The following is a 72,089-nucleotide window of genomic DNA, read 5'->3' on the forward strand; positions in this document are numbered from 1 at the left end:
CATGGCAGCCATTTCCAAGAGCTCTTTGAATGCAATGGTCAGTTTAATAATTTTTAATTTAAAAAGGTAATAGCTATTGCTGAAGATGTGCCCATTAAAAAATTATGCTAGCTCTGCCTAGAGATTCATGCTACTGGCTGAAGAAAGTATCAGTGCGACTGTGTAATTATAACCATACTGTATCTTTTCCATTTACACTGTATGTGACAGTACCTCATAAATGATTTTATTCTGGTTATAAACCCTGAAATGACATTGCTGTTACTACTCAGATTCACAGCCCACAGATGATAGTGCAGAATATGAAGTATCACTCAACATACTTTTAACTGTTGCTGATTAATATTAATGAATGAATGCAGTCAAGCCTAGGCACAAGGTGCTGGAATGTATGGCAACACATGTGGGCTACCCCCAACGTATAGCTAAGGTGTGTTGGTTGTTTACACAAATTCCGCATTTCATTGTATGGCACAATGTGCATGTGATAAATAAATTTATATCTGAATCTGAAATATCAGAAGCACCAGAACTGACGACATTCTGGCAATGTCCCACCTCTGGTCAAATAACAAAATTAGACATTCACAGTCGTAACTTATCACATCAACACCATTGATGTGTCCCTTTGTCATATAGTGCTTAATTCTGCATGAGCCAATGTCAGGGATCCCTATTTCCGATCACAGTGATGTAGTTTGGGACAGGAAGTTTTTTTTTCACATGGGTTCTCCTGGAAATATGTCTCTCATGGAGGCAGTTTAGTCCACTGGAGCAGATGCATTCCAACTCTTTTACTTGTGCCAGGAGCTAGGCTCCCTGGCCTTCACCACAAGTAGGTACACATTCATAAATCATCATAGCTGTGTTTTTCTTCATACCCCCTCAAAGGTACTACAACCATGATAAATTTGATGGAGTGTCTTTATCAGACAAATCCCCACTTCTAGCCACATACGATGTTTGAATATTTGACCAAAAGCTTGGTCAGATCAATACTGTAGGTGCCCTAAGGGAAGAGAGTGAAGCAAAGAGAGTTTGAGAACTTAGGGCTCAGCACACCATTTAGTAAAGAACAATAGCATGGGAGACAGACAGAGACAAGGTTGAAGGAGGACAACTGTGAAGAATCTGTAGAGAGCTTTGAAAACAATAAGAATTTTGAATACAGACATAAATTTGATGGACGACTATGTTGATGTGAACAGCAGTACTGTTATTGAAGTGAAGAGAAGTTAAGATGGGAAGCCAATGGGGAAACCACTCCGTAAATTGAGACTGCAAATAATAATCACGTGGGTGAGCTTTTCAACAGGGTGGTATCATCAGAGTAAAGGTAGAGGGTGGGAACTTAAAGAAATGGATGTGGATGGTTAGTAATGGAGAGGATTGGAGCTCAGCCCCAGATTGAATACACTCACGAAGAATCGAGATCTGCCTCGGTACCCAGCAAGTACAACAAGTTGGAAAAAGCACTTGCAATTTAAAGATTGATTAAATTTCTTGTGAGATAATATGTCTAGCATAGAACAATCTACTCTAAAGAATAATCCACAGAGTTGGAACGTCCAGTCTCATATCTTGTCAGGCTGTTCTCTCGTTTCCAATGATTCGACCTAGATATTCAATGTTCTCTCTTGATTGAATTAACCAGATGGCTTCTTGGTTACATTTCTGTATATATGATCCCAGGACTTTGGCTCTAGCTCCTGTGACCTTTGCCTGCTGGGCTATTACTGTGATGGTGAATCAACAAGCTGGGAAGTGATGATAAAACAGCTGATTTGTCCAAAGGGAATGTTTTGTCGGAAGGGCCTGAACAGAGTTCCTGATCCCAACAAAGATGCCTGTCCCAAGGGATATTACTGCCTCCAAGGAAACATGGTGAGTCAACCATTTCTCGTCTTCAACACTATCTTACTTTGGGTTGATTAACAGAGTGTGTTTAAAATCTATCTGTTGATCTCTGCTATCTACAAAAGTCTAGATGTTGTAGCTCATTGTATTGATATCTAATTTGCTGAAGAAAATATGAATCTGCCAAAATATAATTTTCACCAGTTTGAAAATAAGCAATGGAAATGTGAACAAAAACTGTGAGCTCAGTCAACATTGATGGTCTGAAGAATGATAATCAGAGAAAAGTTCATCCACCTTGAATGAAGTGACCCTTCTAATGCACACTTGCCCTACAAGTAGACAACATGTAAATAGCCCTGAGGCAACAAACTACTTGGTGGAACAAGAGGATAACAATAATACTGATTCAGCTCAATATAAGTCAACTGTTTTCTATTCCTCGCATGAGTAAACCAAACACCGTGGAACACAATGAAGTGGAAACTGTGTCACAATTTTTATTTGTTCAGAGTGCACCGACTGCTTCTCTGTTGGCTTCCTGTTTCAAAGGCTGTTTGCATTCCTGGAATATGCAAGACACAGATATAAGAGACAAGGAAAGATGAAGTCGAGTGTGTGTATGAAGAGGGGAAGAGAAAGAGAATGAAGGGTGGAGGAAGCTGGGAGAGGAGCCGGAAGGGGATGAGAAAAGAGATTTACTTCAAAGTTCAAAATATATCAAAGTACGTCGATGTCACCATATACAATACTGAGATTCATTTTCTTGTGGGCATACTCAGCAAATATATAGAATAGTAACTATAACAGGATCGATGAAAGATCAACCAGAGCGCAGGAGACAAGAAAGTGTGCAAATGCAAATATAAATAAATAGCAATGAATAACAAAAACATGAAATAACAAGATAAAGAGTTCTTAAAGTGAAATCATTGGTTGAGGGAACATCTCAATGTATGGGCAAGTAAGTGAAGTTATCCCCTTTTATTCAAGAGCCTGATGGTTGAGGGTTAGTAACTGTCCTTTAACCTGGTGGTTCAAGTCCTGAGGCTCTTGTACCTTTTACCTGATGGCAGCAGTGAGATACCACTCACTGGAGGGGAACTGAGTGGTTCAGCTCCCTGAAGGGAGCTCGTCCATTCATTATGTGCCATGTTGTATAATATGGGTGATCAGGTAGTATCTATGAAGGAGAATAAACAGTTGACATTTTGGGCCAAGACCCTTTACCAAGGCTGGAAAGGAAGAGGGAAGATACCAGAAATTTAGCCAAGGGAGAGCAGTGAAGAGAAAGCAAGTTATGAAAGTGAGATCCTAGATGGTCATTGTATTAAATAAGGAAACATGGTGAAAGGTTAATGTGACACACACAAAATGCTTGAGGAACTCAGCAGGCCAGTTGAGAAAAAAAGATGAGGAGGTGGGGGAAATGGAGAAAGAAACATGAGGTGATAGGTGAAACCTGGGGAAGAGGTGTGATGCCGGGGGTGGGGGGGAGGGAGGTTAATGTGAGCCATATTAATAAGAACACAGACATTTGAAATGCTCCCTCACTACCATTCAGGGCCCCAGACAGTCCTTCCAGGTGAGGCGGCACTTCACCTGTGAGTCGGCTGGGGTGATATACTGCGTCCGGTGCTCCCGATGCAGCCTTCTATATATTGGCGAGACCCTTCGCAGACTGGGAGATCGTTTTGCTGAACGCCTATGCTCTGTCCGCCAGAGAAAGCAGGATCTCCCAGTGGCCACACATTTTAATTCCATGTCCCATTCCCATTCTGATATGTCTATCCACGGCCTCCTCTACTGTCAAGATGAAGCCACACTCAGGTTGGAGGAACAACACCTTATATTCTGTCTGGGTAGCCTCCAACCTGATGGCATGAACATTGACTTCTCTAACTTCTGTTACTGCCCAACCTCCCCCTCGTACCCCATCTGTTATTTATTTATCCTCTCCCTCTCCCTCTCCCTCTCCCTCTCCCTCTCCCTCTCCCTCTCCCTCTCCCTCTCCCTCTCCCTCTCCCTCTCCCTCTCCCTCTCCCTCTCCCTCTCCCTCTCCCTCTCCCTCTCCCTCTCCCTCTCCCTCTCCCTCTCCCTCTCCCTCATTAACTTTCCAGCTCTTGGCTCCATCCCTCCCCCCTCTTGTCTTCTCCTATCATTTTGGATCTCCCCCTCCCACTTTCAAATCTCTTACTATCTCTTCTTTCAGTTAGTCCTGACAAAAGGTCTTGGCCCAAAACGTCAACTGTACCTCTTCCTATAGATGCTGCCTGGCCTGCTGCGTTCACCAGCAATTTTTATGTGTGTTATTTGCAGTGCTAATAATTTTTAAGTGCTAACATTTCACTTCCCACCAACATCGATGAGATTTCTGGTCATTGCTTCAACTGAAGAACAGGTTACCAGAGGTTACTGGTGTCCTGAGAATAGAACTGCAAGGAGACACTGAACTCATTTTTTTAGATGAATGTAAATGTTCATAAAAAATCCCACCAACAAAGAATTAAAGGTTCTTTAATAAGATAACTTCAACATAGCTGCACTTGAAGGGAGAACAAAAAGCACAGATTTAATGGAGAATGGACAGCCTTGAGTAATGTGAAAAGTTCTCAGACCCTGATGAGGTCTGTCCCAGGTTATTGAGAGAAGTAAGAGAGGACATTGCTGGAGCCTTGAAAGATTTTTGCATCCACTTTAGCTGGATAAAAAGTCCCAGAGACCTGCAGAATAGCCAGTGTTATTGCACCTTTTTTCAGAACATTAATAGAGATAAACCAGGAATTTATATGCTGGTGGGCCTGCATCACTGGAGATTTGTTATAGAGTTATGTGACAGTTTTCTTTAGAGAGAGTGGTCGGTACTTGAAAAACACAGCTAGGGGAAGTAGTGTTGTCGGGAAATGTAAAGAAGGCAGGACCCAAACACAGAACAGCAGGGATAATTGAGTGGTGAATAATAATAAACTGCAAATTAACAGGCCACAAGGGGCCACAAAACAAGAGAGAATGGCTATTTAACACAACGAGGCAACAGGCTAACTGAAGGCCAGGAGAAACTGGTTGAGACTGGCTGGTTTGAATGAGTGAACAAGGACTGTGGCTGAGAGCTGGGTTTAAATAGGCTGCAGGTGATGAGTTAGAAATGAGTTGTGGATGACTCCTTTTAGCTGGGTGGAGACTGGGAGGTGCCTGCCTGTGTCGGACTGACAGGACTCCCCCACCTCCTAATGCTGGCACCTGACAGCCCAGGATAATCCAGATGGTTCCAGTGGAACTCCTTTGTAAGTGATGGATCAAAACTCAAACTGGATGACACCCAAGATCTCTCCCTCGGGCCGCACCCTTCCTAGTCAATCAGGTACTGAACACCTCATCTACAATGATGAGAATCCATCAACTAGTGAACCGTGTACACTGGACCACCTTCCGCCATCCTTGGTTCTGGAGGTGCGGGCTCAGGTGGCTTGAGGCAAGACGTGGAAGGTAGGAGTGATCCTGAGGGATGGTGGTAGCTGGAGATAATAAGTGGCTGGATGGTTGCAATGGGCAGTCCCAAAGAGACCAATGAACCAGGGCAAGAGCTTGTGGGAGTCGTTGCACAGGGGCAGGTATTAGGTGGACAGCCTCGCAAGGTCCCAGGCCAGAGTAGTGCACTGACAGCAGTTAACCTGGTGGCAGTAGGTGAGGTTGGCAACCAGAATGGCCTTATGTACCCTCTTCCAAGCATTCCAGCAACGGCAAACCAGTCCATGACTGATGGAACCTCCACCGTTGGCTCCTCCTTGATGAACAACGGGGGTTGTTAGCCATGAAGTTCCCCAAAGGGTGACAGAGCTGTGGCAGAGGAGGTGTGCACATTGTGGGACAGTTCAGCCCAGAGAAGGTACTACTTCCATGTGGAAGGGTTAGAGGCGGTGAAGCATTGCAGAAACTTCTCCACTTGCTGATTGGCTCTTTCACACTGACCGTCGGTCTGCAGACGACAAACTCACTGCGGTGTGAAGGATGGAGCAGAAGGCTCACCTGAATTGGGAGACAAATTGTGGGTCCTGGTCTGACACAATGCCCTGAGTGAAACAGTGCAGACCTACAGCATGTTGGAGAACCAGGTCTGCCACCTCAGTGACTGATAGAAGTTTGGGAAGGACAACGTAGCGGGCAGCCTTGGAGAAGCAGGCCACTACTCTCATGATCACCGTGACCCCATCGGAAGGTAGGAAGCCCGTAATGACATCCATGACGATGTGGGACTATGAGCATCGGGGGACCAGTAGAGGCTGCAAGAGCTCAGAGGGCTGCTACTTGGAGGAATTGGACTTAGCACATTGAGGGCAGGCAACAACAAGCTGATGTACATCTGCAATCCTGGTGGGCCACCAGAACCGGCGTCACAGAAAATCCATAGTCCATCCTGTGGCTGGATGGTCGGAGAGGTGAGGAATGGACCCACTGGAGTACCTCAGAGGTCACGGCTGCCTGCACGTACGTAAGGTTGTCAGCCGGAGCAGACTCGTGCTGTAGGTCCTGGTGGTTCTGGTTCTCAAGGTTCCAGATGATATGGGCAAGGTTCTGAGAGAATGGAATGATGGGCTGAGGGTCAGTCTCTGTTTCAGCTGGGTTGAACTGCCATGACAGGGCATTAGTGTTCTTGGAGCTGGGTCAGTAGGAGATGATGAAATTGAATTGCTCGAAGAAGAGGGCCCAGCAAAACCTAACGTGAGTTGACTTGGTGCATCTGTTGTATGGATATGAGGTCCTTGTGGTCAGTTCAGATCAGGAAAGACTGTGTTTCCCATCAGCTGATGTTTCCATTCCTCCAAAGTCCATTTAATGGTGAGTAGCTCACTGTCTCTTACTCCACAATGGTGCTGTGTAGATTTGAACTTGTGCAAGTAAAAGGCACAATGGTCTGTCTTCCCGTCTGGTCCTCGCTGGGAGAGGAGGGACCCAATGCCCATGACAGATGTATTGACCTTTATCACAAAAGGTCTGAAGGGGTACAGATGGTGGAGAATGGGAGCGATGATGAAGTGTCTCTTGAGCTCCTCGACAGCGTGATCCAGACCAGGTTATCCGTGAGGTCGGTGATTCAGTGAGGGAGGTAAGAGGAATGCTAATTTGGCTGTAGTTTCTGATGAAACGGCAGTTGAAGTTGGAGAAGTCCAAGGAGCACTGTAACTGTTTGAAGAACAGGCTAGAAATAGAAGAAAAGGGACCATGTGTAGACAGATGAGATCAGTTTAATTTGACATCATGGTTGTCACAGACATGGTTAGTCAGAAGATCTGTTTGTGTCCTGTACTGTGTACTTGCGTTAAAATCCAAAAATGCTAGAAATGATTTGGAAATTTGGCAGCATCTGTGAAGAAAGCAACAAAATTAGCATTTCAGTTTGATGCCCTTCCATTAGGAATGGAAAAAAGATAAAACGAGCACAATTTAAAAGGAAGATGTGGAGGGGACTCCTTTACCTTGCAGAAAGCAAATGCAGATTGGGTAATCACTTTGCAGAACACTTCCAATCACTCTGCAAGGGTTAATCTGGTCTTTCAGTTGCCTTTCACTTCTACTTACCATTTTTGACATTTTACACAGATCCAACAAATGGTAAATGATAACTGTGCATGGCTGATGTTTAACTGTGACTGTAGTGAAAGAGTAGGACAAAGTCAGGGGGCAGAGTTGGTGGGACAGGAGAGGAACAATGGACAAAAACAGAGTGTGAGAGGATGGAGCAGACAGACAGTGAGGTCGTGCATTTTAAAGAGCACGTTGAGAAAGTAAGAACAGGGTAGAAGATTGATAATCTTCTAGTTTCCATCAGAAACCATACTTTATGCTAGAACATACTCAAAGCAGACCAGGGGTTAATGGAGGCAGTGTGCAAGGAAATAAATAATGGAAGTTTGTCTGGAAGCTCTAGTATCTGATAGGGTGGAAGCAGAGAGCTATTCTAGCAGAGCATCCTTTATTTCAGATTAAAACCATGAGGAGCAGCAAACAACAAAATGGAAATGTTCACATTCCAGCATACATATTATGGTTAATAAAATGAAAAAAAAAAGATTTTAGTCTCCAAAGCTGATATCAAAGTATAATTTTGTGGAAAATTATACAAAAAATAATGTTCTTAATGTTGTATCCAAAGCTGCATGTTGCCATCTGGTGGCAACAGCTAGGAACAGCACTGATGGAGCAAAACGGCCCAGATTTTGTAGTCATTAGAACAGTGAAACAGAGTTCACTCTTAAGCAAGCTGACAGCGGCCCATCTCCTACATCTCCACCAGAGATTTGCAGCTCCTCCAAGGCTGCATCTTTTACCATTCTATTTCTGTATAATGGAGGTAAAATGGTAAACCAAAGCAAACCTCATATTTATGAATAATTGTTTCTGTAATAGGCCTTGTAGGGTGACAGGGTGAAGATATATCTCTACCAAAGGAGGTGTAAACTGCTCCTTCCCTCTGCTAGCCCACAGATCACCCTCAGGCAAGGTGTAACACCTCCTGAGCGTCCCCCCTCCCCGACCCTCCAATCAGGGTCACGCGAAACCACGGGAGCGGGTGGTGCATATCACACGTCCTGGTTATACGACCAGCAATGCCTGGCAGACAATCTTTGAAGAGTATTGATAGTGGCTGGGGGGGGGGGGGTCACCTGTCTTGTAAAGACACTGCCCAGAAGAAGGCGATCACAAACCACTTCTGTAGAAAAATTTGCCAAGAGCAATCATGGTCATGAGACCATGGTCGCTCATGTCATACGACACGGCACATAACGAATGAATGAATAAATATACCTTGAAAATATTACGTTCTATTGTGAGGGGTATATGAAAATTCTTACTATACCAAGAATAATCTGTTGGCAAACGCTTTGACGCTAAAATGCTGAAGAGAGCTGGACTGTGCACAACTATGCTCGCGTCATTCTACAGATGCGTAGTGGAGAGCATCCTAACAAGCTGCATCTCTGCATGGTACGTACGGAAACTGCACTGCGGTGGTCAGGGAGATTCTACATCGGGTAGTCAAAACTGCCCAATGCGTCACCGGCACCAACCTACCTGCAATCAAGGACATATCCACAGGAAGGTGCCTGAAAAGGGCCGGTAACATCATGAAGGACCCCACCCACCCTGCTCACGGACAGTTTATCCCACTCCCATCAGGGAGGAGGCTACGTAGCATCCACGCCAGGACCATCAGACTCAAAAACAGTTATTTTCCCCACACTATAAGGCTGATCAATACCTCCACCCACTAACCCGCCCCTCCACACCCCCAAACAGCACTACTTTATCATTTACTCCTGTACCTACAATCATTTTGTGGACATACAATCAATCTATGTATATAAGCTATGTTATTTATTTATATTTATTGTGTTTTTTTTATTATTGTGTTCTTTATCTTATTGTGTATTTTTGTGCTGCATCAGATTCAGAGTAACAATTAGTTTGTTCTCCTTTATATTTCTGTGCTGAAAATCACATTAAACAGTGTTGAATTTTGAATCTAAAATAACCAATTTTCAAGTTATTTTAGTTATTCTAACCCTAACTCTAATCCTAACCTTGACCAATATAGAATGTGATTGTCTTAGACATCACATATCAAATATCAAGTATTTTAAAATAATATAAGCATGATAGCCATGGCAGCATAGTGGTTAGCACAATGCTCTTATAGTTTGGGGCATAGGAGTTCAGAGTTTAATTTCAGCCTCCCCTGTAAGGACTCTCAGTATATCCTCCCCATGGAATACATGGGTTTCTCCGGGTGCTCTGGTTTCCTCCCACAGTCCAAAGACATACCGGGTAGGTTAATTGGTCATTGTAAATTGTCATGTGATGAGGTTAGGGTTAAATCGGGGTTGTCGGGGGTGGCTGGAGCAGCGTGGCTCGTAGGGCCAGAAGGGCCTATTCCACGCTGTATTGCTAAATAAAATAAATAATTTTTCTTTGTGTTGTTTTATAGTTCTGTCTTCCTGAACTTCAACTTTGTTAAGGTGTAAATTCTAAACTCATTTTTGCTTTATGTAGACTGTTGAATGTATTACCTTCCTTGCGCGTTCTCAGGAGAAACTTTTCATGTAATTGAGTTTGAATAGTCATTGTTGCTGGATGCCAGGGATCTGCTGGAATTGATGAACACTGGCAAAGCAGAAGACCGTTCCACCCCAAGCACCAGATAGGTGAGGGTAGCTTTCTTCAAGTCAAAAGGCATACAAAGGTATATAAGAATATAGATGAGAACATCGCAGACGAAATATAATATGGACATATGCAAAGTCCTCTACTTTGACAGGAAAAACAACAGAGAAACAAATCACCAATGATCTGTCGATATCTATAAATAATACAAACAGATTCAGAATGTATTCTGTAAATGAGATGAGGTTCTGAATATTTTCAACTATTTTGATTCCCATCTGAAGTCAAGAATGTGATGCTCTTTTGGTACTGAATTGCAGTGGAATCTTCATATTTTTGCTGTTAAATAGATAAAAGTTCTATGTGGTAATCAACAAAACACTGGGGTAAGAATTTGTGCTCTGTTGAAAGCAGTAAACATATAAGGTGATAACTAAATAACAGTTCCTCCAGTTTGCTGTTGCTTCAGATTCCAGCATCTGCAGTCTCTTGTGTGTCTATTAATTTTTTCTCTTTTTATTTCACCTCAGAACCCCAACCCCAGACTTTGCCCAAATGGTACTTACAGTGACCAGGAAGGACTGGAGGATGTGTCACAATGTATTGCCTGTCCAGCTGGAATGTACTGTTACAGTGAAGGTACAATGCCCAATGCAATCTCTCAGCCTGTGAGTAACATTTCATTACTGTAGCTCTGTAGTTGTTTTAATCATCGGGAGATTTACAGTATAACACTTTAAAACAGAAACATAAGAGTATAAGACCATAACATACGAGAGGTGAATTAGGCCATTCAATCAGGGCAGATTTTTTTTTCCCCAATCCCCTTCTTGTGTTTCTTAACCCTCCTACCAGACAAATAATTGAGTCCTGAAGAAGGGTCTCGGCCCGAAACATTGACTGTTTACTCATTTTCCTAGATGCTGCCTGACCTGCTGAGTTCCTCCAGCATTTCATGTGTGTTGCTTTGGACTTTCAATATCTGAAGAATTTCTAGTGTTTTTCACTTGAGTACTATGCCACTTGTTATGTATTCCTACCCAGTTATACCTGTGCATTTTATAATAATAATGAAGAATTGTAAAACAATAGTAGTTAAATTAATATTGAGAAAATACATATAGATTAACTTGGACAAATTACATAAAATGTGAACTGTATTGACTGAAAAGCCAGAATGTAGATGTAACTTTGATTCTTTTTTTTAAGTACAGTAGATTCCAGTTAATTAGCCCATCGGTTAATTGGGACAGCCGCTTATTTGGGTCAACTCTTAAAGAACAAAAACTAACCAGGGCTCCCTTTGTTTATTTGGGACACTATGCCACTTAATTGGGACATGAGACTGTTGCCAAACGGTTTCTAACTAGTGTCAGTCGCATCCATGGTGTGGCTGTTAGACACTACACTGTACTCAGAGCGAACAGTTTTTAAAAAGCAGTGATTTTTGTCACTGATAGTTGGCAAGAAATAAGCCGCAAGTCAATTCAGAACTGTTTAGCTCACTGTGGTTTCAAGCATTCAGGCTTGGAGATGTGAGAAACGGCCGTGGGTGAAAGTGAAATGATTTCATTATTTCAACAAGTTAGGAACTACAAAGAAGTTGAAGGATTCACCAATCATCTTGAATGTTACAATGAAAATGAAGATTTGGTGAATGCAACAGTTTCTCACTAGTGTCCGTCGTGTGCATTTGTGTGGCAGTTAGACAGTATACCATACTTAGGATGCTGTCCAAGTTGCATGCCATCTTGGACAATGTCTCACATCCACTACATAATGTACTGAGTGGGCACAGGAGTACAGTCAGCCAGAGACTCATTCCACCAAGATGCAACACAGAGCGTCATAGGAAGTCATTCCTGCCTGTGGCCATCAAACTTTACAACTCCTCCCTTGGAGGGTCAGACACCCTGAGCCAATAGGCTGGTCCTGGACTTATTTCCTGGCATAATTTACATACTACTATTTAACTATTTATGGTTTTATTACTATTTATTATTTATGGTGCAACTGTAACAAAAACCAATTTCCCCCGGGATCCATAAAGCATGACTATGACTAGAGTGAACAGTTTTTAAATAGCTTCCATTGCATATACTTCTGTTATGTTACTCATTTGGGCTGACTGACGCCAAATTAAAAAAAAGCAGTGATTTTTGACACTGTTTCATGCAGGAAAGCAATGAAGGCAGAACATTATCTGCACCAGGTGTCTGCGCTGATTTTGCTCATTTGCAGTCAATCAAAAGAATACAGAGCAGTGTATACTGAATGAATCCCTCCATCAATAGCTCTTGTAATCCAAAGTTTCATAGTACTGTAGTAATATTGGTAGTGTTCTAATCACAAACGAGAAAATCTACAGATGCTGGAAAACTAAGCTACACACACAAAATTCTGGAGAAACTCAGCAGGACAGGCAGCATCTATGGAAAAGAGTAAACAGTCGACATTTTGGGCCAAGACCCTTCAGCAGAACTTCAGCATTTTGCTAGTGCTCTAATTTGTTCTGTATTTCATTTAAATACATAATTTGTTACATAGTTTGTCTTTTTTAAACCATTTCCATGAAACTCTGGCTAGTTGGGTCAGCCGCTTAATTGGGCCAAAATGTACAGGTCCCGATGTGTCCCAATTAACCAGAATCCGCTGTGTTAAACAGTCAATGAAAATGGGATATCTGTTATCCAATAATAGGATAATTACATAATTAAGGCAGATTTGTGGAATTCATTCACGGAAATTGATCTATTTTCTGGATCAGAGCCTGCAATAAATTGGAAGTACATTTGCTGGGTGAATAGTGTAGTTTGAACTCTAGTATCGCCCTGTTCCTATTCCTGGCCTCTCCTAGTCTGAAGATCTGCGTTAGCACAGAATTCTTGGCAAGATTGAAAACTGAAATGAGCATTCCCTCACAACACTTTCGATATTCAGTCAGTGGATATGGACTGTGTTTAATTCTGGTCTGGTTAGCCTGATAGGAGCAAGCGAAAGTCATGTGCACTGAAGTAAGTTTGTGAACCAAGTTTTTTTTTTTTGCTCAGCTTTAAACTTTGTCATTTATTTTCCGATCTTTCCAGAAGGGAATCAGGGCCACCATTGCTTGCTGAGTGGAATAAAAGTAGGCGTGAGAAGAAGGTGGTGGGAGTGTCTCATGGGAGTAAAGAACTTGGGAATTGTGACAGAGGGCTGTGAACATACTTGGAATGGAACACTTGCCCATTTGGGACCATTGATCCTTTCCAATGAGTCCCAACTTATTTACAATAAATGAATAACCACTTGCAGTAAATCTGTGTTAAAGTCACCATTTGTATGTGCGGGGAGCCCAATGAGAACTTCATTTGCATGTCCAAAGGCTTTGCTTGAGCAATTAGGCGGCCTGTTCAGAAGTTTAAAAAGACATAATCTGAGTTCTTTCTAGTGAGTGAGTACGTCAGGACATTTTTACTACCCATTTCATTGCCAAAACAGCCTGCTCTATACAGAGGTGATACATCCCTATTCCTCCCTTGTAATAGTGGATATAAATATTGAAGTTCTCCAAAACTGGGCTCCAGACAAGGCTTTAGCTAAGAATGGATCTTTTCATGAATCATTTATTATTTTAGCAAAGACCAATTTCCAATAAAAACTGGAAGATAAAGCGGAAGAAATAATACTTTAAGAAAAATGTAATGCTCCAGACAGTGAAAGAGAATATTATAAAAAATTCAAATATATTAAAAGGTAGAAACATCGAATTAGTGCTGCTTCATAATTAAAGAATTTGAATCATTTACTCAGAAATTAAGTGACAACTAGAGAATTTAATGATGTTTAATATGTTGGCATTATATATTTAGTTCTCATGTATAGTCATAGTTCATACTTTTTTATATTACAGACGGGATACTGCCCTAAAGGACACTTCTGCCCAGTGAGGACAGGCAATCCATTCTCTTTCCCATGCAAACGTGGTTTTTATCAGAGTAACTCTGCCGCAGAGGGAGAAGACAGTTGTTCACAGTGTCCAACAGGACATTATTGTGATACTTCTGGTTTGGAGAAACCCAAACTTTGTCCTAAGGTACTGTTTGTGGGCTATGTAAATGGTAGGGGTTGGAGTAGGTAATGACGTTTTATTGACGTTCACTCTCCTAGTGCTCTAAATTGAAACATTGGGTTCGATTTCAAAGGCATCAGACATGGTCTAGTGGTAACATATTCATCTTTTGGTCCAAATGTTGTCTGTTCAAACCTCACTTCAGAGTTCAAACACAAAATCTATACTGGCACTCTACGCACTGCTCTGTTGGAAATGTAATCTTCAGTGTGAACTGTTAAACTGAAACATCATGCACTCTTTCAAGAGATTGTAGGCTATTCCACAGCACCAACAGACTCCTAGCCAGTATCTATTGATCATCCACCATCACTGAAACAAATTATCTGGTTACTATGTCATTACTGCACTGAGACAATGCAACATGGTGGTTGCATCCCCTTGTTTCAATCATAATTATACTTTAAGAAAGTGGTTCCACTACTTTTGGAGTCTGAGAGAGGTTCCACATGGATGCAAGACTTTCTTTCTAATGACCAATAATGAAAAGGAGAGCAGTGGTAGGATCTCTTAATTCTATATGGATTATAAGCACTGAGGATGCACAATGCACTGTCAGTTCTTGGTACTCACGGTGGTGGGACCTAAGTGGAGACACATCTCCAAAAGTTCACCTCCAGTCCCATCATCTCCTCAATGCAGTATAAACTTGCTGATATATTTGGAATAGCTCCTTCAGTTTCTTGGATGGCCATTTTAAGTTTGATCAGTCCAAGGGAAAAGAGAAAAAAATGATCTGACAAATTTTAACAATGAGAACTTTAAAGAGACCATAGAGTTTTCCAATCCACTAAAGTTAATGATCACAGTAAATAGTAACCATCACAGTACTGGTCTATACAGACTTCATGTCTAAACATGATGCAGCCTCTTGTAAACTTAATGGTTGGAACAAAGGTTAGAAAAATCTATATTTGTGCACTTAATAAGCCTTCACTTGATGTCCAAACATTACCCTTTGAACTTGTGACCTCACTTTCGGTCTGTTTGGGAAATAGCAATTAGAATCCATTGTTCAAAATGAGACTTGTTCTTTGAACCATCAAATATTGACATATTTTGTTGCAGTGAGTGAGAGAGAAAGACATTTTAGACGATCACCATCTTTAGTACTGTTATCCATCCTACCGTGATGGACGCCAAATGAATTGTCCTGTTGTTTGGGATTGATTCTACATGTTTTATTTGGCCTGACAATATCGCACTACATTCTACTTCACAGTGGGCAGCATTTAAGATTCTACAAATAGGAATAAAGGCAGAGATTGGAACTTAACCACAGCTTGATTGTTCAGTGTTTACCTAGTTTCATCATGTTTCTCAGTGCTATGAAATCCAGAATGAACTGTATGAAAGATTATTGCCTCAGGGTTTGCCCATGTCTTTATGTATTGTCTCAGCAGGGCTTCTATTGCACTCCTGAAAGCAGAGAGAAGCCACAACCATGTGAACGTGGAACATATAGTAACAGTGTGGGCCTTGGAACATCATCTGCTTGCACACCATGTGGAGGAGGCCAGTACTGCACTGACCTGGGATTGACACAGCCCACTGGTTACTGTAAGGCTGGGTTCTACTGCAGGGAAAGAGCAACCACTGCGGTAAGTATTAACATGAGGAAATGTGCCATTATTTGGGCGTTTTTCATTTCCAAAGCCGAATTGCCCTTTCAAAAATTGTCACCAGGAGTTTCCAAAGTCTGCCGTGACTGTTGGAGCCCCACATCCATTCTGCCATTAATCTTGTGGAAACCCTAATTCCCTGCAAATGGGACTACTTCAGTTTTATTTAATTTTATAGACACAGCTCAGCACATTCTGAAAACAAGTCTGCACTTGGTGGACTCTGTCAACAACCAAATCAAAGATCCTGCCCTTTGCAGACATTCTTTCTTCTCCCCTTCCCTTTGAACAAAAGATACAAAAGCCTGAATATAGAATCATAGAAATCTACAGCACATTACAGGCCCTTCAGCCCACAATGTTGTGCCAATCATGTAACCTACTCTAGAAATTACCTAGGATTCCCCTACCGCATAGCCCTCTAAGTTCCATGTACCACGTATACAGGTTAAAGGGCAGCTTCTATCCTGTTGATACAAGACTATTGAATGGACCTCGTGTGATAAGATGGGCTCTAAACCTCACAATTTACTTTGTTATGGTCTTGCATCTTATTGTCTGCCTCCACAACATTTTCTCTTTAAGTGTAACACTATATTTGTTTCCCTTATAGTCCTATCTCAATGTACTAATCCAAAACAAAGTTTTGTACTGTACCTTGGTACATGTGACAATCATATATCAATTTCAAATTTTTAGGTAGATGTTTTCCTGGTCTAAAGTCAATGGGACTATCGAGTCATCCACCATTAAGCATTTAACATAATCTAACAAGCATTCAGGCCTTTGCCAGATTGCTGTGAGGCCAAGAGATGGTTTTGATCACTTCTGGCTCCATCTGTTTCATGTCCCTGACTGGTAAAAAGTGAGCACAAGTTTGATACTTAAAAAGTCTTCATGGAAATCATCAAAATGACTCATCGTGAAATCAAGTGCTGTATTTGACAGGAGTAGCTCTTCATAAACCACCTGCACTAATCATGTGCAAGAGATGAGCCTCTGGCTGTACTCAATTCCACATGTCTGGTTCAATGACTACACTGGTACACATTCAGCAGAAACGTACAAAGGAAGCCCTCCTCCTTTGATGTTTCCACCAGAGTTACAACAGGAGCTCTGCAAAATCCCCATGATATACTACATAAAGGTGAAGAGTTGCATGATTAACATAAAGCACATATAAAAAAAACCTCACTGAGACGAGAGACAAAATATCACATATTTTCATATGACAGGAAAGAAGCCCGTTTGATCCATCAAGTCCATGCTGTTTCTAAGAGCATTCTCATCAGTGCCAGTAGTCCACTTATTTTCATATGAGCCAATCTCTCCCACTTGCACATTAACTCTCTGTGATTCTTCTACCACCTGCCTAGGCTTATAGCAGCCAGTTAACCTATGAAATTTTTGAAATGAGGGATGGAACCACAGGACAAGGGGAAACCCATGTAGTGACAGAAAGAAGAAGGAAACTCCACAGAGATACAGCCTGAAGTTGGAATTGAACTCCAACCTGTAGAGTTATATGACAATGGCATTAGCCATTGTGCCATGACATTGAGACTTTTGAATCTATGTAAATATACCTACGAATGAATCTTGTAGTTCCCATCTGTTTGTTTTATTGTAATGAGTTTTGAGTAAAACCTCTGTTGGACCATACTTTGTTTTTCTTTGTGAAGAAAAAGAAACAGCAGGAAAACTCAGCAGGTCAAACAGAATCTGTGGAAAGAGAAACAGTTAACATTTATAGACTGCAACCTTATGTCAGAAATGGGAAAGAGAGATGAACATTAGCTTTCAGAAGGAGAGAAGGTGGGGAAGAAATGTGTAGAACAAAGGGATGTCTGTGATAGGATGAGTCAAAATGGTAATGGTGTTCCACTGGTAATTGGAGAATCCCTTCAACCATCCAAGCATGGACCTCATAACACTCTTCTATGTTTTGAGTTCAGTTCTATTCATTAGAACAATGTAAGTATTTAGTACACGTGCACACTCTCCATGTTTTGCACTTCTGTGAGAAGTGGAAGGAGAATTGGGGGATGTAAGGGTGGTGGCCCTCAGATACTAGGTGGATACATTGAAAGTAAAGTTGTATGAACAAAAGAAAGCTGTGTCTTTGTTGTTTGGGTGTTAACAGTGGTAGCAGAGGAGGGCTTCCAATTATAGGATCCCGCCAGCATTTGATGAGAGTAAGCCTTACGAAAGCTGGAAAAATTAAATTGGAATATGGACTCGTGTTACAGAACTGGAGCAAGCCTTGGCTGTTGCATTGTCACTTTTGGGAAGAATGAGAGAGACCGCGATGAGAATTTCAGTGGAAGACTTGAACAAAGAAGACAGTATGAATACACGAATAAATATACTTGACAGTTTTTGAAGGAAGAAAAGGATCAGATTCATGAGGCATATTCAGACTTTGACAAAATTTATAGAGACAATTCTAAAAATAAGGCTGTATATATTATTGATTTTGAACAAAAGTGCAGTCACATGTGTAAATACAAAATGGAACTTCCTGCTGCTGTATTAACTTTAAATTGTTGGATACTGTGTGTCTAGACATAAAGCACAGACAGCTAGTGTTTACTGCATGTACAGAACTTGCATTTGCATCTATGAAATGAGCACTGAAGCAGATTTTGGAGAAAAGGCCGATAAGGCAACAGTTGCGATTAGTTTGAGTCAGGAAACTAAGCACTGAGCCAAAACAAGAGTATAGCAAGCATAAATCTCAGGACCAGACAAAAGTACCATTACCTGGCAACAATCCAATAAACAAGTACCGTAGGAGATCAAAATGTGCAGTGTATGTCAAAGTATTTGCCACTGGGCAAGAAACTCTCCGCATAGAACCAAACAAGTTAGACTAACTGAAGAACGTAACAAATCTGAAGATGTAGAAGAGTGCCATATCACATTGTTTGTGAGGGAATCACTTACTAATGCAGAGATATCTGAGGCATTCTCTCAGATCTGCTGTTACTGATACAGCGTGCACACTCACAGTGTGTGGAGAAAAATAGCTTGAAAGCTATGTAAGTGAACTAAACCAGAATGAAGTGCAGAAACTGGGAAACACGTATACACCCAATTGAAAAGAATTCAAATCTGGAGTGGAAAGATTGTACATTCCACCAAAAGAGTGAAAATTCCCTCAAAAATAGGGCAGTCAAAATGTTACATTGAAGCAGAGGTGGTACTAATGAATATTCCATTACTCTTATGTAAATCTTCCTTAAAGAAAGCAGGAGCAGTACTGGATATGGAGAATGACCAAGCAATGATGTTTCAACAGCCAGTGTCTCTTGAGCTCAGCAGCTTAAGACATTACTGTGTGAACATTCTAGATAAAGACATTACTGAGAACCAATGTGAGAATGAAGTAGTAACCGTCACACAAAATATGACCATAGGTGAGAAAAACAAAGTGTTGCTCAAACTTCACAAGCATTTTGGACGCCCATCAATTGATAGACTCCAGAAACTGCTCAGGAGTTCAGGAAACAAAGATGCAAATTATTTTTCCATTCTAAAGCAGATTAATTGACAGCTGTGAGACATGCCAAACATTTGGAAAGCACAAACCCAAGTCTGCAGTTGGCCTGCCACTAGCATCTGAATACAGTGAAACAGTAGCCGTAGACCTACATGAACTGAAGCAAAGAGTGTGGTATCTCCACATCATTGATGAGCTCACACATTTCAGTGCTGGTAGCATCGTAAACACAAAGAGACCCTCAGAGATAGTACAAAAAAACTTCATCCATTCCTGGATAAGTGTGCATAGCCCACCTCAGAAAATATTCACTGATAATGGTGGTGAATTTAATAATGATGAACGCAGAGGTAGGGCAGAGAATTTTAACATTGAAACAAAGACAATAGCAGCATATAGTCCTTGAAGTAATGGACTTCTGGAGTGACACAATCAAATTCTTATTCAAATAATGCTGAAGGTAAAGAAAAGCAATGGCTGTGATTAGAACACAGCCCTGGACTGGGCCCTTATGGTGAAGAATGCCCATACACAATATACGTGGCTATAGCCCGTATCAATTGGTGTTTAGCCAGAATCCAAACCCTCCCTCTCTTCTGATTGACAGAACACTTACTCTGGAGGGCACTACAAGGAGTGAGTGGGTTGGGAAACATATTTCAGCACTGCGTGAATCAAGGAAGGCTTTACTGAAGCAGAGCGTTCAGAGAGAATTTGAAGAGAACTCAGGGCACAGGTCCATGCTACAGATGACCAATATAAGACAGGGGACAAAGTGGATTACAAAAGATCAGACAGTATAGAATGGAAAGGTCCTGAAGTTGTCATTGGTCAGGATGGAGTTGTGGTATTGGTGAGACATGGAAATACATACGCGAGAGAGCATCATTCCAGACTACATAAAGCACAAACTGAAGAGCATCAGGTCACCATAGAGAATGACATAAAAAATGAAAAGCACTTACCTGATACACGGCTATATAGCACAGACAGGGATGAGGAGAGTGCAGCAAAGGACCCCACAGAGTTGCCTGAACAGAAATTATTGCAAGTGCAAAGACAACATGGAAGTTTCATTCTTAAACAGGACAAGCTGAGAGATTTGTAGACAAAACACTGGTATCTCATACAAAGCTGAAGTCTTAGGATGAGTAGGCAAAGCCACAGGGAGAAATAAAAGTTGATACAACTTGAACTATCTAGAACCAGTCACGGTCGCTGGCACTGCAGGGTTAGTCAACATGTCAAATGTAGATAGACCTCATAGTGAATCAAGTATAGATCAGGCTGGACCATCTGAGAAAAGTCAAGGTGAGGATGTCCTAGTAACTAAAGAGGTGTTGTTTGAATCTGCAAAGCAGGATGAAATCAGAACTTGGAGAAATAATGGAGTTTTTGAGGAAGGTAGAGACATTGGCCAAAAGACAGTGTCTACAAGATGGGTGTGCACCCTGAAAGAAATCCCAACAGGAATTATACCAAAAGCACGTCTGGTGGCTAGAGGTTTTGAGGAACTGAACATAGACTAACTCAGAAAAGACTCACCAACATGTGCATCAGAGTCTCTCTACTTCTCTCAGTGGTATGTCAAAATCAGGTGTATAGGTGGCAGTCCTCAGGTACTGAATGGATACATTGAAAGTAAAGTTGTTTAAACAAAAGAAAAATGTGTCGTTGTTGTTTGGGTGTTAACACTTTGATCCTTGGCTTGACAAGAAGAACAACCTTCTTTTCAGATTGGTAATGCATGATATCAGTAACATCTCATAGGCAAGTGACTGGACTAAGAACTTCCCAGTCTGAACCAGTCATACATGATTTGATGTGCCAACTTTGCCATTGGAGGAATCCCTTTGAAACACCCTTTCCTGATGCTCATTATGATTTAGGGAGCTGTTCTTTTTCATTTCCAATGTCTGTACTTTGGTCGTTCTAAGCAACTGAAATACCGTCATGCTTTGTGGTTAGTATCCTACATGTTATTGATGTGTTGTTGGAGGGGAAGATTTATTTCTGATATCCATCAACAAGCATTGACAGTATACAGCATTGATAATGAAACTTGTGTTTTCAACAAGTGATTAATGTGTTTTTCTTCATAGGCCCCAGTTGATGGGATCACAGGTGATGTTTGCACAGCTGGAGGCTACTGCCCTGTTGGTTCAGCATTCCCTGTACCCTGTCCAATGGGCACATTCAGTAATACCAGCGGTCTGCGGAGCTCCAAGGAGTGTCTGCCTTGCCCTCCAGGGTATGGTCAAAGGTCTTCTTGTCTCACACTTCTGCAGAGTGTCATAGCATAGTCCTAGTATTTTGGACTATGACACTGTGAAAATAATTAAAACACAGTATGTGGGCGCCAGGGTAGCGTAGCAACAGTTAGCGTGACGCCATTACAGCTTAGGGCATTCTGGAGTTTAGAGTTCAATTCGGTGCCACTCTGTAAGGAGTCTTTGTATGTCCTCCCCATGGAATGCGTGGGTTTCCTCCCACAATCCAAAGACGTATCGGGTAGATTAATTGGTCATTGCAAATTTTCCCGTGATTAGATTAAGTAATCAGGGTTGTGAGGTGCAGGGGTGGTGTGGCTCGAAGGGCCGTAAGGGCCTTTTCCATGCTGTATTGCTAAATAAATAAGCTACTCAGCAAGTAACCATGTATTGAGATATAATTGTCCGAAGAAAATGATAAACTTTAGTGGGCATTCCCTCGATCATCTGCCTTAACTTAACAAAAAGTAGAGAAACACACTCTGAAAACCATTAAGGGGGCAAAAGAATAAATTTAAATTATTTGTATTGCTTCTGATGAAATATTGCACCATTTCAAGGACAGCTGAGTGCTGACTATTGCCACAATGTTCTCTGGTGTGTGCAGAATGATGTGGCTGCACACAGTACCCTGGTGATGTAAAACAGTTACAAGTGTGATGATACTGCTGGCATTTACGTCCTGAATGATGAATGTATATTATTTGTAGAGAGCAACAGATCTTCTGTTTAACGACATGATTGCCCTATTGTACAGGTTTGTTGCCTGTCATAATTGATTAATAATGGACAGTTCTGTGATTCCGATTTCAGTCCATTGGGAAATGCATTACACTTTCAGTGATCCTTATTACTTGAGCCTCATAACAGTTTTCAGTTTGTACAGACATCTTCATCTCATCAAACACTTCTATGCTTTGGCTTATGTGACAAATACGAAGTGTTTAAATGTTTTATTAGAGTATAAAAAGGTGCAGGCAGTGTGTAGCCATTTAGTCCATAACTAATCAACGCTGAACTCTAACCAAAGTCAGCCAGATTTGTTGTGAGATTATTTATTGGAGATTCGTAGCCAGAAGGTTAGAAAGGCAAGTTATTTAATGCTTTCAATTATTTCTTAGTGTTTAATTTTTTTAAATGATTTTATTTTTAATTATGTTTATATTTTCAATTACGCTGCTCTGCTTGAGGTCTACTCACCACTGAGAATTCTCAATGTACATGCAGTGTAGGGAGCTTCAACCCAATCAGCCCTTGGCATCCAGTCCAGCTAGGTATAGACAGGAGGAGATTGCAGACAAAAAATCAGAGGAGCGGTCAAACCAGTAAAAAGTCAAATGGGTTGATTGTCTATTGGATCCACATAAAAGCAATTGGTACAGAATTTTAAAATCTTGATTACAACTTGGGTGGTGAAGTGGAGCTACGTCACTACCAAGGGATGTGTCAGGCACCCCTTCCCTCTGCTAGCCCACAGGTCACCCTTGGGAGAGGTGTAGCACCTGCTTAGCCCCCTCCCCGATCAAGATCAGGGTCAGGTGAAGCCATGAGAGCAGGTGGTTGGGGGAGCTGTATGAGTCGCTGGTGCATATCACAAGTCCTGGTTATGCGATCACTGATGCCAGGCAGACAATCTCTGATTGGTAATGGTGATGACTGGGGCCACCCGTCTTGGAAAGACACTGCCCAGAAGAAGGCAATGGCAAGCCACTTCTGCAGAAAATTTTGCCAAGAACAATCATGGTCATGGAAAGACCATAATTGTCCGCGTCATGCATGGCACATAACGAACATTTGCATTCATTCTTAATGTAATATTCACAAGGAAATATTTTCAATAAAATTTAACATAATTTCTACTGAAGTTTCATCACTGCTCCTCTTTTAAACCAAACAGTGATCAAGGGAATAATAGTTTATTTTGCATAAAATTTGGGAAACAACTAACAGAAAGCACACTAGAGGAAATTCAGCTCACCTAAACCAATTAATCTCTTTCAGACTTTACTGTTCTGGATTAACTACCCGAGCTCCAACAGGACCATGCAGACCAGGTTACTTCTGCACAGGTGGTGCCAGCAGTCCAACCCAGCATAGCACCAAGGAGGGCCACTACTCGCGTGTTGGAGCAGAAAGCCCTGAGCCCTGCCCACTGGGCACTTTTCAATCGGTGTGTGTGGCTCAAGTTCTCCATCCTTCACCCAATGGGACACAACCTGCAAAATCTTTAAACCTGGATTTTCTGAAGCTTACTGATTGTTAGATGATAGACCTGAAAATTTTAACACAGGCATAACCCCGTGTTTTAATCTGTCATATCAATTCCAGAGGGTGGAATATGTTCCAATATTTCATTAATTTTGCTATTATTAGCTTCATATGGAAACTCGAGATATTCAAGATGAAATTGTTTGGAGAGACTAATAGTTGTAAGCACTTCACATTACTGCAGCTCTGAATGCTGTGTCCTGTTAACATGAAATTCAAATCCAAAAACAGACTTTTATCAACTAACAAGCAAGATAATGGACTAAAAAGTTTTATTGCTGCCTTTTAAATTTGTTTTCTAATTTTGCAAATCCATTCCTATTCTCATACACGATTAGTTGCGGAAATAGTGTTTCTCTAAAAGGACTCCCAAGGAGCTACTAGAATACCATAAGAGCTGATTTAAACCATTCAGACAATGAAGTACATTTTCATAATAGTATTAAATATTTGTAGAAGAAGATATAAATTAATTCCATTGACACAATACTTTGAAATTGTGTCTTTTCAGTAATGAAAGTTTATGATCTAAAAGTTGATCCACTCTCTTGGTTTGATCCTCATAGGCATCTCTGCAGTCTTCTTGTCTAACTTGTCCCCAGGGAAGGTATTGTAACCAGACAGGCTTGGTCACTCCTCCACTTTGCATGCAAGGACACTACTGCCCTCCTGGGAGTATTCTGCCCATCCGCTGCCCTGCGGTGAGTTTGTTATTGTAATGCTAAATCTAAGGATGTTTTAGCAAGAGCAAGAAAGGAGATAGTTTTGTAATGAATCAGAATTCAGAAATTCTTTGCTCATGAGCAATGTTTATGCAGGGAGAAGGATGATTATTGTACACCAAACAAATATTTAAGTTTTCAACAACTATAGAGAACAGTCATATTTCATAGCACTGTATTATAAATGGAACAGTATAAATATCCTGCATTTAAGTCATGTTTTCCATACTTCACTCAGTAATTTGGAAGATAACTGAGAGTAGCAGAATTAGAGAGATCAAAACATAGATTCCCTGTGGTAATGAACGATACTGCACAGCACAAAGTACATTTAGTTTACTGCTTTAATGTAGAAAAATGACCCAAGATGATTACACTAGTGAAGGACACAGAGACTTGAAGGACCTGAGTATTTTGGAGAAGGGTAGTTGGGATAGAGGAGCTTACAGAGTTAAGATGAGATAAGGATATCGGTTAAAACTCAAGGATGAGTATTTTATCTCTGTGGACTAGTCACTTGCATTGGATAACATAGGCAGGGCTGATGGAAAAATGACGCAGTGCAACATAGGATGTAGAGACTGAAGTTTGTAGCAGATGGATGAAGGGAAACAAAAACAGGCATAGACCATGCAGCCTTTCAAGCCTATATAATGGTTTGAGTAAATTAAGGTTAACATTTGTCACTGTTTTATGGAGATATCCTCAAATGAGTTTTTTTTTCCTATTTGCAAGGAAGCTATGTCCATAGAGTGTCCTTGATTCATAAGAAATATCTTATTCTCCCACTCAGAGTGCGGCATTCATTGACTTCTTCGAGGGCTTTCCTAGATCAGTGTTTTAAGTCATTTTGAACAACTGAAAATAAGTCCATAAGATATAGGATCAGAGTTTGGCCATTTGGCCCATCAAGTCTGCTTTGCCATTTCATCATGGCTGATCCATTTTTCCCTCTCAGCCCCAATCTCGTGCCTTCTTCCTGTATCCCTTCATGCCTTGACCAATCAAGAATCTATCAACTTCTGCCTTAAATTTACATACACGCTTGGCCTTCACAGCCACCTGTGGCAATGAATTCCACAGATTCACCACACTCTGGCTAGAGAAATGCCTCCTCATCTCCTTTCTAAAAGGACATTCCTCTAATCTGCAGCTGTGTCCTCTGGTCCTAGACTCTCCCATCATAGGAAATATCCTCTCCACATCCACTCCATCAAGTCCTTTTACCATTGGATAGGTTTAAATTATGTCACCCTTTATTCTTCTGAATTCTAGTGAATACAGGCCTAGAGCCATCAGACGCTCTTCATATGACAAACCATTCAATCCTGGAATTATTTCTGTGAACCTCCTTTGAACCCTCTCCAGTTTCAGCACACCCATTCTAAGATAAGGAGCCCAAAATAGCTCACAATACTTCAAGTGAGGCCTCATTAGTGCTTTATAAAGCCTCCACTTTGCATCCTTGCTTTTATATTCTAATCAATCTGACCTATTCTATCTGGGTTTCATTTCACATGAAATTTCTCATCCAAGGACGTTCACCAACTGAAACATCCAAAGGCCCCCTTGTCAGAAATAGTTTAACTATGTGGCACCTATGGACTTAAAATATCAATTTGTTTTAATTGTACTATGTCTTTCGTGAGTGATGTAGGAATTGTTTATTTTTAAATGGGTTAAGTTGTAATTTACTGCAGCTATTTTATTAGTTGTTTCTTTTCATTATACCTGCTTAAATTAATCTCAAATCACTACATTGAAATGTGCATGAGATTATCGTACTCTGCCTCCGAAAGGGGCAAAATGTGCTATAGTGATATTATTGTATACTTTGTTTTGTGTTCCTGACCAGGCAGAATTTCTTAATTTAAAAATATGCTGATAAATCTATCTTTACATTTGGAAAGTACATCACTGACTGTTCCAGTGGCTAACTAGCTGGCTATATGTGACCTTTTTGCTGAATTACTACCCACTTACGTATAGTCCCAGAAGTATAATCTGGTGGAGTATTGTCTGGATAGGAAGGCAATTGAAATGTTTACCAACAGCATTCCATACAGAAGAACACACAACCAACACTAGAGTACACAAACAACACGTGCTCATTAGTACACATCCTGTGACCAGGACTATATTTTAATAAAGGAAGAACAAAATGGCATATAATTGCTGCAAATTATTTTATTATTTACAATTAGTGTGTGGGTGCACATTGTATGATATATTTATACAGTTATATGCATTTTTGCAACTGTTAAAATATAGAAAGCTAAATTTTATTGTATCACTAAAATGTGCAACCTTTATCTTCCATCCAGTGTTGTTAATTTGAGGAAAGGAAGGTCTCAGCCTCAGGGAATTGATAATTCCCTAGAAACAATCAGTTTTAGGAAAGAGATCTCCAAAAGAAAACAGGAATATGTCTGTTCATTTTTACCTTTGTGTGTCAGTGCATTCATGATTGGTGTGACAACTGGCAAATTGCAGTTTCACAATACAAGCAAAGCCCATGAACTTTTAACTTCACTTACTGCAGCTATGCTATATTTGGCAATATTCATAAATTCAAACAGAATCACTTTTTTATATTTTTCTGAAAATGTGTATTTATTTACACTGCTTTACAGCCAACAACAAGAAGAGAGATTTATGGTGAAACTGAGACATGTATTTAGGTAATGAGATGGGGTTTTGTTTTGTATCAAATAGGAACATCAGAAATTTACACTTTGGACATAATCATGTGATGCTAGGCAGGAATGGCAATATCTAAAACATGTTTTCAAAAGTTTTACTACCTTTTTTTTTTGCATTTCAGGGACACTATTTACATCAGGAAGGAGCAGCAGACATTAGCTCCTGTACACTTTGTGACCCAGGGATGTACTGCAGTGTGGCAGGTCTTTCTGCACCTGAAGGACCCTGTCGGCCTGGTTATTACTGTACTGGAGGTTCCAATACTTCCATTCCAGTGAGTCAACACAGCTAAACTAATACCAATTCAATATTATATTTTCAAAAGAACTTTGACTTCTATAAGATACGTTATTAGGTGTGACAGACATTTTAATTCAGCGGAATCTTCTTATGATTATAGTGACATATTTTGTCCAGCATGTTATAGTCCTAAAGTTAAACAACACAGAAACAGGCCCTTCAGTCCAATTCGTCAATACCAACCAATTTGTCTACTTGAGCTAGCCCTATTTCCCCGTGTTTGGCTCATATCCCTCTAAACCAGGGGTTCCCAACCTGGTAGGGGTCCATGGCATAAAAAAGGTTGGGAACTCCTGCTCTAAACCTTACCTATCTATGCAGTTAATCATGAACACAAGAGACTCTGCAGATACTGGAAGTCCAGAGTAAAAACACAAAATGCTGGAGGAACTCAGCAGGTCAGGCAGAATCTATGGAAGGGAATAAACAGTCAATGTTAACTGTTTTGTGTGTGTTACTATCCATATAGTTGTCTAAATGTCCTTTTAACATTCTAATTGTACCCACCTCTAACATTTGGTCTGAACCAAATGAATTAGGAAGAAACATTGTTGAGAGTTTTTGTTCAAGGAACTGAAAGTATTAATGTTTACTGCTGGAACATGATGTCTCTATGATAGATTTTCGGCTGCCAAAGGTCGTTGGTGATCTAAGCCCTGGCCCATGATGCTTCCCCCATTGCAGTTGTGGATTCAGTGTTTCTCTGAAGAGCTGGCTCCTACCATGTCAGCGTTGCTCAATACAATGCAGGGTCCCTCTGAGCACGTGACCAGCTGCACTGACAGAACGGCTCTGACAACCGGCGAGGCCTCATCCACAGCTCACTAGTGATGCTGATGGCCTTCACAATGCAAATCCCTCAAACCTGTTAAACAAGTAATAAAAATGTTTTTAAAAATCATTAAAATTATTGAAAAAGTTTTTGAGGTGGGAAAAAAATAAAAATACATTCTTAATCACAAATAATTAATCTAACTAAATCAATTCAAATAATTAAATAAACATCTCTACTCACCTTTCTTCAGCCAATCACTCATGTTCATTTCTTTGGGGCTACTAGTGGGAGATTACCCTTTCATGGCTCAGAGGACAGATCTCCCAGCCTGAGAATTGACAGATCTGTGGAGATTCACGCTGCTTTGTTGGACTTTACAATGAGTCCTCTGGTGCAGAGGACTCTAAGTGGGAGACTGCTCTCCAGCCTCTAATCAGGAAAGATCTCAGTAGCAGATCAGCTCTTTAATATTTCACGGGCTCATTTTGAGATTTGAATACAATTATTAGCTCAGACATTGAATGCTGCACTGACAAAATAGCGTCTATTGACCTGAGACACCAAACTGAGGCTCTACTTGCCATGTCAGGTGGTATAACACAAGCAGCAGAAATTACAAAGAAAGATTTACCACCTAACTAGCAATAAAAACAAACTTCTGGAGGAAATCAGTGGATCAGGCAGTATCGGTAGAGTAGGGGTTCCCAACCTGGGGTCCACGAACCCCTCGGTGAATAGTAGCAGTCCATGGCATAAAAAAGTTTGGGAACCCCTGCTGCAGAGGGAAATCGAGTGGATGTTTCAGGTTGAGATCCTTCATCCAACAGTTTTTTTCGCTGCTAAAGCAGATTTACTGGTTATCTCACAACCTCCCCTTGTGGGCATTTGCAATATGCATATTGTCCATTATATTTGCATACATTGCATCAGTGACTACATTTCAACAGTGTGTCACTGGCTAGGACGTGCAACTGGTTGAGATTGTGAAGTCTGCTGCAAAATGCAGGTTCTAATTCATTGCATTCAAAAACATATAACTGGAATCTAAACACAGATGTGTCGATTTTCAGTTTTGCTTAAAATGATCAATACTGAAGATTTCTTCTAATGATATATTATTGTTTTGGTAGGTGGCAATGCCATTTGGTGACATTTGTCCGGCAGGTTATTATTGTCCTTTAGGAACCAAGCATGCTTTTGAAAACCCATGCCCAGCCGGGACATGGAGTAACTTTACAGGTGCCCAAGATATTGCCTTGTGTCTTCCATGCACACCTGGATTTTCCTGCAGCCAAACTGCACTCACTCATCCCAATGAATTATGTTCTCCAGGTAGGAAATTTGCTTTACTGTGACTGGGAGTAATTCAGTTGCTTTTTTCACATCTCTGTGAATTTCATATTAATTGTTCACAATAGGTTTTTATTGTAAGAATGGAGCAAAGACCTCAAGGCCGTTGGATGGTGAAACAGGTGATTTGTGCCCTAAAGGTTACTACTGTCCAGAAGGTACAACAATGCCTATACAATGTGAAGATGGATCTTATAACAATGCCACAGGTAAGCAGCTAAATGAATGGAATTTATTGGTTTTAACCATCGAAATTTTAAAATGTTATGTTTACTGATATTAATTTAGAAAACAAGATGTTGAATGGGGAATTGATGTGACGCTTTTATCTGGCTGACAGCTATCTATACTTGTAATGTTGTAATCGATTAAACCTATCAAGCATCCAAACACATTGTTTACTTTTATTCTGAATGTAGGACAAGAGAGGTGTTCAGATTGTCCTCCTGGATTTTACTGCGTCAAAGGACATGATGTAAGACCCTGCCCAGAAGGGCATTACTGCTTAAAGAACATGGGAAAAAATCTTCTGCCTTGCCCACCAGGAACTTATAGTCCAAATACAGGATTGAGCCAACTGGAACAGTGTCTACAATGCACTGCGGGTTAGTTAAACCAATGGGAGTTAAGAGCAAAACTAAACTGGTGAAAAAACTCAACAGATCAAGTAGCATCTATTGAGGCAATGCCTCCGCCTCAAGATTTCCCCTCCACCTCTCTGACCTAACTCAAACTGCCCATCATCTTCTGCCAGTGCTGCCTATCACCTACCAGCCTCTGTCTTACCCCTCATTCTCACTACTATCGTCCTTCTGTACCTTCAGTCCTGTTACAGGATCTCAATCTGAAACGTCTGTCAGCCCCCTGCCTTCACAGATTTGGTTTGATCCTGCGAAGTTCTTCCAAAACACTGTTTTATTGCACCATATTCCAGCATCTGCAGTCTCATGTGTTTCCAAAAGCAATTCAACTTGCTGAATCAAAAAGCGTAGAGAAGAATGGAGACACCAGAGAGGACAGATGGTGGGATGAGGAGAGAAAAAGGAAACAAGCTGCTGAAAGAACTCACCAGATCAGGCAGGTTCTGTGGAGGCAAAAGGATATCAAGGTTTTGGGCTGAGATCTTTTATCTGGACTGGAAAGATGAACATTACATCTGGTACAGGAGAAGACTTCCCAAAGTGGATTTGTATGTGAAGAAATTGGATTTCACTTTTTATTGTGCATTAAACAAGTGCTATATAGATTGCTGACACCGAGGCCACGGGAGGCAGACAAGTGGGTCACGGTTAGGAGGGGGAAGGGGAAAAGTCAGGTGATGGGGAGTACCCCAGCGGCTGTGCCCCTTAACAACAGGTACTCCTGTTTGAGTACTGTTGGGGGGGACAGCTTACCCGGGGGAAGCGACAGTGGCCGTGCCTCCGGCACAGAGTCTGGCCCTGTAGCTCAGAAGGGTAGGGCAAGGAAGAGGAGGGCAGTTGTGATAGGGGACTCGATAGTAAGGGGGTCAGATAGGCGATTCTGTGGACTCAGTCCAGAGACCCGGATGGTAGTTTGCCTCCCTGGTGCCAGGGTCCGGGATATTTCTGATCGTGTCCAAGATATCCTGAAGTGGGAGGGTGAAGAGCCAGAGGTCCTGGTACATATAGGTACCAATGACATAGGTAGGAAAAGGGATGAGGTCCTGAAAGAAGAATATAGGGAGCTAGGAAGGGAGTTGAGAAAAAGGACCGCAAAGGTAGTAATCTCGGGATTACTGCCTGTGCCACGCGACAGTGAGAGTAGGAATGCGATGAGGTGGAGGATAAATGCGTGGCTGAGGGATTGGAGCAGGGGGCAGGGATTCAAGTTTTTGGATCATTGGGACCTCTTTTGGCGCAGGTGTGACCTGTACAAAAAGGACGGGTTACACTTGAATCCTAGGGGGACCAATATCCTGGCGGGGAGATTAGCGGGGGCTACTGAGGTGACTTTAAACTAGAATGGTTGGGGGGTGGGAATCAAATTAAAGCGGCTAGGTGTGAGGAGGTTAGTTCACAACAGAGGGATGGGAACCAGTGCAGAGAGACAGAGGGGTGTAAAGTGAGCATAGAAGCAAAAAGTACAAAGGGGAAAAGTAAAAGTGGCAGGCCGACAAATCCAGGGCAAGCATTAAAAAGGGCTAAGAGAGTTGTAAAAGAGCGCCTGAAGGCTTTATGTGTCAATGCAAGGAGCATTCGTAATAAGGTGGATGAATTGAAAGTGCAGATTGTTATTAATGATTATGATATAGTTGGGATCACAGAGACATGGCTCCAGGGTGACCAGGGATGGGAGCTCAACGTTCAGGGATATTCAATATTCAGGAGGGATAGACATGAAGGAAGGGGAGGTGGGGTGGCATTGCTGGTTAAAAAAGAGATTAACGCAATAGAAAGGAAGGACATAAGCCGGGAAGATGTGGAATCGATATGGGTAGAGCTGCGTAACACTAAGGGGCAGAAGACGCTGGTGGGAGTTGTGTACAGGCCACCTAACAGTAGCAGTGAGGTCGGAGATGGTATTAAACAGGAAATTAGAAATGTGTGCAATAAAGGAACAGCAGTTATAATGGGTGACTTCAATCTACATGTAGACTGGGTGAACCAAATTGGTAAAGGTGCTGAGGAAGAGGATTTCTTGGAATGTATGCGGGATGGTTTTTTGAACCAACATGTCGAGGAACCGACTAGAGAGCAGGCTATTCTGGACTGGGTTTTGAGCAATGAGGAAGGGTTAATTAGCGATCTTGTCGTGAGAGGCCCCTTGGGTAAGAGTGACCATAATATGGTGGAATTCTTCATTAACATGGAGAGTGACGTAGTTAATTCAGAAACAAAGGTTTTGAACTTAAAGAGGGGTAACTTTGAAGGTATGAGACGTGAATTAGCTAAGATAGACTGGCAAATGACACTTCAAGGATTGACGGTGGATATGCAATGGCAGGCATTTAAAGGTTGCATGGATGAACTACAACAATTGTTCATCCCAGTTTGGCAAAAGAATAAATCAAGGAAGGTAGTGCACCCGTGGCTGACAAGAGAAATTAGGGATAGTATCAATTCCAAAGAAGTAGCATACAAATTAGCCAGAGAAAGTGGCTCACCTGAGGACTGGGAGAAATTCAGAGTTCAGCAGAGGAGGACAAAGGGCTTAATTAGGAAGGGGAAAAAAGATTATGAGAGAAAACTGGCAGAGAACATAAAAACGGACTGTAAAAGCTTTTATAGATATGTAAAAAGGAAAAGACTGATAAAGACAAATGTAGGTCCCCTGCAAACAGAAACAGGTGAATTGATTATGGGGAGCAAGGACATGGCAGACCAATTGAATAATTACTTTGGTTCTGTCTTCACTAAGGAGGACATAAATAATCTTCCAGAAATAGTAAGGGACAGAGGGTCCAGTGAGATGGAGGAACTGAGGGAAATACATGTTAGTAGGGAAGTGGTGTTAGGTAAATTGAAGGGATTGAAGGCAGATAAATCCCCAGGGCCAGATGTTCTGCATCCCAGAGTGCTTAAGGAAGTGGCCCAAGAAATAGTGGATGCATTAGTGATAATTTTTCAAAACTCGTTAGATTCTGGACTAGTTCCTGAGGATTGGAGGGTGGCTAATGTAACCCCACTTTTTAAAAAAGGAGGGAGAGAGAAACCGGGGAATTATAGGCCGGTTAGCCTAACGTCGGTGGTGGGGAAACTGCTGGAGTCAGTTATCAAGGATGTGATAACAGCACATTTGGAAAGCGGTGAAATGATTGGACAAAGTCAGCATGGATTTGTGAAAGGAAAATCATGTCTGACGAATCTCATAGAATTTTTTGAGGATGTAACTAGTAGAGTGGATAGGGGAGAACCAGTGGATGTGGTATATTTGGATTTTCAAAAGGCTTTTGACAAGGTCCCACACAGGAGATTAGTGTGCAAACTTAAAGCACACGGTATTGGGGGTAAGGTATTGGTGTGGGTGGAGAATTGGCTAGCAGACAGGAAGCAAAGAGTGGGAATAAACGGGACCTTTTCAGAATGGCAGGCGGTGACTAGTGGGGTACCGCAAGGCTCAGTGCTGGGACCCCAGTTGTTTACAATATATATTAATGACTTGGATGAGGGAATTAAATGCAGCATCTCCAAGTTTGCGGATGACACGAAGCTGGGTGGCAGTGTTAGCAGTGAGGAGGATGCTAAGAGGATGCAGGGTGACTTGGATAGGTTGGGTGAGTGGGCAAACTCATGGCAGATGCAATTTAATGTGGATAAATGTGAAGTTATCCACTTTGGTGGCAAAAATAGGAAAACAGATTATTATCTGAATGGTGGCCGATTAGGAAAAGGGGAGGTGCAACGAGACCTGGGTGTCATTATACACCAGTCATTGAAAGTGGGCATGCAGGTACAGCAGGCGGTGAAAAAGGCGAATGGCATGCTGGCATTTATAGCGAGAGGATTCGAGTACAGGAGCAGGGAGGTACTACTGCAGTTGTACAAGGCCTTGGTGAGACCACACCTGGAGTATTGTGTGCAGTTTTGGTCCCCTAATCTGAGGAAAGACATCTTTGCCATAGAGGGAGTACAAAGAAGGTTCACCAGATTGATTCCTGGGATGGCAGGTCTTTCATATGAAGAAAGACTGGATGAACTGGGCTTGTACTCGTTGGAATTTAGAAGATTGAGGCGGGATCTGATTGAAACGTATAAGATCCTAAAGGGATTGGACAGGCTAGATGCGGGAAGATTGTTCCCGATGTTGGGGAGGTCTAGAACGAGGGGGCACAGTTTGAGGATAGAGGGGAAGCCTTTTAGGACCGAGGTTAGGAAAAACTTCTTCACACAGAGAGTGGTGAATCTGTGGAATTCTCTGCCACAGCAAACTGTTGAGGCCAGTTCATTAGCTATGTTTAAAAGGAAGTTAGATATGGCCCTTGTGGCTACAGGGGTCAGGGGGTATGGAGGGAAGGCTGGGTTCTGAGTTGGATGATCAGCCATGATCATAATAAATGGCGGTGCAGGCTCGAAGGGCCGAATGGCCTACTCCTGCACCTATTTTCTATGTTTCTATGTTTCTAGTCTGGTCTCCTTTATTAAAAAAAAAAGCAAGCTCGGGAAAATTTGAAAGGTCTTTGAGCTATGGAGCTTTGTACACTGATTCATTAGTAGAAACAGGCCCTAGATAGCTGCCATCAGGAGCTGCATGCATCTGCCTCGTCATTGATGCACTAACAGCCGGAAAGTGAGGCAGTGCTTGAAGGACACTTCCAATGGCACCCTGCTATGAGATGAAGTCGCCCATTTAATGTAGTGCCAGAAGTGATCCCATGCTACTGCCAGTGCCAGGCTGATTAAGGGGCAAGTGTTTGCAGTGTACAGCTCACAGATAATTTACAGAAGGCTGTGATCATCGAAGATACAGCACTGATCAAATTTCCAAGCTGATGACAACTAAACCCTGAGGTAAAAAGGTGTTGAAGTGACAATGGAAATGACTGTATATGCTGGCTTAATCACAATCCCTACACAATAATCTCATCGTTACTCTCTGAGTGACCAGTCAAGGTCATAGGTTGTTTCTAAAAGCTTCAATTTCTGCTGCCATTGAAATAAATGAATGTCCTGTGATCTATGATGTCGTTAGGTGTTTCATCAGATATATTAAGAACATAAGAGAAGAAAGCATTCAGCTCCTTACTCCGCTCCACTAACCATTAAATCATTGGTGGTCTTCCAGCACCTGCTTCCCCGTACTAATCTCATGTCCTTTGATTCTCTTCATGCATAGCCATCCATGATCTAAGTTTGAATCTTACACAACAGTGACTTCCTGTTCAGCACTATTTGACCCAGTATGATCTAAGCCAGGAAAATCTTACTTACGGTAACTGGTCTGATTTGTAGAGAACAATGTCGCCATTGAGTTGTCATGCACGGTTGAGCCCAGAGTAAAAGACTTCCACTCCTTCCCAAGTTGTGTGTCTCCCCACCCTCAAAGAGCTGCCCACACCACTATTGCCTTTTCTATTCCAGAAACATGTTGTTCTGGGCATTTAATGGTATTTTCAATTTCTGCAAACAAGTATTTGTCTCTTAAACATGAGAAAATCTGCAGATGCTGGCAATCCAGAGCAACGCACACAAAATGCTGAAGGAACTCAGCAGCTCAGGCAGCATCTGTGGAAAAGAGTAAACAGTCGACATTTCTGGCCCTCCTCCCAGACTGGAAAGGAAGGGGAGAAGTCAGAGTAAGAGGTGGGGGGAGGGAGGGAGTAAGAAATACAAGGTGGCATGAACATTGTTTTTTTTGAATTTCTGGTAATTGTCCCCTCCTCTCCTTCACTATTCCACTCTCACCTGATCTCCTTACCTGTCTATTGCCTCCATCTGGTTCTCCTTCCCTTTCCCTTTCTTCCATGGTTTTCTATCCTCTCCTATCAGATTTCCCCTTCTCCAGCAGTTTATCTCTTTCACCAATCAACTTTCCAGCTCTTTACTTCACCTCCTCCCCATCTCCTGGTTTCACCTGTTACCTGCCACTTTGTACTTCTTCCTCCCCTTCCACTACCTTCTTACTCTTACTTCTCCCCCTACTTTCCAGTCCTCAGCCCAAAATGTCTACTTCCTACTCTTCTCCGTAGATGCTGCCTGGCCTGCTGAGTTCCTCTAACATTTTGTGTGAAATACTTGCTTCTGATCAGTACAAGGTCATTTCACATTGTACAGAATTTGCAATATGCATATGCAGAATGGTAAATGTATTATGAATTGTAAAGCATGCTTACTGTTTTGTTTCTATTACATCAATGAGTCGGTGGGTATTAGATTCCTGAATGAAAAGATTTTTCTAAGTAGAGCAGTTGGACACACTGTTCTTCATTACTTACCCCTCAATAACTGACTGGAGGTAATTGTGCAAAGTACTTAATATTGAATAATAAATATTATCAATATCTCAATGTTGATTTCTACTTTACAGGGATGTTTTGTGATGCTTGGGGATTAAGAGCTCCAACTGGCTCCTGCCATCAAGGATTTTTCTGTTTAACAGGTTGAGTATTTGTTTCAATTTAATTCTAATCCTATTTCATTAGGCAGATCTAGAGGCACTTTGAAGATATTTAATAGATCATGCACACGTATCAACTCAAACTAGAGTAGAAAGAAAGCCTTCAATGAAGACACGAACATTTAGTTAAATTGGAGAAATGGGCCATTCACCAATAAAATGTTATGTTAATAGCAAAACCAGAAGAGGGTGTTATTGGGTGTTTGAGTTTGTCTAATTCCAGCTGAGGGAACATGGAAGTCTGTGCACAACTAAAACATTTTGTTTTAATCATATTAATCTTGTATGCTTCTTGGTGACCAAGATCCAGTTAGAGGCGGTGACATTTGTATCTCTGCAAACAGTGACTGTACTATGTTAGTTTCTTTCATCATGAAGTAAAACTATTTCCATGAAATTAAGTTTATGCAGAGTGCTTGGGTTAGGCTAGGTTAATATGCATAACATTTCATTTTCTACCTTATGATTTGTTGGATTGCATCAGAATGTAATTGATTCACATGATTGGTAAAATGTGAAAATAATCAGAAAGCAACCCTGGATTAACTCTGAAAGCTGCTTTCTCTATTCACTGGAATATCATGCTTACAAAATAATCATGCATTTAATTGTCTTTAGGCGTCAATATTGGAAATCCAAATGGCAACCACAGTACAGGTGTAGGAGGGCCCTGTCCAATGGGACACTATTGCCCATCAGGCACAAGTATTCCTCTGCCCTGCCCAATAGGTACATATTCTGACCAGTAAGTACAATGTTTGGACTAAATTTTCCCTCCTAAATTAGTCTTAGATTTTCACAGAGCAAAGTCCTTAAAAGCTTATTTCTGTCCTGATAATTTTGTTCATGCTCCTCGTTCTAGTGTAGGATTAGTTTATGGCTGTTCCTATAGCATTTACTTGTTAATATGTAATTTTGTGGGCATAATTGCGGCTGTATTTTGACAAGAAACTGAGATCAATTTGTATTACTGACAATTTTCTGTCTGTATCCATTTTTCTGTATCACAGATTATATCTGTCAGTAGCATCTAACTGTACATTATGTGGTCCAGGAATGTACTGTGCATCTACAGGCTTGGTGAAACCTTCAGGATCTTGTGAGGCTGGCTTCTTCTGCTTGGGTAATGCCAAAACACCAACACCACTGGGTAAATTCATTTTTAAATATTGATTGATGCATTATCCATAAAGCATTACATTTTCTAGAACTGTAAACAAAAAAAAAAATTAAACTTTAATTCAACCTTTTCAACAGTCCTGCATAATAAATGGGAAACCATAGCATTTGATCAAATATTGAAGTCGACAAACATTGACAAAAACTAAATCCTTCTGATGATTGACAAGTACATTTCCTTATTTTTTTTGCCGCTGCACCAAATGAAATGCATCTCACTAAAGATTGGTGATTTGTATGAACTTGTGAATCTGACATTCTAATCAAGGAAAAACATAGTTTTTATAGTGGTTGCCATAGTAAGTTTATTATCAAAGTATGTATATTACATATACTACCTTAAGATTCATTTTGTTGTACGCATTTACAGGAAAGAAGAAATGCAATAGAATTTACAAAAAACTATACCTAAACAGACAGAAGCTGATAAACAGCCAATATGTAAAATAAGACAAACTGAGCAAATAAAAAAAATTACGAACACGAGAACATAAGTTTTTGAAAGTGAACTTTTGGTTGTAGATCAACTCATAGTAGAGATTAAAGTTATCTACACTGATTCAGGAGCCTGATGGCTTTAGGGTAATAACTGTTCCTGAATCAGGTGGTGTAGGACCTCAGACCTCTGCACCTCCTGCCTGATGGTGGTAGCAAGAAGAAGGCATGGCCTAGATGCTGGCAGTCTTTGAGGATGGATGGTGCTTTCCTGTGGCAAAGTGCTCCACATAAATGTACTCAATGATGGGGAGGGCTTTACTGTGATGGACTGGGCCATATCCATCACTTTCTGCAGACCTTTCCATTCCTGGTTAATGGTGTTTCCATACCAGGCTGCAATGCAACCAGTTAGGATACTCTCTACTGTGCACCTATAGAAGTTTGTCAAATTTTTAGTGACATGCCAAACCTACACGAACTCCTAAGAAAGTAGAGATGTTGTCATGCCTTCTTTGTAATGACACTTATGTGCTGGTCCCAGGAGAGATCCTCTGATATGTTAATACAAAGGAATGTAAAGCTACTGAACCTCTCCACTACTGCTACCCTAATGGGACTGGCTCATGGACCTCTGGTTTCTTCTTCCCGTAACCAATAATCAGCTCTTGGGTTTTACTGATGTTGAGGGAGAGATTATCATTGTGGCACCACTTAACAGATTTTCAGTCTCCCTTCTATATGCTGATTTGCCACCACCTTTGATTCAGCCAACAACAGTGGTGTCATCAGCAAACTTCAATATGCCGCTGCAGCTATACACAGCCACTCAATCATAGGCATTAAGTGAGTAAAACAGAGGGCTAAACACACAGCTCTGTGGTGTAACTATGCTGATGGTGAATGTGGAAGAGATGTCATTGCCAGTTTGTATTAAATGGGGTCTGCAAGTGAGGATACAGTTGCACATGGAGGTACTGATGTCCAGGTGTTGAAGCTTGGTGATGAGTGTCGAGGGGACAATGGTATTGAATGTTGAGCTGTAGTCAATGAAGAGCATCCTGATTGATGTATCGTCCAGGGTTTCAGAGCTGAGTGAAGAGCCAATAAAACGGCATCTGCTGTCGATCTTTTGTAACGGTAGGAAAATTGGAGCAGATCCAAGTCGCTTCTCGGGCAGAAGTTGATATGCTTCACAACTAACCTTTTGAAGCATTTCATTGCAGTGGTTGAAAGTACTACTGGACAATAGTCATTGAGGGAGTTTACCATGTTCTTCTGACAATGACAAGCTGTCCGCTCTTGACTTTGTGCCTTTTTCATTGAGAAGGTTGCAACATTACAATCCAGTAGGCCAGATCTCACTCTCTGTTGTGAATAGTTGTAATTGGAACAGATAGCATTTTGTCATTGAACAGTTAGATCCCACACTCATGCACAATCAAAAGCAAAAATCTTAGACAATGCCAAATTCAGGAGGTCAATCTTACTGAGATTCTTCAACATTGCATGGACAAATTCTCTTGATTTTCATTCCAAGTCAGACATGATGGGGAATTCCAGACTCCAAAAGGGATTGAGGGAAGGTTAATTGTATTGCTAAAAATTATTTGCGTTACTTGATGTTGTTTGATTATGTTGGGGCAAAGAGCCTGTTTCAGTACTGTATAAACTCCATGTGTTTAAATGTTTTAGATAACTTTGTTTTAAAATAATTTAATGTCTTTTATTATCTCCCCAATGATAAATATGTATAAATATTTGTGATATTATGTCAACCTGAGCCCTGTATGGTTCCATAATACGTGACAGTCTGTCAACCTTGGAGCTGAGCCTATGGATATGGTAATGCATTCATATGAAGGCACTAATGGGAAACTAATGGTGTTCCTGCTTTGTACTAAACAGCACAAGCCATCTCCAGCAAGAGTTTGAAAGTTGAATGTGCATCAAGATTAAAGCTCTTGACTTGCAGATAACATAGTATCTATTTTGAAGAACATACAGTATTTCTATTGCATCTTAATCCACATGTGAAGACATCACTGACACAAACAGTTTGAACTGTATTTCTTGCTTGACCATTGTTTCTATAGTTTAACCTTTACTAATTCTTTTGGGATGTAATGAACCAAAAAGAGATGTCTTTTTTCTTAGTTGATCCAAGGTAAACACGCTTCCAGTGTCAAAAGAAGAAAAGATGACAATACAGATATTTCTAAAGAGGAACATCTACTGATTTGTATTTATATTGGTGTTCTATTTTTAGGTTCAGATGACAGTGGAGGTCTTTGTCCTGTCAGTCATTACTGCCCAACAGGCACCGCTCAACCCATACCATGTCCAGCCGGAACATATAATAATCTAAGCGGACAAGCCAGCTGCTTCCCCTGTGCTTTGGGGTATTTCTGTCCAGAGAATACCACCACTTACACTGGCTTCCCTTGTCCTGCAGGATTTTACTGTCCCAATGGTGAGAATGACACATTTTTTCATTTAGTGTCTGTAATGGGAAAACGGCTTTGGCTGCATTTGAGATAAGTGTAAGCCATCTGTGTTGATTGTTCACTTGAACCTCATTGAGGCACTGCACTCTGATTAGTCATGGGGTTATTGATATTTCCAGCTCATTTAACTGGAAAGACCTGATTGTCAAAGAACTTGCTCATCATATTAGGAGCCTTGTCAGACTGAACTGGGAAGAAAAGCTGTGTAATTGGGGAAGTTCAAATGTTCAAAGGTACATTTAATGTCAGAGAAATGTACACAATATACATCCTGAAATGCTTTTTCTTTACAACCATCCATGAAAACAGAGAGTGCCCCCAAAGTGTGAATGACAGTTAAGCATTAAAACCCCAAAGTGCCCCCCCAGTTCCCCTCTCTCCCGCGGATAAGTGGCAGCAAGCAGTGATTTCCCCCTCTCCCCACTGGCAAAAAAAAGCATCGGCATCTGCCACCGAGCACTCAAGTGTGCAGCAAAGACACAGACTTACAGTATGCCAAAGACTACGCGTTCACCCTGTATTCAACATACCACAGGTTCTCTCCTTCCCTAATAAGAGAGAAAGAGACATCTTCGTTTCACAGCAAGAGGGGAGATATAACAAACAACTTGCTGGTTTACAATGTTAAAATTCCGTTCCGTCGCTTTTTCTGAGCTCTGTGTCCAAAGATCTCAGGTGTCTGGGCACACAGCCTAAGACCTTCCAGCTCCCACGACACACCAGTCTGTCGGGACACCGACCTTCGATCCACCCGTCTCCAGAGCCCCGAGATCCTAGGCCTCCAAAGGCGAGCCAAACTCTTAGGCTGCGCCCTTGGCATGTTGGGTAATGGCCAGTCATGAAACCCATGAGCGGGTCCCATTCCCACAAAGAACTGAAGTCAGCATGTAACTCCAGGTCAGGATCTTCAAAAGAACCCTGAAAGGGAAAAATAGAGCTATTAAAGATGGAAATAGAGCTGTTTCCATAGATGCAGGCATAGGAGTCACCAATCAGTGCCATCTTGACTAAGCTCCGACCTCCACTGTTGTTTGGTATGAATTAGAATTTAAGCACTATTATATGTTACAGTATATTGAAACAAGATAAGATGAGTACATTTTAGCTAGATAATTACTAAAGGCAGCATGTTATTGTTGCTATTAGTTGCTTAGTTGATAAAGTATTTATTGACTATACAATATAGTAATTCTTCTGGGCCATATTGGTAACAGAAACATGGAGTTCTATTCTTTATTTTCAGGAACAAAACATGCTACACAATTTCCCTGTCCAAGGGGTTACTATAACCCTGAACCAATGACTCAAAGCTTGGACAGTTGTTTGCCCTGCCCTCCAGGGCACTACTGTGAGAAAGAAAAGCTCGCCACTGTATCAGGAAAATGCAAAGCAGGTGAGTGCTTCACCCAGCTTACGACAACACCATCTTACAAAAATTCAGTCTCCAAGTCAGAAAATTGTGGGCTCAATAGCTCTTCCAAAATGTGTTCATACGATCAAGGCCTGATAACTCAGTGGAGTGTTGTTGGAGAGCTATATGTATGCAGATATCTTCAAAAATGCTCATTTATTTAATAAAGATTCAGGTGTATTGTTTCAACTTCAGATATTAGCAGTGATTCCAAGGGAACCTGTATCTAAATTGTCTTGGTATCGAAAAAAATCTTTCATGCATTTCTGGTTAAACTTATTTGATTGCTGAAAGTGAATATATAGTGGAAAAAATGTGAGTGCTAGCGTAATGATAAATATGAGTGCAGTAGTATATTTTCCAGTGGCTGGGACTAGTTGCTATTTTACTGCCTCAACCATGTATGTGCATCTATAAGATTTTATGTATTATTGAGAACATTAATCAAATGTGGAGCCAGCATTCAGATCTGTTCTGCTATGCACTACAAACAGCACAATGATAGCCTTTAGCACACACCTCCCTTTAAGAGATGCAGGTGGTTCATCAATTAGTACAAGCTACAATCAGTAAGTGGGTGGGTCACCTAAAATTCCTTGCACCCATTTAGTGATTGTAGATTCATCTGAAACAAGTCTGCAAACCTGAGGATCCATGTTACTTGTCCACAAAGACATGAAGCATCAAATAAACATGATACTTCTTTGGGATCATCAGTCTTCAACTGAATAGTGAAGTCAGTATAATAATGCACAAAACATAATTGTGACTCCTGAGAAACTGAAGCGGTTGGAGTATGAGATCAGAATCGGGTTTATTATCACTAGCATTGATCGTGAAATTTGTGAACTTAGCAGCAGCAGTACAATGCAATACATAATAATATAGAAAGAGGGGAAAAAAGTAAATCAATTACAGCAAGTATATATGTATATTAAACAGATACATTAAAAATAGTGCAAAATGGAAATAATACATATATTAAAAATTGTGGTAATGTTCATGGGTTCAATATCCATTTAGGATTCATATAGCAGAGGGGAAGAAGCTGTTCCTGAATTGCTGAGTGTGTGCTTTCAGGCTTCTGTACCTCCTACCTGATGGTAACAATGAGAAGAGAGCATGTCCTGGATGCTGGGTGTCCTTAATAATGGATGCCGTCTTTCTGAGTCACTGCTCCTTGAAGATGTCTTGGATACTACAGAGGCTAGTACACAAAATGGAGCTGACTAATTTTACAATTCTCTGCAGCTTCTTTCGGTCTTGTGCAGTAGCCCCCCCCCCCCCCATACCAGAGAGTGATACAGCCTTTCAGAATGCTCTCCACGGTACATCTATAGAAGTTTTTGAGTGTTTTTAGGTGACAAATCAAATCTCTTCTAACTCCTAATGAAATATAACCACTGTCTTAACTTCTTTATAGCTGCATTGATATTTTGGGACCTTAGAGATCTTGACACCCAGGAACTTGAAATTGCTCACTCCCTGCACTTCTGATCCCTCTGAGGATTGATTTGTGTTTCCTGAAGTCCACAATTAGCTTTTTCATCTTCCTGGTATTGAGTGCAAAATTGTTGCTGCGACATTACTTAACTAGTTGGTATATCACACTCCTTTATGCCCTCTCATCTCTATCTGAGATTCTACGAACAATGGTTTTATCATCAGAAAATTTATAGATGGTATTTGAGCTATACCTGGTGTGACAAGAATACACATAGATTAAGATGTAGCTGTCCTGTGCTGGCACCGGTGGGATCAGCAGTTGGTCTGCCACCTGTCTTCAGGAGAGAGAGAGATAAGGAAAACAATGGAGCAGCATTCGGAGATGTTAATGAAGGAAGGAGAGCTGTCAAGATCGGCTCCCCCTTTGAACCCTGAACTGTTTGAAGTGATGGACAGGCGATACCCCAGCAGGGGGATAAAAAGGGACAGGTTTGCTAAGGCAGGACACACACGACACCCGAGGTAACAAGACCCTGGAAGCGGTGCGCCTCTCACAAGTCGGTGGGAAGTACCGGGCCATAAACGCACAGGGTGGAAAGGCACGATCAGCGGGAACCTGGTGTGTGTCCACCCTTGCCTGGGTGCTGGGTTCAGTGCAGGGAAACGATCGTATCCGGAAACGGAGGGGTCACGGTCGGTGACCTCAGATGACCTCACAAAGGACTCGCCTGAAAGCTGACTGCGAAGGTCTGTGTGGAAGCCTTGAATATTCATTTGTTTTGCTCTCTCTCTCTCCCTCCCCCACATTGTCCATCTCCCACGGCAGCGAGTACTGCGAACTGAACTGAACTTTGCGTTACTTTGAAACTGGTCATTTACCCCTAGACAATGATAGAGCTTGATTGATCCTGTTATCTTAATTCTGTGTACATGTATGTTTATCATTGCTGAACTGTTGCATTCATTATCCTTTTGATTAGAGTACTGTGTTGCTTGTTTCTTTAATAAAACTTTCTTAGTTCTAGCAATCCAGACTCCAACTGAGTGATCCATTTCTGCTGGTTTGGCAACCCAGTTACGGGGTATGTAACATAAGTGGGGTTCTCGTCCGCGATTTTGAACGCTAAATTTGGGACGGAGTAAATTGGTTGGGTCAAAATTCCCGAAAGAAAGAAAAGACAAACAGCAGAAATGGAGGCTGAGGAATTTATAAAGACGCCGACCTTGGAGGCATTAGAGGATGCCAGGAAATCGGAATTGGTAGCTGTGGCCAAACTGTTGAATCTTGTTAAGGGGAAGTCGACAATGAGGAGAGAGGAGATACACAGAGCTATCACAGAGCACTATGTATCTAAAGGTGTGTTTCCCCAAGGCGAGCTGGAGGTGGTGTCTATTGAAAAACCTGCCGGAGACGCGGTATACAGCTTGAAAAACTGAGACTCGAGCACGAGTTCCGGGTACGGCAGTTAGAACACGAAGAGAAGCAGTTAGAAAGGCAGGAGAGAGAGTTAGAAAGGTGGGAGAAAGAGAAAGAGTTAGAAAGGCAGGAGAGAGAGAGAGACAGTTGGAGAGAGAAGAGAAAGAGAGGCAATGGGAGCGAGAAGAGAGAGAGAGGCAGAGGGAAAGGGAATTTGAGCTGGAGAAGTTAAAGATAAGGGCCGAGCAGGGGCTCATGCCGAACCAAGGTGGAGGGTTCCAGGCGACCCAGGAGGTTAGGCTGGTTCCCCCATTTGACGATACCGATGTGAATCGGTACTTTCTCCATTTCGAAAAAGTGGCTACAAGTCAGGACTGGCCGAGGGATAAGTGGGTTGTTTTGCTTCAGAGTGTACTGAAAGGGAAAGCCCAAGAAGCTTACTCAGCTTTGTCCGCGGAAGATGCCCAGAGGTATGAGGTGGTGAAGGAGGCCATCCTCAGGATTTACGAGTTGGTCCCGGAGGCATACCGGCAGAGGTTCCGGAATGCGAGGAAGCGGTGGGACCGCACGTATTTAGAGTTTGCCCATGAGATGCAGACATATTGTGAGCGTTGGTGCGCCTCGAAGGGGGTAGAGGGGGATTATGATAGACTGCTACAGCTGATCCTGATTGAGCAGTTTAAAGGTTGTGTCCCTGAGGGTGTGAGACCCTACCTAGATGAGAAAGAGGCAGCCACGTTAGCCGCAACTGCTAAGTTAGCGGATGAGTATGCGTTGACGCATAAAATGAAGTTTGCCCCGAGCAAAGGCTACCAGAAGGGTAGTCAGGACGGCGGGGAGAGTCCGCCAGAAAAGTCAGAAAGTAAGCCGGGGACTAGTGAGAAGGATAAGGTAGACCGGGAGCAGTCTGGTAGGAAGTCTCCTGGGGTCGTCTGTTATAATTGTGGGAAAGTCGGACGCTTTGCATCCAGGTGCTTTGCCCCAAAGAAGGAGACGGGAAAAGGAAAAACGGCGATTTTGACTGGCTGTATCGAGCTGGTAAACGAACCGCTAGGGAAGGAAAGGTCTGCCAAAGTTCAGGAAGGGCGCGAGGTTTATCTCGACCGGATTGGTGTCAGTGAAGGAGGGGTTAAAACCAGTTCCAGTGTGGATCTGGAGAGACACGGGAGCGTGTCAGTCACTAATACTGAAGAGTGTATTAGAGTTTAGCTCAGAGACCCAGACTGGGGAGGTCAAGGTCAAAGGTATTGGAGAAGGGACAGAGACAGTCCCTTTGCACCAGGTACACTTACAAAGCAACCTGGTCTCTGGACTAGTCACGATCAGGGTGAGGTCTGAATTACCGACGAAAGGCGTGGAAGTCTTGCTCGGTAATGACGTCGCCGGGGGAATCGTGTTCCCAGCAGTGAGATTGAAAGGTCAGCCTGCCAGCATTGAGGCCCCGCCCTTGGACTCACAGGTTCATCACGGGACCGCGGTAGTAAATTTAGCTGAGACGTTTCTGCTAGCCTTGTACGAGAAGGGGGTAGAAAGTGAAAAGAAGGAGGGTAGTGAGGGAGCTGGGACAGACGTAGCATTAGCCAGGAAAGAATTTGTGCAGACGCAGGAGCGAGACGAGGGGCTGATGGTTTTGGCAGAGACAGCTCTCTCTGACACAGACTTGATAAGGGAACTAGTAGGCTATTGTGTGGAGGAGGAAGTGCTAAGGAAGAAAGGGAAACCAAGTACCGTACCCGCAGATGAGGAATGGGGGGTGGTGCAAAAGAGTTATGGGGTTGAGATTTTTAACCTGGCCCACAAGGTACCCCCCGGTGGACATTTTGCGGTGCTGGAGGAAACAGTTGGTGGAATCATGAAAGAGGTTTACCGGCTGCCCAGGGGGAAGGATGTTATTGATTATGACCGACGCAAACTGAGACGGTCACAGGCTTTTGATATGCTAACAAACCTAGTCGGTGTTAGCGCGGAAATCAATGAAGCTAGGGTTCCCCCGATAAGAGAAAAAAACCATCTTGAAAAGATGAGTATGGTATCGACCAGATGGGAGAAGGCTATTGTTTTGGCCAGGTCTGCTGATAAGGTCTCTCCCTTAATCCCCGAACAAAGCGACTCTTTAAGAGAAGTAATTAAACAACTCGCACCCGTGTGTTTGATTGTCCCGAGGCGATGCAAAGAACTGGGACGTTGGGTGGTGTCTGTTACACTAGGTAAGCCTAGCGAGCAACAACCCTATAGAATGAGTAATTCAGTGACTAAAGGGCTGACGAACACAGAGGTGTGTATTGGCAATTTAATACGGCTGTCTGAAGCCAGCTTGATAGTGAACCTTGAAAAAAATGAGTTCGGCCACACGAAGGTCACTTACCTGGGAATTGTGGTGACACAGAGGCAGCTGGCAGCGATGCAAGCTACAGTGCAGGCTATCGCTGACCTCCCAACCCCGACTGACAAGAGGGCCCTCAGAAGGCTCTTAGAGATGGTGGGGTACTGTAGGAAGTTTTGCAATAACTCTGCGGTCACTACCCCTCCCCCTCCTACTAAGCCCTTGCGAGAGAAAACTAAGTCGGAATGGGACGACCCTTGTTATTGTGGTCCGGGACAAAACCAAATGAGAGGTTACATTGATCGCAATTCATCAGTGTTTTTGGCCACTATGAAGTTTGCTAAGTTGGAGCCTGGTCTAAGGGATTATTAATAACACATATAAAAGGAACAGAAAATGTGATGGCTGACTGTCTGTCAGGTGTTGACAACTTCAAACTCGCTGTATTAGCCAAATAGCTGATAAAGATGTATATTTGTGTGTGTATCAAATAATGTACTCATGTTTGTAATTTTTACCCCCCCCCGGTAAAAATCCTTAAAGGGGGGAAATGTGACAAGAATACACATAAAGATGTAGCTGTCCTGTGCTGGCACCAGTGGGATCAGCAGTTGGTCTGCCACCTGTCTTCAGGAGAGAGAGAGAGATAAGGAAAACAATAGAGCAGCATTCGGAGATGTTAATGAAGGAAGGAGAGCTGTCAAGAGCGGCTCCCCCTTTGAACCCTGAACTGTTTGAAGTGATGGACAGGCGATACCCCAGCAGGGGGATAAAAAGGGACAGGTTTGCTAAGGCAGGACACACACGACACCAGAGGTAACAAGACCCTGGAAGCGGTGCGTCTCTCACAAGTCGGTGGGAAGTACCGGGCCATAAACACACAGGGTGGAAAGGTACGATCGGCGGGAACCTGGTGTGTGTCCACCCTTGCCTGGGTGCCAGGTTCAGCGCAGGGAAACGATCGTATCTGGAAACGGAGGGGTCACGGTCGGTGACCTCAGATGACATCACAAAGGACTCGCCCGAAAGCTGACTGCGAAGGTCTGTGTCTGGAAGCCCTGAATATTCATTCGTTTTTGCTCTCTCTCTCTCTCTCCTTCCCCCCACTGTCCATCGCCACGGCAGCGATTACTGCGAACTGAACTGAACTGAACTAACTTGAACTGAACTTTGCGTTACTTTGAAACTGGTCATTTACCTCTAGACAACGATGGAGCTTGATTGATCCTGTTATCTTAATTCTGTGTACATGTATGTTTATCATTGCTGAACTGTTGCATTCATTATCCTTTTGATTAGAGTACTGTGTTGCTTGTTTCTTTAATAAAACTTTCTTAGTTCTAGTAATCCAGACTCCAACTGAGTGATCCATTTCTGCTGGTTTGGCAACCCAGTTACGGGGTATGTAACACTGGCCACATGGTCATGGGTATAGACAGAGTAGAGCAGTGGGCCAAGCACGCACCCCTGAGAGGTGACAGTGTGGATCGTCAGCGAGGAGGCGATGTTATCACCAATCCGCACGGATTGTGGTCTTCCGGTTAGGAAGTCAAAAGTCCAATTGCAGAGGGAGGTACAGAGGCCCAGATTCTGTGGCTTATCAATCAGGACTGTGGGAATGATGGTATTAAATGCTAAGCAATAGTCAATGAACAGCATCCTAACATAGGTGTTTGTATTGTCCAGGTGGTCTACAGCCGTGTGAAAAACCATGGAGATTGTGTCTGCCATAGACTTACTGTGGTGATATGGTCCAGGTCCTTGCTGAGACAAGAGTTCATTCTGGTCATGACCAACCTCTCAAAGCATTTTATCACTGAAGATGTGAGTGCTACTGGGTGATGGTCATTAAGGCAGCTCACATTATTCTTCTTCTGCACTGGTATAAATGTTGCCTTTTTGAAGCAAATGGGAACTTCTGACTCTAACAATGAGAGGTTGAAAATGTCCTTGAATACTCAAACCAGTTGGTTGGCACAAGTTTTCAGAGCCAGACCAGGTACTCCATCGGGACCTGACTCTTTGCGAGGGTTCACCCTCCTTAAAGACAGCCTAACATTGGCCTCTGAGACAGAGATCACAAAGTCACCAGGTGTAGCAGGGATCTTCACAGCTGTAGTTGTGTTCTCCCTTTCAAAGCGGGCATAGGAGGCGTTGAACTCATCTGGTAGTGAAGCATCTCTGCCATTCATGCTATTGGTTTTTGCTTTGTAGGAAGTCATGTCCTGAAAACCCTGCCAGAGTTGAAGTCACCTCCAACCTCGCTCGAAATTGTTTTTCGCTCTTGAAATAGCCCTCCGCAAGTCATACATGGTTTTTTCGTGCAGACCTGGGTCATCAGACTTAAATGCCACAGGTCTAGCCCTCAGCAGATGACAAACCTCCTAGTTCATCCACAGCCTTTGGTTTGGGAATGTACAGCAAGTTTTCATAGGCACACACTCATCCACACAGGTTTTAGTGAACTCCGTAACGACTGCGGCATTCTCATCCAGATTCAAAGATGAACCCCTGAATGCAGTCCAGTTCACCGCCTCAAAGCAGTCCTCTTAGCGCTCCTTATGTGGCCCTCCTCTGTGGCTGTTCCGCTTTTCAATGAGATCCTGGGTGATCTTTTAGTATAATTTTCCTGTTTCCTTCTATTGATGTCTGATTTGAATAAATATTTGAACCTCCTCAATCTTTTTGAGTAAATGAATTTAAACAGTTATTAAACTGTGGATCTTTTTTTTTTCTCACCTCAGTCCTGAGTAACAACTCCATTTTCTGAGGCTGTGGCACCTGAACCAGGGGAAATATCATCCCTGCTTTTACCCTTGGAAATTCCATAAAAACTTTATGGGTTTGAATAAGTTTGGCTCTCATTATTTATTCAATAAACTTCAATCTGCTTAATCTGTCTTCATAAGATTTTTGTTGTAGCAGTCTGGGTTGATCAGACACAACAATTCTCATGTCCAGGAGATGTGGTAATATGTGTCGAAGCACAACAAAGTTATTTGAGCCTAATTTATTAACATAAAATAGAAAGCAGAAATAAACCACACAGAATACTATGTAGCAAGTCAAAGATTTCCCTTAACACAGTCCTCCTAAATCAAATAGACATTTTCATGGTCACTCCTTATTATCTCATAGCACACAACATTTGTTAATTTTCCAGTATCTGGACACATAACAGTCCTTGGACTTACAACGGGTATTAATGTTTGCATACTGTATAAGCGATAAGGTAGAAATAATCCAGCTATCAACAGACATTCTTACAGACATTAACAGATTTTTAGCTACTAACAGACCTACAATGTTTACTCTACAAACCTCACATGCTGCGAGCCCAGAAAGAGTTGTGTCATTAACCTGACAGACATTCATTCATTGTTTATAAAAAAAAACAATATGTCGCAATATTCTATGCCAAGAACTGATGAGGTGAATATCCAATGCACTCTTCCTGTAAGTAGGTGGAGTGGATCTGTATACAATATTCCTGGTGCAGTCTACTTAATTGCAGTAAGATATTTTTGCTCTTGTACTCTAATTCTCTTGCAATAAAGAAAACTATTGTGGACCAATCACCATTTGGAATCTGGAGGATCCAGTAGTCAAGCCTTTATTCAATCATTATAAGTATATATGGAATAATGTGTGAAGAGTATATTGACTGTTATCGGTGCTGACAAAGAATATTGACGATTAACAGATAGAGATATGACGATGGGTGTTGCTTATGAATGGTGAGCACTTTAGCTCACACCACTAGTCTTCCACGTTATCTTCAACACTGCATATAACTCAAAATATCACAAAACGTAAACACGAGGAATTCTGCAGATGCTGGAAATTCAAGCAACACACAAAACATCACACCTCTGTTTTCTGTTTTCATAACTGGTGCTCATTATTGAAACATGCATGACTACCCATCTAATCCTATGCTTACCCATGTCTCCCACTTAAAACATTTGCAGTGTTTTAACAGAGCAAAGCACTTACACCGCAGTCTATGTAATTAGTATATTTAGAGGTTGCTAATTGTATGAGCTGCAGTTTACACATTCAAATTGTCCTGTATTAACATGATTCTGATAGGAGAATATGAGGTAGGTACTAATGGCTACTGTTTCCCAAAACCAGATTCCCCACTATATTTAAGAATCATTTCCAACTCTAACAGATTTCATAATTGTTAGCTGTACAATCATGCTAACTTTCATTGATCAATGTACAAAGGCAGCCATGTCCTTCTGAACACCAATATTTTTCCATTTCTCATCTTTTCTTTTAATTTATGTTTGTATTTTTCTACCAAAGAATGAGACCTCTCATTTTTGCCAAATGATGTAACAGTTGCCATGTCTTTATTTATTCACTCATCTATCTAGCTTTCTCTTCAGCTCATTTGGACAGGAAGAAAAACAATTGCTACCATCAGAATTGTAATATATGAATAGATTTCTTTTGGAGCAGTGACTCACCTTAGCACAGCCTATGGACTGAGAACTTACCTATGCACATTGATCTGTTGTCTATGCATGTGTATTGATATCTCTCCCTCCCCACCCCCCACCTCGTGTGCTTTTATTTAATTGATATGAATTTGCACAGACACAACAAGAATACTAGAGAAAGGTGGTGGAATTTGTCTTTGAATGTAATGCTGCTTGATGAAGTTTAATTTTGTTCTGTCACATTCTGTTTTCTTTAGGCTGGTTTTGTGTATCGGCTGCTTGGACAGCCCAGCCATTTGATCTGGATAACTACACAACTGCAAACTGTCTCTGCCCAGCAACAGCTACTGGGGGAAAATGCCAGCCAGGCTTTTACTGTCCTGAGGGTAGTGTTGAGCCAATACCATGTCCACCAGGAGCTTACTGCAATGACTCAGGTTGGTTTAACTTCTGTTTTCAGCACTTCATACCACTTTGCTTGCATATTTGGTGTCAATTGTCAATTGTCACTGACTGGAGGTTGTTGCAGACTTATCCCAGAATCTTTCAAAAATAGGTAAAATCTGCAAACAATGGACTTGACCCTAGACAATATTGGGGAAAAGCTCAGCCTTTCAATGGAAAACTGAGGGCAGGTAACTCATCATGAAAAAAGTTGAGATCAACAGCAGGTGATTATTGTCAACATAAGTATACATACCTGTTTCCGTGCTTATACATGGTAAATGGTAGGGCACTGAAGAATGTAGTAGAACAGAGAGATCAGAGAGATCTAGGAATAATGGTGCATAGTTCCCTGAAGGTGGAATCTCATATGGATACGATGGTGAAGAAAGCATTTGGTATTCTGGCCTTTATAAATCAGAGCATTGAGTATAGGAGTTGGGATGTAATGTTGAAATTGTACAAGGCATTGGTGAGGCCAAATTTGAAGTATTGTGTACAGTTCTGGTCACCGAATTATAGGAAAGATGTCAACAAAGTAGAGAGAGTACAGAGAAGATTTACTAGATTGTTACCTGGGTTTCATCTCCTAAGTTACAGAGTAAGGTTGAACAAGTTGGGTCTTTATTCTTTGGAACATAGAAGGTTGAGGGGGGACTTAATAGAGGTATTTAAAATTATGAGGGGGATAGATAGAGTTGACGTGGATAGGCTTTTTCCATTGAGAGTGGGGGAGATTCAAACAAGAGGACATGAGTTGAGAGTTAGGGGGCAAAAGTTTAGGGATAACATGAGGGGGAACTACTTTACTCAGAGAGTGGTAGCTGTGTGGAGCGAGCTTCCAGCGGAAGTGGTTGAGACAGGTTCGATGTTGTTTAAAGTTAAATTGGACAGATATATGGACAGGAAAGGAATGGAGGGTTATGGGCTAAGTGCAGGTCGGTGGGACTAGGTGAGAGTAAGAGTTCGGCACGGACTAGAAGGGCCGAGATGGCCTGTTTCCGTGCTGTAATTGTTATATGGTTATATGGTTAAGTATGATGAACACAGTCACTATAATTATTAGGCAACTGAATTAAAATGCAGTAATATTTTATATGCCGACCAGGCTCTTCAGTTAATGATTTACAATGATTGTCTTGAAACAACTATTTTGTGAATTATTCATAACAAAAGTATTGTTCATTTGTACTTGAGCTCAAAACAAAATTGACTGCTTCAAATATGCAACAAAAATTGCATTTCTGTAAAAGATCTTAAGTGATTATAAAGCCAACTGACTGCTACGAACAATTCATACAATAGTGTCAGGGACGTAGCATTGTATGATGAGTAATGGTGTTATGTTAACTGGTATATCGATCAAAGTTATGTTGGCAAGAAGGCGTCATTTAGGTTTAAGACTCCTTTGGACAACAAGAGCACGTTTACAATGGTGGAAAAACAAATTGTTAATTTCATACTTACCAGGCAGCTCAACACTGATAGCAAGCATTTTGATCCAGAACATTACCTTGTGTTATTTTGGTAGATAGCTGTTTTGTATTTTATAGTAACTTGTAGATTCTGTTGCTTTCTTAGTCACACTGCCTGCTCTGTGCTACAGGTTTGTCAGAACCAAGTGGGAAATGTAGCCCAGGATATTATTGTGCAGGAGGAGCTAGTCAACCACAGAATACTGATGGTATCACCGGTAATATATGTCCCCGAGGTTCTTATTGTGGTAAGTACAGTAAATACAAATGTAAAAGGAACAAGCAAAGAAAGGTTAGCTTTCCCATGAAGTACGAACAATGTACTCACTGGTTCCTTTTCCCCCAGTCATCCCAAAGAAAGAAGTCTGGGCCTACTTATTGATTAAGAATATTGGTAAATTAGTCTACAACCACCCAAATGCCTGGAGACTACAGTCACCATGTGATACATCCTACAAACCCCAGTTGACATTTAAATGCTGAATTTTCAGGACAAAGAAGCAATGTTTAAAGACTCTGGCCACTCAAATGGGTGACCACTGGGAGATCCCGCTTTTTCTGGCAGAGGGCGAGCAGGTGCTCGGCGAAGCGGTCTCCCAATCTACGTCAGGTCTCACTGATGTACAGGAAGCCACAATGGGAACAATTTAAACACCAGGCCAGATGGATTGAAAAGGCAGAGTGTTGGGACCAGAGGCAGGGGTCGGGCCAGTTCTGCTCGCTGCTCCATGACGTTTACTCTGCTCTCAGGGCTGAGGCTGTGTCCTGCACCAGCTGCTCTGAGCTTCCTGTCTATGGACTCACTCTCGTTCTGAATGCTCTTCCTTGCTTTTATTGTTTGTACGATTTGTGCTTTTTTTTCCCTCCCCCTGCGCATTGGGAGTTGGTCTTTTTTAAATGGGTTCTTTTGAGTTCCTTGCTTTTGTGGCTGCCAGATAGCAGAGAAATCTCAAGGTTGTATAATTTATACATACTTTAATAATAAATCTACTTCGAATTTTGAACTTTAGAAAAATGGCTGAGGCCAGTATAGATCAGCCATGATCATATTGTATGGTGGGGGAAGCTTAGTGCCTGGACAGAGGGACATTCAGTGGTGAGGAACTTCATACATGACAGATCTCCCAAAATGCCAGCAGATGGTGCCTAGCTCAGGAAAGTGTTTAACTTCCTCCCCTTTTCTCCCACGCACCACCCCACCCCTAAACAAATAAAATTGGTGACCAAGTAACCCTTTTTTGTGGATGATATTTGTTTTAAACCATTTCCATTACTTTATGGCCTTCTTATATTAAAGGACCTATGCCCTCTCCCAGGCTGAAAACACTGAGTATTTTAAGTGGCGTCATTTCAGACCCCGGTGGCTTTAATCCAACATGGAAGTGTTCCCTTTACATGCTTCACTTACTAAACAACCAAATTTTCCATGTTGCTCAGAGATCACTCAAGGGCTGTATGCAGGTGTCAGGCACACCAAATGACAAGATTAACAGATATCATTACTCTGATGCACAATCTGAAAACAATGCAGTAATTCAAAAAAGGTAATGGTAACGAACAAACTCTTTTTGGGCTTCCAGCCAGGTACTCTGTCACCTTCATCAGGGATGATGCTTGGGCATGTCTACTCCGGTGGAATTTACACCCCGTTGTCCGTCCCTCCTGATTGGTTAGTCCTCATCCAATTAGGTTTCCACTCTCCCACCTTGTTTACAATCAATTTCCAGTTCTTACTTAAAGCAAGACCTTTGTCTTTGTTAAATTTCTTTTCCTCTAGTTTTATTTCAATGGCTTCCTCCACCAGGCAGTCCCAAAAGCCACTGATGCGGCACAGTAGTTTTGTGCCATCAAAGTCGATCCTACGGCCATTGCAAATGCAATGTTCTGCTACCGCTGACTTCTCCGGGTAACCCAAATGGATAAACCCCCTGTGCTCCCTGATGTGGGTTTCCACCGTGCACCCTGTCTGGCTGATATACGCTGCTCTGCGTTCACAGGGAATCCTGTAAACGTCAGCCATCCTGGGTCCCAGGTCATCTTTGACCTGCATGAGCTGTGATCTGAGCTTCCTTATGGGTTTGTGGATGGTATTAATCTGGTATTTCTTCAGGATCTTCACAATCCTTCCAGAAACCATGGAAATATAGGGAGGCCGGAGAAGAGTTTATTCGTCATATACATCAGGAAAACACTAGATCCTTTTTCAGTAATACATCTGTTCATAATGCATTAAATATAAGAGATCAGATTTAATTGGAACAGACATTTCATTAAAGTGCCTATAGTTCTGGGGATTTTACTTGTGATCCACATGAGGGCATAAGTGTTCTTTTTTCCCTCTTTGAATTGCTTATTATTTTAAAGTGTGCTGTTCTCAGGTCCTGGATCAAAGAAACCAACTCCATGTCCACCAGGAACTTTCTCTGATGTCCAAGCACTATCTGATATGTCAGAATGTTTACCTTGTGCAGCTGGGTTTTACTGTGAAAGCCCTGGACTTACTGCACCAACTAATCCCTGTTCTGAAGGTAAAGCTACAAGCCTGATACAATTAAGCTAGACAATTCAGAATCAGAACCTAACTCGCAATATAAATCATGAGATCACATTTCAACCTGTCAATTAGAGAGATTGGCAAAGAGGTTTGTAAGAATATCTAGCTAAATTAGATTTCTTAAAATTTATACTGGTAGGACCTAGAATGAGCTTTCACCTACCATCCAGTTTTATGTAGCTCTTTCCTTCATGCTATTTTATTCCTTATTCCTTCATCAAATTATTTGGTTTAACATTGAAAGCTCCTATTATGTTCGTCCCGAGCACACTTTCTGTTCATTTGTATCATATTCGAAGCACCCCTTGTGTAAAAGTGCTTTGCCTGAAATGTTAACTTATATTGGTGACTATATTATTTTATGGTCTTTGGTTTTGATGTTCCACAAGTAAAGATGTTTCCTCAACTCATTTTCTTTAAACTACACATAATTTTATCAATCTTGATGAGATCACTCTTGAATTTTTTTTAGAGTAATATTCTTTCCTGGTGCATATATCTCTCATTTTTGGCATTATCCTTTAAATCTATCATCTTCTCACATTGTCCCTATCCTCTTTTCTCATTAACTGTTCAATTGTCAGTTTTTTGTGCAATATATTGACTTGAACCATGCACAGAGTGGTCTATCTAACCAAAGCTCCATACAAGTTTCAGTTTTATTTCTCTGGAAGTGAATCCAAGTAGATCGTTTGCACATTCTCTGTCCTTATTATATAGTACTACTACTTTTAGATATTTGTGAATTTATGCTCCTGGATTCTTCTCCACTTGATATAGATGCTGATTTTACCTCTTAATTATACCCACCAAAAAGGAACTACCCTGTACTCAATCAGATGTGTATTTGTCACTAGTCCAAGAATGTATTGTATTTGTAATTTAAGGTATGTTGTAATGAATGAAAAAATCTTGCTTTACCAATTTTGCCTTCATTCGAAAATAAATCGAACATTACAAAAGTTAGCAACACTGACTGACAGTATAATGTGTCCACCATTATTTGTTTAACTTGTTACCTTTTTTTTCTAGGCTTCTACTGTCCACCAGGTCAAAACATGAGTTGGGCTTTTGTTTGTCCTGCAGGACACTACTGTCCAGAGGGAAGTCCCAGCCCTGAACTGTGTGATTCTGGTACATGGCAGGATTTGGAGGGCCAGGGACACTGCAAGGCATGTGAAGCAGGTACAGACAAATAATATTTATGAAAGTATTTAGCATTGCTCAGAGTCCATAAAACAGCACTCCCCTTTGTATTAGTAAGTTGTGGGCTCAAAAGACTAACCAGATTATGTATCTTAAAGTGACAATTTGAAAATATCTGTAATCAAACACACAGGATGGAAATTTATATGTAAATTAGGCACCCAAGACTTCCACATAGAAATTGGTTTGGACTGAGTGAAATAAGAGGAAAGCAAAACTGAATAAATTCACTCTTCTTTATTCAGTTGTGCCTTGGAATTTCAAAGACTGCCTGAATAGTCGATATCCAAATCATTCTATGTTATTGGGTGTGCCACCAGAATAAATTACACCTTGTTTTTTCAATGAAGGCAGCTTTTGTTACAAGAATAGCTTATGTAAGTAGAGCAAGCTACTCTGCCAATAAATGACTTGTGTTTAAGCTTGCATTAAGGAATCAGCATCTTGTTTCCGTATGTACCAGCAGTTTACTATTTAATTCCATTGTTCTTTGTTGGGGAATGAATACAAATTGGAAAAAGCTTGTGTCTTTCTCACATGATGAAAGAAAGATTCTTTCTCTCTCTTGCAATGTGCTTCAGGAAATATCATATCTGAATTTGTGAATATTGGCACACTCTTCATGTAAAATAAATAAAAGTGGAAAAAGCTGGCCATTTCTATTTGTAACAGGAATAAGTAAGCCAAATGCATTATTATATTTCTTTCCTGTAGGATATTATTGTGACAACAGCATTGGACCAGTTATTGAGTTTAAATTTTACCCATGCCCACAGGGGTATTATTGCCCTGTGGGAACTCGGGCTGCGACTCAGTATGGATGTCCTCCTGGTACATTTGGCCAGAGTGTACGCCTGCAGGATATCAATGATTGTCAACCATGTTCTCCTGGGAAATACTGTGCATCATTTGCATTGAAGGCACCTTCAGGTGAGCTGCATTTCAATAGCCTGTGTGAGGAGCTCATGTTGAGCTAGCAACTCGACCTCATAAAAATACAGACAAAATGCAAATGAAACAGCAAGGTTGCCACCTGATGCACCACAAGGTGCAGAGAGGAATAACAATGTGTGGGACTGAGGAAGAATTTTTAAAAATTGTAACAGGCAAACTTGTTACTGCTTTTCATGACCATAGGTTTATCCAAAGCTGGCTGAAAGTTCTCCATTTCATTTATTTGAAAAGATTGGCCAAATATGGTTACACAGCAAGGCCCTGTTACTTGAACTTCCTCCTTTTGGATTTCAGAGCTTATTCCTTCTCTTAATAGGTTATCTGCTTGGCTGCTTTGCTTTGTAATTCTATACTTGAAGGATAATATTAGCCATTGTCCCTTTATGGTTTGCTTCATGTGACAAGCTGTTGACTGTGTTGTGAATTTAATATATCAGAAATATTTGAGTACTATAATAAATATATTGTTTGATTAAACACCATTGCTTGTTTAGATAATTCATTATGGTTATAGGTGCGAGGTACATGAATGGCATACGTCATCACACCGCTGTGTTATATGTGTTCGCCTCACTTAAAGTATAAACAAACTAAGATACGGTATTCCCAGCTCCATGTTTTTGCGTTCAGTTAGTTTAACGTTTTGGAGTTATGAAACATAACTGACTGGTGTTGCAATAATTGGTAAAAACACAAAATTACAGAAAGTGACAGTAAGAATACCGGCCAGTTTCATGATTGCTTTGTGAATAAATTACCTTTGAGTTAAAAATTGAACATTTTGTATACTTTAGATAGTGAACAAAGGAATTATGAAGACTTAGGAAAACACTCATCTTAGATCATTATAATCTACAGATCACAGTGAGCATTCTCAGTTGCTACATAATCTTCCAACAATGTAAAACATTAGACTGTAAAGCCTAATGTATGGTCTGCTGTTGGTTGGATTCCTATCTACATTTGATATAGGAGTGGAGTAATTACATTTACATATAACATGTTTGAAATCTTGGCTCTGAAGCAACAATTTTTTTTACTGTGTGGTCAATACAGTATTTGAGCTACTGTATTGAATTAGATTTTCCTGTGAAGTTGCAGATAAAACAACTGAACAACTGAAATTCAGCTGCTTTTTACAATGTTAACAATGAAAAATCTTCTTTGCTTTCATCACTAAATCTTGTCATTGATCATTTCTGAGCTGCGATGTACCACTGAAATTCTACTGGTTACTTTTGTGATGATGACACAATCTCCACATCAAAGCCATGCTCATCACCATTAATTTCCATCCATTGTTTGGGAGTGTAACGGGGGAACAGGCTTCCAATCAATGCACGGTCCCAAATTGCAGAGTCAATCTGGGACGCTACACGATAAGCAAATTTATTTATCCATGTACTTATCACCAAAATTAGAACAATCTTCTCAAGTATACCCATCACCAGCCTTCCCCAATCCTACAAACTGCAGCTTTATCCCCAACTTCTCAATCTCCCCCAACTTTCCTACTGGCATTGACATCATCCCCCAACTTTTGCCACATCTGTCAAGCTCCAGTGAGGTTCCTTGCCACCAAGAAACCTGAGCAAGTCCTCCTTGGGTTCAAGGTCTGGTAGCACGTTCTATTGTGGGCCCTGATCACACAAAAGATTTTTGACTCATCACATCTACATCATTTGAGTGCTGCACAGAATTTCTGTGCAAGGGATATGACACTAGCTACCTCAAGTGCCCATTTAATCAGTTATAATGTATGAATTTGTTAATGTACTGTAACACCGATAAGCATGACACCGATTTATCTTCTGTATGGGCCAGAGCAAATTAGGCTCAGTCCACATCTCACACTTGCCCCACTGATGCCACAGTCACCTCCTATAGCTAAAGAGCTCTCTGTATGCTTCCATATCTTGTTGTCAGCCCGCTTCCCAGGTTTAGGAGGCAAGGATCAGATGGGTCTATTGAGGGATATAGGGAAGCAAGAAAGGAGCTTAAGAAGGGGCTGAGAAAAGCAAGAAGGGGGCATGAGAAGGCCTTGGCAAGTAGGGTAAAGGAAAATCCCAAGGCATTCTTCAATATGTGAAGAACAAAAGGATGACAGGAGTGAAGGTAGGACCAATTAGAGATAAAGGTGGGAAGATGTGCCTGGAGGCTGTGGAAGTGAGCGAGGTCCTCAATGAATACTTCTCTTCAGTATTCACCAATGAGAGGGAACTTGGTGAGGACAATATGAGTGAGGTTGATGTTCTGGAGCATGTTGATATTAAGGGAGAGGAGGTGTTGGAGTGTTAAAATACATTAGGACGGATAAGTCCCCGGGGCCTGACGGAATATTCCCCCGGCTGCTCCACGAGGCGAGGGAAGAGAATGCTGAGCCTCTGGCTGGGATCTTTATGTCGTCGTTGTCCACAGGAATGGTACCGGAGGATTGCAGGGAGGCGAATTTTGTCCCCTTGTTCAAAAAAAGTAGTAGGGATAGTCCAGGTAATAATAGACCAGTGAGCCTTATGTGTGTGGTGGGAAAGCTGTTAGAAAAGATTCTTAGAGATAGGATCTCTGGGCATTTAGAGAATCATGGTCTGATCAGGGACAGTCAGCATGGCTTTGTGAAGGGCAGATCGTGTCCAACAAGCCTGATAGAGTTCTTTGAGGAGGTGCCCAGGCATATAGATGAGGGTAGTGCAGTGGATATGATCTATATGGATTTTAGTAAGGCATTTGACAAGGTTCCACATGGTAAGCTTATTCAGAAAGTCAGAAGGCATGGGATCCAGGGAGGTTTGGCCAGGTGGATTCAGAATTGGCTTGCCTGCAGAAGGCAGAAGGTCGTGTGGAGGGAGTACATTCAGATTGGAGAATTGTGACTAGTGGTGTCCCACAAGGATCTGTTCTGGGACCTCTACTTTTCGTGATTTTTATTAACGACCTGGATGTGAGGGTAGAAGGGTGGGTTGGCTAGTTTGCAGATGATACAAAGGTTGATGGTGTTGTAGATAGTGTAGAGGATTGTCAAAGATTGCAGAGAGACATTGATAGGATGCAGAAGTGGGCTGAGAAGTGGCAGATGGAGTTCAACCCGGAGAAGTGTGAGGTGGTACACTTTGGAAGGACAAACTCCAAGGCAGAGTACGAAGTAAATGGTGGGATACTTGGTAGTGTGGAGGAGCAGAGGGATCTGGGGGTACATGTCCACAGATCACTGAAAGTTGCCTCACAGGTGGATAGGGTAGTTAAGAAAGCTTATGGGATGTTAGCTTTCATAAGTCGAGGGATAGAGTTTAAGAGTCGCGATGTAATGATGCAGCTCTATAAAACTCTGGTTAGGCCACACTTGGAGTACTGTGTGCAGTTCCGGTCGCCTCACTATAGGAAGGTTGTGGAAGCATTGGAAAGGGTACAGAGGAGATTTACCAGAATGCTGCCTAATTTAGAGAGTATGCATTATGAACAGAGATTAAGGGAGCTAAGGCTTTACTCTTTCGAGAGAAGGAGGATGAGAGGAGACATGATAGAGGTGTACAAGATAATAAGAGGAATAGATAGAATGGATAGCCAGCGCCTCTTCCCCAGGGCACCACTGCTCAGTAGGAGAGGACATGGCTTTAAGGTAAGTGGTGGGAAGTTCGAGGGGGATATTAGAGGAAGGTTTTTTTACTCAGAGAGTGGTTGGTGCGTGGAATGCACTGCCTGAGTCAGTGGTGGAGGCAGATACACTAGTGAAGTTTAAGAGACTACTAGACAGGTATATGGAGGAATTTAAGATGGGAGGTTATATGGGAGGCAGGGTTTGAGGGTCGGCACAATATTGTGGGCCGAAGGGCCTGTACTGTGCTGTACTATTCTATGTTCTATGTTTACTGTTTGCATATGTCTTTGATCATCAGACGCTGAAAACGAAAACAAATTGAAAATGTATTAATACAAATTAAACCATTCACAAAGACATATTTCACTGATGCAACTCAATTAATATCATGAAATTGTTTCTTTTTCTCTGCTTTTGCATCTTGTAACAAGGAGATTGTTTGAGTGGGTTTTGGTGTAAAAATGCATCTGACACTGGAAGTCCAATTGATGGGAAGACTGGAGAACCTTGTCCAACGGGAAGCTACTGTCCATCAGGTATTTCCATGCAATGGTTCTCACTGTTAACAGACCCCATCTCTAAAGAGTTTACAGATGAATAAGCTTGCTGACTCAGCCCCAACACAACGCTCTTTCAGAATGCAACACTTGCAACTTCAAGCAATGATCCACAGCTAACCGGCATGTGTCTGCAAACTTTGAAGACAGGAGACCTTAATGAAGAAATTAGGCATCTGTTCACATTTTTTGAACTTCATCTCTTGTTTCCTTTCTGCGCTCTGCTCTAGTGATAGTGTCATTCTCTATTGCTCCACCTGTTAATGTCTTGGTCTTGTACTCCATTTCCTGACATTCTGCTATTTTATGTTCCAGTCATACAGATATTGCGGACTTGTCACTAACTTGTCTTCTTCCGAGTTGCACGACATAATCCATTCCCTGTCTCTCATAGCCTCGTCCATTTTGCCCCATCATCCCCAGCCTACAAACTCCTTGCTCTTTTCCATCTCTCACCCTCACCTCCCCTCCTGCTCTTTACCGGGTTTATGCTTCCTATTTCACTCACCATAAGCCCACTCCCTCCTTGCTGAGATGCCTGTGATTCTCCTTCATTTCATTCTCATATTGACATTGTAACAGTATCATCCTTACCATCCCTCTGTTGCCTCCTTGCTTACCAACTTGTACTCTAAGGTTTCAAAAGGTGAGAAGAAACACATTAGGCTAAATAGTTAATGCAGGACAGAAGATAAAGGGGAACAAAAAGTAAATGGAGAGACTGACAAAAATAATGGAGAGTAGTTGAAAATGAATGGGTGAAACATATGTGAAAATTCATTAATATATGGAAAGAAAATAAATGCACTGTTAACAAAAGGGTCATTTTATTTCTAACCATGAGTAATATGTAAACATTTGTATGTGCCCTTATATAACTAGTATCTCTCTATGGGAAGTAACTCTTTAAATATTCCTTTAGATTATCCATTGGCTTAAAATAAAGGGGAACAAGTATATCATAATGTAACTTGTATGAAATGGAGAGAGCTTTATCTTGCAATCAATCGCGATGAATTGGTGCAGTAGTCTCTGGCACTGACTTGCCTACCACAATATTACATTTGAAGACATTCGAAGCAAATGCTGCAAGCCCTGTTGATATTGTTGCATCCATTTAGCACTCATGATGAAATCTGAAATTTATAATTTATGCAGAATTTTATTCCTGACAGGAACTCCTATTCCCATTCCATGTCCAGCGGGTACCTGGTCAAACAGCACAGGCAGTAAAACCCAAGAGGAATGTCAGCTGTGTCCTGAGGGATGGTACTGTAACAGCACTGGACTGAAATCACCATCAGGACCATGTGCCCCTGGGTATGTCAATATTTAACTTGCAAAGTGCCAAGTTGATCTCTAACATTATACTACACCATTAGCAAACCTCTGCTGGCTACCTTTCTACCATAAACTTCTCCATACAGACACTGCTTTTGCAATGGCACCCAGGTTAACGTTGATAGACAAAGTTATAAACTGATGTTTGATTAACAACTAAACCAAATGATAGAAAAGTCTTAAAGTAGAGAGAGCCTGGGTAGAGGGATAAAAGTTTCCCTTAGATCCTGTGGAAGGTGATATTCCTTGGTTCTGTGCATTGGTAGATACAGTAGAACATCTTTCATTTATATCTGGACCAAATTTGCACTTAACCTGGCAATGCTTGATTATAGTGACTTTTAAATAATTAAAAAAATTTGTCCTATTCCTTCAAAATAACAACAATCAATTTAATACCTGAAGAAGGCTCTTGGTCTGAAACATCAGCTGTTTATTCATTTCCATAGATGCTGCCTGATCTGCTGAGTTCCTCCAGTAATTTGTGTGTGATACTTTGGATTTCCAGCATCTGCAGACTTTCTCATATTTACAATCAGTTTAATTACTTTGTTAATCGCAGGGGTAAAAAGACCCTGATGGCAGTTACATACAGGCCTCCTAACAGCTGCAGTGATGTGGACTACAAATTACAACTGGAAATAGAAAAGGCTTGTCAGAAGGGCAGTATTATGATAATTGTGGGTGATTTTAACATGCGAGTAGATTGGAAAAATCAGGTCTGCACTGGATCTCAAGAGAGAGAATTTGTAGAATGTCTGTGAGATGGCTTTTTAGAACAGCTTGTTGTTGAGCCCACTAGGGGATCGGCTGTACTGGATTGGGTATTGTGTAATGAACCAGAGGTGATTAGAGAGATTGAGGTGAAGGAACCCTTAAGAAGCAGTGATCATAACATGATTGAGTTCACTGTGAAATTTGAAAAAGAGAAGCTGAAATCCGATGTGTCGGTATTTCAGTGGAGTAAAGGAAATTACAGTGGCATGAGAGAGGAACTGGCCAAAGTTGACTGGAAAGGGACACTGGCGGGAAAGACAGCAGAGCAGCAGTGGCTGGAGTTTATACGAGAAGTGAGGAAGGTGCAAGACAGGTATATTCCAAAAAAGAAGGAATTTTCGAGTGGAAAAAGGATGCAACCGTGGTTGACAAGAGAAGTCAAAGCCAAAGTTAAAGCAAAGGAGAGGGCATACAAGGAAGCAAAAATTAGTGGGAAGACAGAGGATTGGGAAGTTTTTAAAACCTTACAAAAGGAAACCAAGAAGGTCATTAACAGGGAAAAGATTAACTTTGAAAGGAAGCTAGCAAATAATATCAAAGAGGATACTAAAAGCTTTTTCAAGTACGTAAAGAGTAAAAGACAGGTGAGAGTAGATATAGGACCGATAGAAAATGATGCTGGAAAAATTGTAATGGGAGATAAGGAGATGGCAGAGGAACTGAACGAGTATTTTGCATCACTCTTCACTGAGGAAGACATCAGCAATATACCGGACACTCAAGGGTGGCAGGGAAGAGAAGTGTGCGCAGTCACAATTACGACAGAGAAAGTACTCAGGAAGCTGAATAGTCTAAGGGTAGATAAATCTCCCGGACCAGATGGAATGCACCCTCGTGTTCTGAAGGAAGTAGCTGTGGAGATTGCAGAGGCATTAGCAATGATCTTTCAAGAGTCAATAGATTCTGGCATGGTTCTGGAGGACTGGAAGATTGCAACTGTCACTCTGGTATTTAAGAAAGGGGCAAGGAAGCAAAAAGGAAATTATAGATCAGTTAGCTTGACATCGGTGGTTGGGAAGTTGTTGGAGTCGATTGTCAAGGATGAGGTTACAGAGTACCTGGAGGCATATGACAAGATAGGCAGAACTCAGCATGGATTCCTTAAAGGAAAATCCTGCCTGACAAACCTATTACAATTTTTTGAGGAAATTACCAGTAGGCTAGACAAGGGAGATGTAGTGGATGTTGTATATTTGGATTTTCAGAAGGCCCTTGACAAGGTGCCACACATGCGGCTGCTTAACAAGATAAAAGCCCATGAAATTATGGGAAAGTTACATGCATGGATAGAGCGTTGGCTGATTGGCAGGAAACAGAGAGTGGGAATAAAGGGATCCTATTCTGGTTGGCTGCCGGTTACCAGTGGTGTTCCACAGGGGTCTGTGTTGGGGCCGCTTCTTTTTACATTGTACATCAATGATTTGGATTATGGAATAGATGGCTTTGTGGCTAAGTTTGCTGACGATACGAAGATAGGTGGTGGGGCTGGTAGTGCTGAGGAAACAGAGAGTCTGCAGAGAGACTTGGATAGATTGGGAGAATGGGCAAATAAGTGGCAAATGAAATACAATGTTGGAAAGTGTATGGTTATGCACTTTAATAATAGGCATCTGTTAGTCTCACGAGACCGTGGATTTCCGCCTTGGAAAGTTTCCAGGGTGCAGGTCTGGGCAAGGTTGTATGGAAGACCGGCAGTTGCCCATGCTGCAAGTCTCCCCTCTCCATGCCACCGATGTTGTCCAAGGGAAGGGTACTAGGGCCGATACAGCTTGGCTCCTGTGTCATCGCAGAGCAATGTGTGGTTAAGTGCCTTGCTCAAGGACACAACACGCAGCCGCAGCTGAGGCTCGAACTAGTGACCTTCAGATCACTAGACTGACGCCTTAACCACTTGGCCACACGCCAATACGTTATGCACTTTGGCAGAAGAAATAAACGGGCAGACTATTATTTAAATGGGGAGAGAGTTCAAAGTTCTGAGATGCAATGAAACTTGGGAGTCCTCGTGCAGAATACCCTTAAGGTTAACCTCCAGGTTGAGTCGGTGGTGAAGAAGGCGAATGCAATGTTGGCATTCATTCCAGAGGAATAGAGTATAGGAGCAGTGATGTGATGTTGAGGCTCTATAAGGCACTGGTGAGACCTCACTTGGAGTACTGTGGGCAGTTTTGGGCTCCTTATTTAAGAAAAGATGTGTTGATGTTGGAGAGGGTTCAGAGAAGATTCACTAGAATAACTCTGGGAATGAGAGGGTTAACATATGAGGAACGTTTGTCCGCTCTTGGACTGTATTCCTTGGAGTTTAGAAGAATGAGGGGGGACCTCATAGACACATTTTGAATGTTGAAAGGCATGGACAGAGTGGATGTGGCAAAGTTGTTTCCCATGATGGGGGAGTCTAGTACGAGAGGGCATGACTTAAGGATTGAAGGGCGCCCATTCAGAACAGAGATGCGAAGAAATTTTTTTAGCCAGAGGGTGGTGAATCTATGAAATTTGTTGCCATGGGTGGCAGTGGAGGCCAAGTCATTGGGTATATTTAAGGCAAAGATTGATAGGTATCCAAGTAGCCAGGGCATCAAAGGTTATGGTAAGAAGGCGGGGGAGTGGGACTAAATGGGAGAATGGATCAGATCATGATAAAATGGTGGAGCAGACTCGATGGGCTGAATGGCCAACTTCTGCTCCTTTGACTTATGGTCTTATGGTTATATTGTTCTTTTCTCCATTGCCATTATTACAACATTGAGAAAAGAGGTAATGTACCCAGATAAGAATACCAGGACTGAAAATACATGTTTGCAATAGAGAATTGTTTTGTAGGAATGGTGATCATTCTTCTGAGAGAGGAAAGTAGTTTTGACAATTGATGCACATTGGTCTTTTCAAATAGCTGAGTACAAATGTAGATGTCTTTTTAATAAATGTCAGTACTGACTCTGGTGAATAATATAATCTCCCCAAGTAGCTTTGTGACCTCACATTTTACAATGGTCTCAGCAACTTTATCTAACAACAAATCATCTTCCAGGTTATTTCATTTCTGTTTTCTTTCTTTCTCAATATTTTTATTGATTTCTTACATAAAAGAATACAGAGTACAGTAGGATATATAATACATTGATTACAATATATTGGAATCACAAATATAGTCTCATTGCCTCATATCCGTATACATTAAATTTAAACATAATACTGATAAGAGATAATTTTATTATACAAAAAAAATCTAAACCCACTACCAGAAAAAAGCAACTGTTTGGTTTAAAAAAAAAGGAAAAAGAAAAAATCCTTATCATATAATAAAACATATTGTTAGCCAACATCTGTGCTTAATAGCAAATCAAAGATTTTGAAAATAATTCAGAGAAGGTCTCCACAATGTTAAAAAAAAGTCTTGTCTAGGTTCAGAAATTGAACAGTGAATCTTCTCTAAATTTAAGCATGTCATAACATCATTTAACCAACGAGTATGAGTAGGCAGAGTGACATCTTCCACTTAAGCAACAATGCCCTCTGTTTTGATTGTCATTTATTTTAAAATTATGATATCTATTTACATATACAATGAATGCTGTAAATGTATATCATTTTCCAAAAAATAATGCTTGTTCTCTGTGCTAAATACCACTTACAAGTCTTTGTTGACAGCAACATGCAGAAAAGAAGGTCCAGTCTCCACTGCTCTGCCGTAGAAACTATTTTAAAAACACAAACCAAATCTATTTTGTCCTGTGTGATTAAAGTTAATCCTGTTCATCATAATTTTCAATCTGCATATGCTTGAAATACTTTCTTAAGAGAAATAAAGGAGACATAACAGGCCTTTAAACAAAACTATATCTCCTAATATTTACCCATCTTTGTGTTACATTTTGATAGTAATGGAAGTAATGAGTAAAATGAAACATTTTTGTTTTATTTTAAAACAAGAAAACTGATATTATCACAAGAATCTCATTGAAGTAGCTCTTCTGAAATCAAGATTGACAATAATCATGTTTTCTATTTAAATTTGTTCTTCAGTTGAATGTCAATTTGTGTCACCTTATCTCAGTACTGAGTTCTTGATGTTAGCAAGATATGATATGCGTTATTTTGTTTTATCTCTGTTCACAGGTACTACTGCACCAGGGGAGCTACTTCTCCCAGGCCCACTGATGGGATTACTGGGAACCCATGTACGGTGGGCCACTTTTGCCCAGAAGGGAGCATAGATCCCCTTCCTTGCAAATCTGGAACCTATATGATGGCAACACATGCCAGCGAGTGCCTGATCTGTCCAGCTGGTAGATACTGCATTACTGGGTTGGAACCATCACCATGTCCTGCAGGTACGGAAGATACCACAATTCTCACAATCTTATGAGGAAAACTTCGTTACACAGTATGTAAACTTTGCCTGCATGACATGTAAAAATCTGGATCTCAGTACAGTGATGACTGTTTAATACATTGAAATGTTCAGAAGCTTTTTTTAATTTCATACAACAGGTTTCTATTGTCCACAAGGAACAGACTATGACTGGCAGCCCTGTCCACGTGGAACCTACAGCCCTGTGGAAGGTTTGGCACATGTCTCGGAATGCAGAGCCTGCAATGGAGGAAAATATTGTGCATTTCAGAATTCAGTGGAAGTCACGGGGGAATGTTGGGAGGGGTACTACTGCATGGAGGGATCTGATTCACCAGCACCTGACTTCAGTCTTAGAGGTGAGCTGACAACCGGAAGGTTCCCCCGTGCTCATAGTGAGAGGGATCATTCTAGCTGTGCTCTGCCTCAAAATATCCCCAGAGAAAAAAAATATATAACATAGAAATTTTTTTTCCAAGGTTCTTTGCGTTCTCAAACAACATCATTATCAAGGCACATAAGTTTTAAGCAAATGATCAAAATCTTGAGCAAAGCTGTGCCTTAAGCTGCATTCTGAGAGAGAAGTGGTGGGTCACAGGTTTTGGAAAGGATTTCCAGAAATTAAGATCTTGGTTAATGAAAATGTGGTGCTAATCACAGAGTAATGACATTCGAGATGTTCAGAAGAACATAAATACAAGAACACATATCTGAGAAATTTTTTTTGAGAGTAGCAAAGATAGAGTACAATATAGGTACTGTGCAAGGAAGAAGCACAACCGAAGGTATTCAAAAATTTTCCAGATGATATTGGCACACCTTTACAAGGAAACAGCAGAGGTACTGTTAATGAGACAAGAGATTCTGTAGATGCTGAAAACCTTGATCAACATACAAAAATTGCTGGAGGAACATAGCAGATCAGGTAGCTTCTATGGAGAGAAATGAACAAAGTCAATGTTTCAGGCCAACACCCTTGTCAGGAAAGGAAGGGGGCAGAAGACAGCATAGAAAGGTGGGTAGAGGGTGAGGAGCACAAGCTGGCAGGTGAAGAGATATTGTTACCTTTGTGTCTGTGGAATAAGAAACCTTGATGTATAGAGACTTTGCCTTCCATCTCCTTTCCTTTGACTTACTGTCTAATTTATTTTGCTTCATTTTCCGTACCTACATTCATATTTTGGTCACTCTTCCTTGGTCTTTCTGTCTTTAACCCGTGACACCTTCTCATTAGTATTGTGTGTTGTGGAGGTTTTAAGGTTATGGACCATGACAGCCCCTCAGATGTGCCAGGAAAAAAAGAAGCCAAAGACATTCTGATACCACAGTGTATCAGTTAGTAATGAGTGTTCAGCCAGCATCTTGAAGCAGTTCACCCATTATACACTCAATGACCTCTTTAAAAGAATTAGGAGTGTACCTAGTAAAGTGGCCACAAGAGTATGGTTTTCTGCTGTTGTTGCCTGTCCACTCAAAGTTCAATGTGTTGTGCATTCAGAGATTCTCTTCTGCACATCACTTGTAACGCATGATCATTTGAGTTACTGCTGCCTTCCTGTCAGCTTGAAGCAGTCTGGCCGTTCTCCTCTGACCTCTTTCATTAACAAGGCATTTTCGCCCACAGAACTGCTGCTCACTGGATGATTTCTTTTTGTTTGTTTTTTTTTTTGCACCATTCTCTGTAAACTGCAGAGCTTATTGTATGTGAAAATCCCAGAACAACAGCAGTTTTTGAGATACTCAAACCACCCCATCTGGCACCACAGTCAAAGTCACTTCGATCACATTTCTTCCCCGGTCTGGTATTTTATCTGAACTTCAATGTTTTTATGCATTGAGTTGCTGCCACATGATTAGCTGATTAGATACAATATTTGTATTAATGAGCAGATGTACCTCATAAAGTGCAGGTCCTGCTTTATTGGAGTATTTTGCCTCTGTTCATTTTTCATGCATACAGACACCCAGTAGTAGTTGCTGGTTAAAGATTGTGAATGAAAGCCTATCTCGCTATATTTCTTTTCCTTTTGGAAGCACTGAGTCTAATTGTACTGCCTGCACTCTACCTCTGATGCAGAACCAACTGGCAACATTCTGTAGAACACCATGTATTCAGTGCTGGAAAGTACCATTTATTTTACTGGTACTTTTTTTGATAGCAACTGGAAAATTGTGAGAGATGATGTAAAAGAAAGTCATGCTGTTGTAAGAGAGATTATTTTCATCACTCATAAACTTGTTATTAATGAATACTAGCACATTAGTGTAAGCTAAAAGCTATATATTTTTGCTGAATATCTGATGTTCCATTTATTAACACAGGGAATGCTGGGCCTTGTCCACTGGGGCATTATTGTCCCTTGGGAACATCTAGTCCTAAGCCATGTCCATCAGGAACATTTAGCAACCGATCGAAGCTGGTTTCGCAGGTACTGTTTTAGAAGAATATGAATTGTACTATACATACCTATTGAAATTACATCACAGATACCTGCAATTTGGCTCTAGATATTGATGATTATGCCCCACACTAACCATCTGCACCTTATTCCATTTAATCCAATCAGCGTTCACAGTTGAGAGCATCCTGACTGGCTGCATCACTGCCTAGTATGGGAACTGTACTTCCCTCAATTGCAGCACATCTGTGGATGTGAACTTCCCACTATTCAGGAAATTTATAGAGACAGGTGTGTAAAAAGGGTCTGAAGGATCATTGGGGACCTGAGTCACCCCAACCACAAACTGTTCCAGCTGCTACCATCTAGGAAGTGGTACCACAGCATAAAAGCCAGGACCAACAGGCTCCAGGACAGCTTCTTCCACCAAGCCATCAGACTGATCAATTCATCATGATACAATTACATTTCTATGTTATATTGACTGTCCTGTTGTGCAAACTATTTATTACAAATTACTATAAATTGCACATTGCACATTTAGACGGCGATG

At 41.4% G+C, this 72,089-nt stretch overlaps 1 protein-coding gene across 1 annotated transcript; it reads left to right on the forward strand.

Annotated features, from left to right (window-relative positions):
* Positions 1–6,764: 6,764 nt before the first annotated feature.
* Positions 6,765–58,539, forward strand: LOC134340877 (uncharacterized). Its single transcript, XM_063038450.1, has 16 exons — positions 6,765–6,935; positions 10,548–10,685; positions 13,910–14,092; positions 15,532–15,729; positions 21,355–21,503; positions 23,524–23,692; positions 27,337–27,489; positions 29,421–29,622; positions 29,709–29,849; positions 30,060–30,115; positions 52,141–52,320; positions 53,934–54,050; positions 55,240–55,346; positions 56,167–56,330; positions 57,389–57,541; positions 58,277–58,539. Exons 1-16 carry the CDS (start codon positions 6,765–6,767, stop codon positions 58,537–58,539), a joined length of 2,544 nt encoding a protein of 847 aa, XP_062894520.1.
* The last annotated feature ends 13,550 nt before the right edge of the window (positions 58,540–72,089 follow it).

Source organism: Mobula hypostoma, chromosome X2, assembly GCF_963921235.1.
Source record: "Mobula hypostoma chromosome X2, sMobHyp1.1, whole genome shotgun sequence".
NCBI lineage: Eukaryota > Metazoa > Chordata > Chondrichthyes > Myliobatiformes > Myliobatidae > Mobula > Mobula hypostoma.

What these genes read in the sequence shown, in the direction of transcription:
- LOC134340877 (XM_063038450.1), top strand. Translation starts at nt 6,765, where the DNA reads ATGGTCTGTCTTCCCGTCTGGTCCTCGCTGGGAGAGGAGGGACCCAAT. An exon ending in CCAATGCAATCTCTCAGCCT is followed by an intron (nt 10,686 to 13,909) that starts GTGAGTAACATT and finishes TTTATATTACAG; the next exon opens with ACGGGATACTGCCCTAAAGG. An exon ending in TGTCTGCCTTGCCCTCCAGG is followed by an intron (nt 21,504 to 23,523) that starts GTATGGTCAAAG and finishes AATCTCTTTCAG; the next exon opens with ACTTTACTGTTCTGGATTAA.